Below are 70,600 nucleotides of genomic sequence, written 5' to 3' on the forward strand. Positions count from 1 at the left end.
GTATATAATTTCTACAACCACGTAAAGAGCAGGACATGAGGGTTGTTGAGGCATATCTCTCTCAAGGTAGTTTTGGTGATTGATGACAACATGTTTGCGGACTAATCATGTGCTTTGAGTAGTTCACAGATTCATCCCTGGCACGAAACGTTTTCTTCCCTTCGGAGTGTCTTTCAAGACGGTGTAGCTCTTTCGTTTCTCTCTCGGTGGACTAGTTGCGTAGAGGGCACCGTACTATCAAGAGGGGGTTCGCTGGGGTATTGCATGGGTGGAATCAACACGTACACATCAGCTTCTCACCTTCCGAGCTCTTCCACTTCATAGAAGAGATCTCTCCTCTTTTCTATGTCCTGTCTGGGTTCCAGCGGTAGTACCGCGCAACCCAGCAGTAGTACCGCTGAGGAGCCACAAGCGGCAGTACCGTTCCACAGCGGTAGTACCGCCCGTAACTCCACAGCAGCAGTACCGCTGGGGTGCCTGGCACCACCGCCTCGTCCTCAGCCTCTTTGGAGAGATCCTGTCTCTCTTCTGTGTCCTAGCGGTAGTACCGCACTACCAGCGGTAGTACCGGCGAAGGGTCACAAGCGGCAGTACCGCTCCGCAGCGGTAGTACTGCCCGTGACCCCGCTGCCGTAGTACCGCTGGGCTGTCTGGCTCCTACCGCCTCGACTCGAGGGCTCTTTTTCTCGTGTCGGGTTTTGCGGCACTAGTTGCCGTTGTAGAGGCGGTAGTACCGCTTCAGGAGCGGTAGTACCGCCCTTACCACTGCGGTAGTATCGCGCTGGGTCCTATTCCCTACTATTCTTCTCTGCGCGGCAGTACCGCTGGCTGGAGCGGCAGTACCGCTGACCTAGCAGTAGTACCGCCCCCTCTTAGCGGTAGTACCGCCCTGTGCGGGGCTGGTTGGTGGGGGCAACGGTTGGATTGTTGCCCCCACAATAGAAGGGGGTCCCCTTCTTCCCTTTGACCCACCTCTTCCCCCTCAAGCTCCATTAAATGCTCCAAGCTCCATTTTCGCCCGATATATCTCTCTAGCCAATCAAACTTGTTGATTTGCTCGGGAGTGGTTGAGAAGGCCCCGATCTACACTTCCACCAAGGGATTTTCGATTCCCCCACTCATCCCTAGCGGATCTTGTTACTCTTGGGTGTTTGAGCACCCTAGACGGTTGAGGTCACCACGGAGCCATAGTCCATTGTGGTGAAGCTTCGTGGTTTTGTTGGCAGCCTCCGATTAAGTTGTGGAGATTGCCCCAACCTTGTTTGTAAAGGTTCGGTCGCCGCCTTCAAGGGCACCAATAGTGGAATCACGGCATCTCGCATTGTGTGAGGGCGTGAGGAGAATACGGTGGCCCTAGTGGCTTCTTGGGGAGCATTGTGCCTCCACACCGCTCTAATGGAGACGTAATTCCCCTCAAAAGGAAGGAACTTCGGTAACACATCCTCGTCTTCACCGGATCCACTCTTGGTTATCTCCTACCTTTACTTGTGCAAACTCTTTAGTGTTACTTCTCTTGCTTGCTTGTATGCTTGTTGTTATTGCATCATATAGGTTCGTCACCTAGTTGCACATCTAGACAACCTACTTTGATGCAAAGTTTAATTTGATAAAGAAAAGTTAAAAATTGGTAGTTGCCTATTCACCCCCCCCCCTCTAGTCAACCATATCGATCCTTTCAATTGGTATCAGAGCCTCGTCTCTTTATTAAGGACTTTACCGTCCAAAGAGTATGGTTGATACCGTAGACGGTGTGGAGGAACACTCCGGTGTGAATCCGATCTCGTCTATGGGCGATGGGGGAACCTTGGTCTCTCGTGAGGAGTTCAATGTGGCCTTAGAGACATTGAAAACCTCCATGACGACCGAGGTTGAAAGCATGTTTACTAAATTTCTTGAGGGTCTTAAACTATCCACCGCACCGTTGAAAGTGGGTGACCCCACCGACAAGGTGACGGATGCTATCCCCGACAAGGGGGAAGCTAGTAGTGAAAAGGCTCCTTCTTCTAGTGGTAAAAATGGCACCGGCATCTTTGCTCATGTGGAACCACCACTTGTTTATGGTGGACCGGTTCCTTCTACTCATTTGAATCATGCCGGTCCTCCCCCTAAGATTGTGAAAAATGAGGACTTTGATTCTTGGGTTTACCGCTTTAAACGTCATTTAAATCATGTGAACACTAACCTTTGGAGAATCATTGAAGAAGGTTTATATCCGCATGATCCAAGCAACTTCACTCCTCGAAAAGCCACGGAAAATCAATTCAATGAGAATGCTCTCTTCATCATTCAAGATGCAATTCCACCCGAAGACCTACCTCATCTTCGTCCCTTCGCCTTGGCCAAAGATGCATGGCATTGTGTTGTCTCTCTCTACCGGGGAAGCGCAAGCATTCAATGCTCCAACTATGAAGTGGTGCAAGATGAGGCCGATGGGTTTGCTATGAAAGAAGATGAAGAACCTCGTGAGCTTTATCGTAGAGTAACCAAACTCGCGGTCTCACTACGAGATCACGGGAGCAAGGACACGGATGACAATTGGATCAAGCGCAAATTCCTCAAGGCAATGATGCCCTACCACAAGGCCATGTCCTCCATCATTCGTCAAAGACCGTACTTCCACACTTTGACCTCAAGCGAAGTGTTGGATGAGTTTGTGGCCATGAACATTTTGGACAAGACCGCCGACAATGCGGTGCTCCGTTCTCAACGGGCAAAGAAGCCTAACCTAGAATTGAAGGCCAAGATCACCGTTGAAGAAGAAGAAGAGGAAGAAGAGGAGAGCAACCGCGAAGATACGAAGTATGCGTATCATGAACACATGGCACTTGCTTCAAGGCAATTTTGGAGCAAGAAAAACTCGAGGCCAAACTTTAACAAAAACAACTCAAGTGGCACGAAGAGCAAGCAACGTGTAAGGACTTGCTACAATTGCGGCAACGTGAGTCATTTTGTTGCGGAGTGCCCGTATGAGAAGAGGGAAGACAATGGTGTAAAGCTCATCCGAAAGGACAAGGCCAAGTCGTTCCCCAACAAGAGCAACTTCACCAAGAAGACTCCTCCCAAGGCATTGGTGGTACAAGAAGAGTACAATGAGGATGATGACGATGATGAAGGTGATGAGTCGGTTGCCATGGCCTCCGTTGCCATTGCGATGACTTCACGGGTGTCTCTCTTCGACTCATCCAATGAGAGCATCACCGCCAAGTGCCTCATGGCTAAAGTCACCAACAAGGTAACCCACAACATCAAAACTACCATCATTAATCATCCTTCTTTGACGGATATCATTAATGAACTTGAGGGAGCTAATGTGGAGGCTAATGAGTTTGAGGCCTTTATGGGCAAACTCAAGGGAAAATCCAAGAAGCACTTTGTTTCTCTCTTGGAACAACTTGGTGAAGTCAATGACATGATCGAGGCTCACGAAGACACCATCACTAAGATGGAAGGGCATAGTCGTGACTATGCCGATCAGATTTCAGATCTTTCCAATGCTCTTGTGGAAGAGTGTGGTATTTGTTTGGCTCTTGAGGAGTCACACAACGTTGATCATGCTAAGTTAAAGAAATATTATGATCATGTCCTCATTGTTTCTCATGTGTTGAATCCGAGAAGGTCGAACTTGAGGTTGATCTTGCTAGACTCAAAGAGGAGTTTGATCTACTTGACAAGGCTCACAAGGTCTTGAAGGGTGCTCATGATAGCCTCAAAGAGTCTCATGATCAACTTCAAGTAAAGCTTACCAAGGAAAAGGCCACTTTCCCTCGTATGATGTTAATTGATAATGCAAATGCTACTAACCCGTGTTGTGAGCATGTGCATCTCGTTGAGGAGAACGCTAAGATAAAGGGGCAACTTGAGAGAGGTCTTGCGACTTGCATACAAGGCAAGAAGAACCTCAACAATCTCTTGATCAACCAAAAGGGAGTTGTGGCCAAGGAAGGGGTTGGGTACGTGCCCGACTCCAAGAACAAGAAGAAGAATGACAAGACCAAATGACCTCCTCCTCTCATGCAAACCTTTGTGAAGGATGGAGAGAGTGCCTCCGAGGAGAAGAAGAAGAACAATGCAAAGGGTGGCAATGTCAAGAAGGGCAATGCCACCCCTCCCAACAAAGCCGGCGATTTTAATCCTTCTTATGTGTTATGTCGTGCTAGTGATGGGCATGTTTATGCCAAATTTGTTGGTTCTCTTCATGAATAAATTGAATGGTCTATTTGGGTTCCAAAGACCCTTGTTACTAACATCAAAGGACCCATTACAAAATGGGTACCTAAAACCAAGCATTGATCTCTTGTAGGTGTTTGCTTCCGGTGGGGGATCATGGTTGCTCGATAGCGGAGCTACAAATCATATGACCGGAAGCAAGGACTTGGTGGTGGACGTGCACAAGGTTCCATCTATGCCCACCAATGTCGAGTGGGGTGACGCCTCATCTTCTAAGGTATTGGGACTTGGCAAGGTGGCCATCTCTCATGATCTCACGATCAAGAAGGTCATCCTTGTTGAGTCCCTTGCATACAATTTACTTTCCGTTCGTCAACTTGCAATCATGGGCTTTGCCACTTTCTTTGATATCGATACCGTGGCCCTCTTGTGGAGCAAGACTCTTAAATTAGCCTTTGTTGGGATGTCGAGAACGGTCTATATGTGATTAACTTTTCGGAGCGACCCACTAAGACCGCGACGTGCCTAATGGCTGAAGTTGATGTGGGATGGCTTTGGCATCGCCGTTTAGCCCATGTCAATATGAGATCTTTGCAAAGTCTCCTCAAGGGGGACCATGTCCGTGGACTTACGAATGTTAGTTTTGCTAAATATCGTGCTTGCAGTGCTTATATCGAAGGAAAGCTACATGAGAAGGCTCACCCTCCCACGACTATCATTTATTCAAAGAGGCCTTTGGAGCTCCTTCACATGGATCTCTTTGGGCCTCCATCCTTCGATAGTCTTGGAGGTAGGAAGTATTGCTTGGTGATTGTGGATGACTACTCAAGGTACACGTGGGTGTATTTCTTCAAGAGGAAGAGCGAGACCCAACAAACCGTCATTGACTTTGCAAATGAAGCACAACGTCAACACAATGCGAAGATCTTGACAATAAGAAGTGACAACGGCACCGAGTTCAAGAACTACACCTTGGATGAGTTTCTTAGTGATGAGGGAATCAAGCATCAATATTCCGCACCCTACACCCCTCAACAAAATGGTGTTGCGGAGAGGAAGAACCGGACGTTGATGGATGCGGCAAGGACCATGATGGCGGAGTTCAAGCCTCCGTACAATTTTTGGGCCGAAGCCATCAACACCGCGTGTCATGCATCCAATCGGCTCTACCTCCGCAAGGGCTTGAACAAGACTCCATATGAGATACTCACCGGTAACAAGCCCAACCTCAAGTACTTCCGGGTATTCGGGTGTAAGTGTTTCATTCTCAAGAAAGGTGTTCGGTTGTCTAAATTTGAGGCTAGAGCTTATGAGGGCATATTTGTTGGTTATGCTACAAACTCTCATGCTTAACGTGTCCTCAATAAATCCACGGGACTTATTGAGGAGACATGTAATGTGGAGTTTGATGAGAATAATGGCTCCCAAGTGGAGCAAAGTGGCACTTGTGATGTAGGTGATGAAATTCCTCCCCAAGCCATAAGAAGAATGGGTGTTGGCTTTATCCTACCCATTGAGGAACCCCTTGTGGCCGAAGAAGAAGGACAAAGCTCCACTCAAGTGGAGCCATCACCAACCCAAGGCCCACACGCTTCCGAAGAACAACATGAAGGCCCTCATCCTCAAGAACATGACCAAGGGCAAGATCACGCTCAAGACGGTGTTGACACATCAGGTGATGCCCAAGGTCAAGTTCTCTCCTCCGAGCAAGTTCAAGAACAAGAACAAGCCCAAGACGACGCTCAAGATGATCAAGTGACCACTCCTCATCTCACCCCCGAGGAGGAATTAGAGCGCCGTGCCGCCAAGGTTGCTTCCAAGCTCTCCACCAAGGATCATCTCATGACAAATGTGCTTGGGAGCTTAAGAAAGGGGGTAAGCACTCGTAGAAAATTACCAAATTATTGTGAGCATCACGCGTTTGTCTCTTGTGTGGAACCCCACAAGGTCTATGAGGTGCTAGAAGATCCGGATTGGCTCAATGCCATGCATGAAGAACTCAACAACTTCGAGCGCAACAAAGTGTGGAGATTGGTGCCAAGACCGACCGGGAATCACAATGTCATTGTAACCAAGTGGATATTTAAGAACAAGCAAGATGCCCATGGGATTATCATTCGCAACAAGGCTCGTTTGGTAGCACAAGGCTACTCCCAAGTCGAGGGTATCGACTACGGTGAAACCTTTGCCCCCGTTGCTCATCTTGAATCCATTTGCATGTTGATTGCATATGCTTATCATCATAAATTTAAGTTACAACAAATGGATGTGAAGAGTGCTTTTCTTAATGGTCCTATTAATGAATTGGTTTACGTCAAGCAACCCCCCGGGTTCGAGGATCCCTACTTTCCTGATCATGTGTATCAACTCGATAAGGCACTCTATGGCCTTAAACAAGCCCCACGTGCGTGGTATGACCACCTTACCGAGTTGTTACAAGACCGTGGTTTTGAAGTTGGGCTAATCGACCCCACTCTTTTTACTAAGAAGGTCAAAGGGGATTTGTTTGTGTGCCAATTATATGTTGATGATATTATCTTTGGTTCACCTAACAAAGCTTTCAATGAGGAATTTGCCGCTCTCATGACCTTAAAGTTCGAGATGTCCTCCATGGGAGAGTTGAAGTTCTTTCTAGGGTTCGAAGTGAAGCAAAGAAGAGAAGGAACCTTCATCAATCAATCCAAATACACTCAAGACATGCTCAAGAGATTCAAGCTAAGTGATGTCAAGCCGGCCTCCACTCCAATGCCCACCAAGTACCAACTTGACTTAGATCCCAATGGTAAAGTGGTGGATCAAAAGGTATATCGCTCCATGATTGGATTCTTGCTTTACCTTTGTGCATCTAGACCAGATATCATGTTGAGTGTGGGAATTTGTGCACGGTTTCAAGCCGCACCTAAGGAAAGTCACTATGCGGCGGTCAAACGAATCTTTCGATATTTGGCTCATACCCCAAACTTTGGCTTATGGTACCCAAGAGGATCAAACTTCAAGCTTGTAGGGTACTCGGACTCTGATTGGGCGAGAGACAAAGTGGATAGGAAGTCCACTTCCAGAGGGTGCCAATTCCTTGGTTTCTCTTTGGTAAGTTGGTCTTCCAAAAAGCAAAGTTGTGTGTCTCTCTCGTCCACCGAGGTGGAGTATGTTGCAGCCGGTAGTTGTTGTGCACAACTCCTATGGATGAGGCAAACTTTAAAGGATTACGGTGTCACTTGTGACAAAGTGCCTCTTTGGTGTGACAATGAAAGTGCCATCAAGATCTCTCTCAACCCGGTGCAACACTTCAAGACGAAGCATATTGAGATTCGGTATCACTTCATCTGGGATCACATTAGGCGAGGAGAGATCGAGCTCAACTATGTCAACACTCATGACAACCTTGCAGATATTTTCACGAAGCCCTTGGATGAAGCAAGATTTTGCGAGTTAAGGCATGAGCTAAATATCATTGATTCGAGCAATGTGGCTTGAACCCTTGCACACCCCACCACGCTCAATTTGTTGTCTAGTTTAGGTGTAGGCATGGACATAGGGGGAGTGTTGTTCTCTCAATGAACTCTCCCTCCCCCCATTATGCATAAATTGAATCAAGTCTTTCACCTTACCATTGTTGATGGTACTTGTGTTTCAAAGACGAGTTTTGGTCATGGGCCCAAGGTTAAAATCTTCGCGGCGCCATACCTCTTGAATCAAACATAGGTGGCCTCGGCCACCGCCCTCTCTTGAAGAGGTGTTTCTTGGTCGTTTGCTGGTGTGCTCTCTTTTCTTGCCGTTTTTTTTTCTTTCCTCGAGCTAAGACGTGTTGTTCGGTTGCCGTGGCGTACTGGGCGGTACTACCGCTGGTGGTGCATGGTACTACCGCTTATAAGCGGTACTACCGCCCCCCAGCGCGGTACTACCGCTGAGGGACGGGACCAGGGGGTTATATCGGGGCAGGGGGAGGTTTCTTCTCCCCCATACCCAGTCGCTTCTCCCCCTCTTTCCTCTTCCTCTCTCTAGCCTCCTCTTGCCGCGGGAGGGCTCCGGCAGATCTCCGTCTCCGGGGCGTCTCTCTCCATTTCCTTCGGTGGAGTCGATCCCCACCTTGTTCTCTTGCCATGGATGCTGGTATTGCCCCCGTTCCTTCTCTCCTTTTGTCTCGTTTTTCAGATCTTGTTCTTAGGGGCAATGGTGGTTGCATCTCTAGATTTTTGGCTAAATCTAGGCTTGAGTAGGTTGGAGAAGGCAACTAGACTATCTTGATTAGAGTTTGGTAGGAATATTTTTGAATTTGGCAGGCCGGTAGTGCCGGATCTGACCACGGTAGTAAGAAACTGTTGTTTCCCCACCTCGAGTGGTACTACCGCTCTCTTTGGAGCGGTACTACCGCTTGGGCGGTACTACCGAGAGCATGTCACGGTACTACCGCTGCCTGCCAAGTTCCATCATGTTCCTGCCTTTTCTTTGATCCTTTTTGGTGTGTTTGTTGGCTTATGCTCATTCTTTCTGGTTGTTTTGCGTGTTCTTGTGTTTGGCTCCAGGTGATGATCATCCTGAGCATCAAGCTCGTCGTATCAACCCCGGGCGTGCTACATCAAAATGCTACCGCACCTCTGAGCCAGCCAGTGGTTCCTCTAGCACCCAACCGCCACCAGCAGGTGCATCCGCAAGTGTTCCTCCACCTCCTCAGCAGTCGAAGAGATTCGCCACCAAGCCAAAAGGGAAGTTCATGACTGAGATGACCAACAAGGAGTTTTGAGAAAGGCGTCGCCGCAATCCCTATGAGATGGACCAAGAACCCACTTTGGTCAACCGCCCGTTCTGGAACCGATTTCAGTTTGCCATCTATTTTGATGTGATCAAGGCCAAGAAGAATCTCTTTGTTGATGTTCACTCCATTGACACTGATGTTATGGAGAAGGACCCGGAGTACTTTGGCGAAGCCCTTCAGATGTGCACTCAGCTGAACATTCTCAGGATCATGCAATTCAACAAGGATTTCGATGCAGATTTGGTGGCTCAACTCTTTGCCACCGTTCATCTTGGGACGGATGTCGACAGAACTCTGACATGGATGACCAATGGCAAGCTGCTTTCCGTCAAGTGGAAGGCTTTCATGGAGTTACTTGATGTGGTGGATCACGGGCTTGAGACTCCAGTCGGTTTCCGCCCTCACCGCAATGCTACGTCCACTCACAAGCAAGCCCTCTGGACCTACTACATTGTGAAAGTTAACCCAGTGACTAAGAAGAAAACCTATGAGCTGTCTCCGTATCTGGACATTCTTCATCGTATCTTCCGTGAGACTCTCTTCCCTCGCATCGGGAATCTGGATATGGTCCACTCTTATCTTGTGGACATGCTTCTTTTCTGTCAGCATGAGAAGGAAGCAATCACTGGAGAGAGCCTGGATATTTCTCATGTCATGTGGTCTGAACTTCTCTCTGCCGTGTCTGAGCTCAAGTGCCCGATATATGGTCCATTCATCATGAGGCTCATTGAGAGGGCCTGGGCACAGATCTATCCCAGAGTGATGCTGGAAACTGTGGACTTGGTTTCCCATGAGATCAAGCGTCTGAGGAAGAAGGACAATTGGGTCACCCCAACGCCTCAAACCGGGGGGCCGTCTGCTGCGGTTGCTGCTGATGCCATGGAGACCGAGGGTGGGGCTGCCACTGATGATCACGAGGAGGACTTTGGGCCCTCTAGTGCAGAACCTTCATGGGCGAAGAAGGTTAAACACAAGATGAAGAAGCTTTTATGCATGGAGTCTCATGGTCAGTACTTGACACATGTGGTGGAGAAGCATGCCAGGGTGCGCCACAAGGAGCTCATGCGTCAGATGGGAGCGACAGTTGCCAGTGGATCTGAGGGTCAGATCACTTAAGAGGAGGAGTGGATTCATCAGCATTGCCCTTGGACCGACTCCGACGCCGAGCAGTTTTTGACCAACGATGGAGATGCAGACGATCACGCTGAGATGTGATGTTCGAGATCCTCAGCTTGCCATCACCTGGAGTCGTAGCGTTGCTCTTTTCCCTTTTTGGTGTCTCTCTGCCAAGGGGGGGGGGAATGTAGGGGTTTGTGTTGTTGTGCTTTGAGTTTGTCGTATTGTGTTTTCTTGTGTGTTCTCTCGGTGTCTTTGTTTGGTTTGGTTTGGTGCCCGTGAGACATATGCTCCCTATCGCTACCTTATTACTTATGTCTATCGAGTACTGTAGTATATTATGAGTTGCATTCTTGTCCTATTATATACTCTTCTCTCATATATCTTGTGCTTAGAATTGTTGGACTATAAAATATAGGGGGAGTGTTCATTCGGATGTGTGTGTCTTGCTTTCCTTTTTCTCCTCTTTCTAGGTGCACACATTCTGGGGGAGCCCGTCTATATTTTGTAGTTCTTAGTTTTCTTACGTTTATATCTTTTCCTTGTGCAAATCCCTAGTTGTCATCAATCCACCAAAAAGGGGGAGATTGTTGAGGCATATCTCTCTCAAGGTAGTTTTGGTGATTGATGACAACATGTTTGCGGACTAATCATGTGCTTTGAGTAGTTCACAGATTCATCCCTGACACGAGACGTTTTCTTCCCTTCGGAGTGTCTTTCAAGACGGTGTAGCTCTTTCGTTTCTCTCTCGGTGGACTAGTTGCGTAGAGGGCACCGTACTATCAAGAGGGGGTCCGCTGGGGTATTGCATGGGTGGAATCAACACGTACACATCAGCTTCTCACCCTCCGAGCTCTTCCACTTCATAGAAGAGATCTCTCCTCTTTTCTATGTCCTGTCTGGGTTCCAGCGGTAGTACCGCGCAACCCAGCGGTAGTACCACTAAGGAGCCACAAGCGGCAGTACCTCTCCGCAGCGGTAGTACCGCCCGTGACTCCACAACAGCAGTACCGCTGGGGTGCCTGGCACCACCGCCTCGTCCTCAGCCTCTTTGGAGAGATCCTGTCTCTCTTCTGTGTCCCAGCGGTAGTACCGCCGAAGGGTCACAAGCGGAAGTACCGCTCCGCAGCGGTAGTACCGCCCGTGACCCCGCTGCTGTAGTACCGCTGGGCTGTCTGGCTCCTACCGCCTCGACTCGAGGGCTCTTTTTCTCGTGTCGGGTTTTGCGGCACTAGTTGCCGTTGTAGAGGCGGTAGTACCGCTTCAGGAGCGGTAGTACCGCCCTTAGCACCGCGGTAGTACCGCGCTGGGTCCTATTCCCTACTATTCTTCTCTGCGCGGCAGTACCACTGGCTGGAGCGGCAGTTGAAGAAAATATGCCCTAGAGGCAATAATAAAGTTATTATTTATTTCCTTATAATCATGATAAATGTTTATTATTCACGCTAGAATTGTATTAACCGGAAACATAATACATGTGTGAATACATAGACAAACAAAGTGTCACTAGTATGCCTCTACTTGACTAGCTCGTTAATCAAAGATGGTTATGTTTCCTAACCATGAACAATGAGTTGTTATTTGATTAACGGGATCACATCATTAAGTGAATGATCTGATTGACATGACCCATTCCATTAGCTTAGTACCCGATCGTTTAGTATGTTGCTATTGCTTTCTTCATGACTTATACATGTTCCTATAACTATGAGATTATGCAACTCCCGTTTACCGGAGGAACACTTTGGGTACTACCAAACGTCACAACGTAACTGGGTGATTATAAAAGAGTACTACAGGTGTCTCCAAAGGTACATGTTGGGTTGGCGTATTTCGAGATTAGGTTTTGTCACTCCGATTGTCGGAGAGGTATCTCTGGGCCCTCTCGGTAATGCACATCACTTAAGCCTTGCAAGCATTGCAACTAATGAGTTAGTTGTAGGATGATGTATTACAGAACGAGTAAAGAGACTTGCCAGCAACGAGATTGAACTAGGTATTGGAATACCGACGATCGAATCTCGGGCAAGTAACATACCGATGACAAAGGGAACGACGTATGTTGTTATGCGGTCTGACCAATAAAGATCTTCGTAGAATATGTAGGAGCCAATATGGGCATCCATGTCCCGCTATTGGTTATTGACCGGAGACGTGTCTCGGTCATGTCTACATTGTTCTCGAACCCGTAGGGTCCGCACGCTTAAGGTTACGATGACAGTTATATTATGAGTTTATGCATTTTGATGTACCGAAGGTTGTTCGGAGTCCCGGATGTGATCACGGACATGACGAGGAGTCTCGAAATGGTCGAGACATAAAGATTGATATATTGGAAGCCTATGTTTGGATATTGTAAGTGTTCCAGGTGAAATCGGGATTTTACCAGAGTACCGGGAGGTTACCGGAACCCCCCAGGAGCTATATGGGCCTTAATGGGCCATAGTGGAAGAATAGGAGAGGCTGCCAGGGCTTGGGCCGTGCGCCCCTCCCCCCTAGTCCGAATAGGACAAGGAGAGAGGGGGGCGGCGCCCTCCTTCTTCTCTCTCTCTCTCTTTTCCACCTCATGAATCCTATTCCAACAAGGATTGGGGGAGAAGTCCTACTCCCGGAGGGTGTAGGACTCCTCCTGGCGCGCCATATGTGGCCGGCCGGCCTCCCCCTCTTGGTCCTTTATATACGGAGGCAGGGGCACCCCAGAGACACACAAGTTGATCCACGTGATTTTTTCCTTAGCCGTGTGCGGCGCCCCCAGCCACCATAGTCCTCGATAATATTGTAGCGGAGTTTAGGCGAAGCCCTGCTGCTGTAGTACATCAAGATCGTCACCACGCCGTCGTGCTGACGGAACTCTTCCCTGACACTTTGCTGGATCGGAGTCCGGGGATCGTCATCGAGCTGAACATGTGCTAGAACTCGGAGGTGCCGTAGTTTCGGTGCTTGATCGGTCGGATCGTGAAGACGTACGACTACATCAACCAAACGCTTCCGTTGTCGATCTACTAGGTATGTAGATCATACTCCCCCTCTCGTTGCTATGCATCACCATGATCTTGCGTGTGCGTAGGAATTTTTTTGAAATTACTACGAAACCCAACAGTGGCATCCGAGCCTAGGTTTTATATGTTGATGTTATATGCACGAGTAGAACACAAGTGAGTTGTGGGCGATATAAGTCATACTGCTTACCAGCATGTCATACTTTGGTTCGGCGGTATTGTTGGATGAAGCGGCCCAGACCGACATTACGCGTACGCTTACGCGAGACCGGTTCTCCCGACGTGCTTTGCACAGAGGTGGCTTGTGGGTGACAGTTTCTCCAACTTTAGTTGAACTGAGTGTGGCTACGCCCGGTCCTTGCGAAGGTTAAAACAGCACCAACTTGACAAACTATCATTGTGGTTTTGATGCGTAGGTAAGATTGGTTCTTGCTTAAGCCCGTAGCAGCCACGTAAAACTTGCAACAACAAAGTAGAGGACGTCTAACTTGTTTTTGCAGGGCATGTTGTGATGTGATATGGTCAAGACATGATGCTGATTTTTATTGTATGAGATGATCATGTTTTGTAACCGAGTTATCGGCAACTGGCAGGAGCCATATGGTTGTCACTTTATTGTATGCAATGCAATCGCGATGTAATGCTTTACTTTATCACTAAACGGTAGCGATAGTCATGGAAGCACAAGCTTGGCGAGACAACAACGATGCTACGATGGATATCAAGGTGTCACGCCGGTGACAATGGTGATCACGACGGTGCTTCGGAGATGGAGATCACAAGCACAAGATGATGATGGCCATATCATATCACTTATATTGATTGCATGTGATGTTTATCTTTTATGCATCTTATCTTGCTTTGATTGACGGTAGCATTATAAGATGATCTCTCACTAATTATCAATAAGTGTTCTCCCTGAGTATGCACCGTTGCGAAAGTTCTTCGTGCTGAGACACCACGTGATGATCGAGTGTGATAGGTTCTACGTTCAAATACAACGGGTGCAAAACAGTTGCACACGCGGAATACTCAGGTTATACTTGACGACCCAAGCATATACAGATATGGCCTCGGAACACGGAGACCGAAAGGTCGAGCGTGAATCATATAGTAGATATGATCAACATAATGATGTTCACCAATGAAACTACTCCATCTCACGTGATGATCGGACATGGTTTAGTTGATTTGGATCACGTAATCACTTAGAGGATTAGAGGGATGTCTATCTAAGTGGGAGTTCTTTAAGTAAATTAACTGAACTTAAATTTGTCATGAAACTTAGTACCTGATAAGTATCTTGCTCGTTTATGCTTGTTTGTAGATAGATGGCTCGTGCTGCTGTTCCGTTGAATTTTAATGCGTTCCTTGAGAAAGCAAAGTTGAAAGATGATGGTAGCAATTACACGGACTGGGTCCGTAACTTGAGGATTATCCTCATTACTGCATAGAAGAATTACGTCCTGGAAGCACCGCTGGGTGCCAGGCCTGCTGCAGGAGCAACGCCGGATGTTATGAACGTCTGGCAGAGCAAAGCTGATGACTACTCGATAGTTCAGTGTGCCATGCTTTACGGCTTAGAATCGGGACTTCAACGACGTTTTGAACGTCATGGAGCATATGAGATGTTCCAGGAGTTGAAGTTAATATTTCAAGCAAATGCCCGGATTGAGAGATATGAAGTCTCCAATAAGTTCTATAGCTACAAGATGGAGGAGAACAGTTCTGTTAGTGAGCATATACTCAAAATGTCTGGGTATAATAATCACTTGATTCAATTGGGAGTTAATCTTCCAGATGATTGCGTCATTGACAGAATTCTCCAATCACTGCCACCAAGCTACAAGAGCTTCGTGATGAACTATAATATGCAAGGGATGAATAAGACTATTCCCGAGCTCTTCGCGACGCTGAAAGCTGCGGAGGTAGAAATCAAGAAGGAGCATCAAGTGTTGATGGTCAACAAGACCACTAGTTTCAAGAAAAAGGGCAAAGGAAAGAAGAAGGGGAACTTCAAAAAGAACGGCAAGCAAGTTGCTACTCAAGAGAAGAAACCCAAACCTGGACCTAAGCCTGAAACTGAGTGCTTCTATTGCAAGCAGACTGGTCACTGGAAGCGGAACTGCCCCAAGTATTTGGCGGATAAGAAGGATGGCAAGGTGAACAAAGGTATATGTGATATACATGTTATTGATGTGTACCTTACTAATGCTCGCAGTAGCACCTGGGTATTTGATACTGGTTCAGTTGCTAAGATTTGTAACTCGAAACATGAATTGCAAAATGAACAGAGACTAGTTAAGGGCGAGGTGACGATGTGTGTTGGAAGTGATTCCAAGGTTGATAAGATAACCATCACACACTCCCTCTACCTTCGAGATTAGTGTTGGACCAAAATAAATGTTATTTGGTGTTTGCATTGAGCATGAATATGATTGGGTCATGTTTATTGCGATACGGTTATTCATTTAAGTCAGAGAATAATTGTCATTCTGTTTACATGAATAAAACCTTCTATGGTCATACACCCAATGTAAATGGTTTATTGAATCTCGATCGTAGTGATAATATTCATAATATTGATGCCAAAAGATGCAAAGTTGATAATGATAGTGCAACTTATTTGTGGCACTGCCGTTTAGGTCATATCGGTGTAAAGCGCATGAAGAAACTCCATACTGATGGACTTTTGGAACCACTTGATTATGAATCACTTGGTACTTGCGAACCGTGCCTCATGGGCAAGATGACCAAAACGCCGTTCTCCGGTACTATGGAGAGAGCAACAGATTTGTTGGAAATCATACATACAGATGTATGTGGTCCGATGAATATTGAGGCTCGTGGCGGATATCGTTATTTTCTCACCTTCACAGATGATTTGAGCAGATATGGGTATATCTACTTAATGAAACATAAGTCTGAAACATTTGAAAAGTTCAAAGAATTTCAGAGTGAAGTTGAAAATCATTGTAACAAGAAAATAAAGTTTCTACGATCTGATCGTGGAGGAGAATATTTGAGTTACGAGTTTGGTGTACATTTGAAAAATTGTGGAATAGTTTCGCAACTCACGCCACCCGGAACACCACACCGTAATGGTGTGTCTGAACGTCGTAATCGTACTTTACTAGATATGGTGCGATCTATGATGTCTCTTACTGATTTACCGCTATCGTTTTGGGGGTACGCTCTAGAGACGGCCGCATTCACGTTAAATAGGGCACCATCAAAATCCGTTGAGACGACGCCTTATGAACTGCGGTTTGGCAAGAAACCGAAGTTGTCGTTTCTAAAAGTTTGGGGCTGCGATGCTTATGTGAAAAAGCTTCAACCTGATAAGCTCGAACCCAAATCGGAGAAATGTGTCTTCATAGGATATCCAAAGGAAACTATTGGATACACCTTCTATCACAGATCCGAAGGCAAGACTTTTGTTGCTAAATTCAGAAACTTTCTGGAGAAGGAGTTTCTCTCGAAAGAAGTGAGTGGGAGGAAAGTAGAACTTGACGAGGTAACTGTACCTGCTCCCTTATTGGAAAGTAGTGCATCACAGAAAACTGTTTCTGTGACACCTACACCAGTTAGTGAGAAAGCTAATGATAATGATCATGAAACTTCAGAACAAGATACTATTGAACCTCGTAGATCAACCAGAGTAAGATCCGCGCCAGAGTGGTACGGTAATCCTGTTCTGGAAGTCATGCTACTAGATCATGATGAACCTACGAACTATGAAGAAGCGATGGTGAGCCCAGATTCCGCAAAGTGGCTTGAAGCCATGAAATCTAAGATGGGATCCATGTATGAGAACAAAGTATGGACTTTGGTTGACTTGCCCGATGATCGGCAAGCAATTGAGAATAAATGGATCTTCAAGAAGAATACTGACGCTGACGGTAATATTACTGTCTACAAAGCTCGACTTATCGCAAAAGGTTTTCGGCAAGTTCAAGGGATTGACTACGATGAGACCTTCTCACCCGTAGCGATGCTTAAGTCTATCCGAATCATGTTAGCAATTGCCGCATTTTATGATTATGAAATTTGGCAGATGGATGTCAAAACTGCATTCCTGAATGGATTTCTGGAAGAAGAATTGTATATGATGCAACCAGAAGGTTTTTTCGATCCAAAGGGAGCTAACAAAGTGTGCAAGCTCCAGCGATCCATTTATGGACTGGTGCAAGCCTCTCGGAGTTGGAATAAATGTTTTGACGGTGTGATGAAAGCATTTGGTTTTATACAGACTTTTGGAGAAGCCTGTATTTACAAGAAAGTGAGTGGGAGCTCTGTAGCATTTCTGATATTATATGTGGATGACATATTACTAATTGGAAATGATGTAGAATTTCTGGATAGCATAAAGGGATACTTGAATAAAAGTTTTTCAATGAAAGACCTCGGTGAAGCTGCTTACATATTAGGCATTAAGATCTATAGAGATAGATCAAGACGCTTAATTGGACTTTCACAAACCACATACCTTGACAAAGTTTTGAAGAAGTTCAAAATGGATCAAGCAAAGAAAGGGTTCTTGCCTATGTTACAAGGTGTGAAGTTGAGTAAGACTCAATGCCCGACCACTGCAGAAGATAGAGAGAATATGAAAGATGTTCCCTATGCATCAGCCATAGGATCTATCATGTATGCAATGATGTGTACCAGACCTGATGTGTGCCTTGCTATAAGTCTAGTAGGGAGGTACCAAAGTAATCCAGGAGTGGATCACTGGACAGCGGTCAAGAACATCCTGAAATACCTGAAAAGGACTAAGGATATGCTTCTCGTATATGGAGGTGACAAAGAGCTCATCGTAAAAGGTTACGTTGATGCAAGCTTTGACACTGATCCGGACGATTCTAAATCGCAAACCGGATACGTGTTTACATTAAACGGTGGGGCTGTAAGTTGGTGCAGTTCTAAACAAAGCGTTGTAGCGGGATCTACATGTGAAGCGGAGTACATAGCTGCTTCGGAAGCAGCAAATGAAGGAGTCTGGATGAAGGAGTTCATATCCGATCTAGGTGTCATACCTAGTGCATCGGGTCCAATGAAAATCTTTTGTGACAATACTGGTGCAATTGCCTTGGCAAAGGAATCCAGATTTCACAAGAGAACCAAGCACATCAAGAGACGCTTCAATTCCATCCGGGATCTAGTCCAGGTGGGAGACATAGAGATTTGTAAGATACATACGGATCTGAATATTGCAGACCCGTTGACTAAGCCTCTTCCACGAGCAAAACATGATCGGCACCAAGGCTCCATGGGTGTTAGAATCATTACTGTGTAATCTAGATTATTGACTCTAGTGCAAGTGGGAGACTGAAGGAAATATGCCCTAGAGCAATAATAAAGTTATTATTTATTTCCTTATAATCATGATAAATGTTTATTATTCATGCTAGAATTGTATTAACCGGAAACATAATACATGTGTGAATACATAGACAAACAAAGTGTCACTAGTATGCCTCTACTTGACTAGCTCGTTAATCAAAGATGGTTATGTTTCCTAACCATGAACAATGAGTTGTTATTTGATTAACAGGATCACATCATTAAGTGAATGATCTGATTGACATGACCCATTCCATTAGCTTAGTACCCGATCGTTTAGTATGTTGCTATTGCTTTCTTCATGACTTATACATGTTCCTATAACTATGAGATTATGCAACTCCCGTTTACCGGAGGAACACTTTGGGTACTACCAAACGTCACAACGTAACTGGGTGATTATAAAAGAGTACTACAGGTGTCTCCAAAGGTACATGTTGGGTTGGCGTATTTCGAGATTAGGTTTTGTCACTCCGATTGTCGGAGAGGTATCTCTGGGCCCTCTCGGTAATGCACATCACTTAAGCCTTGCAAGCATTGCAACTAATGAGTTAGTTGTAGGATGATGTATTACAGAACGAGTAAAGAGACTTGCCAGCAACGAGATTGAACTAGGTATTGGAATACCGACGATCGAATCTCGGGCAAGTAACATACCGATGACAAAGGGAATGACGTATGTTGTTATGCGGTCTGACCAATAAAGATCTTCATAGAATATGTAGGAGCCAATATGGGCATCCAGGTCCCGCTATTGGTTATTGACCGGAGACGTGTCTCGGTCATGTCTACATTGTTCTCGAACCCGTAGGGTCCGCACGCTTAAGGTTACGATGACAGTTATATTATGAGTTTATGCATTTTGATGTACCGAAGGTTGTTCGGAGTCCCGGATGTGATCACGGACATGACAAGGAGTCTCGAAATGGTCGAGACATAAAGATTGATATATTGGAAGCCTATGTTTGGATATCGTAAGTGTTCCGGGTGAAATCGGGATTTTACCGGAGTACGGGGAGGTTACCGGAACCCCCCAGAAGCTATATGGGCCTTAATGGGCCATAGTGGAAGAAGAGGAGAGGCTGCCAGGGCTTGGGCCGTGCGCCCCTCCCCCCTAGTCCGAATAGGACAAGGAGAGAGGGGGCCGGCGCCCTCCTTCTTCTCTCTCTCTCTTTTCCACCTCATGAATCCTATTCCAACAAGGATTGGGGGAGAAGTCCTACTCCCGGAGGGAGTAGGACTCCTCCCGGCGCGCCATATGTGGCCGGCCGGCCTCCCCCTCTCGGTCCTTTATATACGGAGGCAGGGGCACCCCAGAGACACACAAGTTGATCCACGTGATTTTTTCCTTAGCCGTGTGCGGCGCCCCCAGCCACCATAGTCCTCGATAATATTGTAGCGGAGTTTAGGCGAAGCCCTGCTGCTGTAGTACATCAAGATCGTCACCACGCCGTCGTGCTGACGGAACTCTTCCCCGACACTTTGCTGGATCGGAGTCCGGCGATCGTCATCGAGCTGAACGTGTGCTAGAACTCGGAGGTGCCGTAGTTTCGGTGCTTGATCGGTCGGATCGTGAAGACGTACGACTACATCAACCAAACGCTTCCGTTGTCGATCTACTAGGTATGTAGATCATACTCCCCCTCTCGTTGCTATGCATCACCATGATCTTGCGTGTGCGTAGTAATTTTTTTGAAATTACTACGAAACCCAACAGCAGTACCGCTGACCTAGCGGTAGTACCGCCCCCTCTTAGCGGTAGTACCGCCCTGTGCGGGGCTGGTTGGTGGGGGCAACGGTTGGATTGTTGCCCCCACTATAAAAGGGGGTCCCCTTCTTCCCTTTGACCCACCTCTTCCCCCTCAAGCTCCATTAATGCTCAAGCTCCATTAAATGCTCCAAGCTCCATTTTCGCTCGATCTATCTCTCTAGCCAATCAAACTTGTTGATTTGCTCGGGAGTGGTTGAGAAGGCCCCGATCTACACTTCCACCAAGGGATTTTCGATTCCCTCACTCATCCCTAGCGGATCTTGTTACTCTTGGGTGTTTGAGCACCCTAGACGGTTGAGGTCACCACGGAGCCATAGTCCATTGTGGTGAAGCTTCATGGTTTTCTTGGGAGCCTCCGATTAAGTTGTGGAGATTGCCCCAACCTTGTTTGTAAAGGTTCGGTCGCCGCCTTCAAGGGCACCAATAGTGGAATCACGGCATCTCGCATTGTGTGAGGGCGTGAGGAGAATACGGTGGCCCTGGTGGCTTCTTGGGGAGCATTGTGCCTCCACACCGCTCTAACGGAGACGTACTTCCCCTCAAAAGGAAGGAATTTCGGTAACACATCCTCGTCTTCACCGGATCCACTCTTGGTTATCTCCTACCTTTACTTGTGCAAACTCTTTAGTGTTACTTCTCTTGCTTGCTTGTATGCTTGTTGTTATTGCATCATATGGGTTGCTCACCTAGTTGCACATCTAGACAACCTACTTTGATGCAAAGTTTAATTTGATAAAGAAAAGTTAAAAATTGGTAGTTGCCTATTCACCCCCCCCTCTAGTCAACCATATCGATCCTTTCAAGGGTGCTACGAATCCATGCAAGAGTCTTGATTAGGAAAAACGTACATTTTATGACGTGAATTAATGTACTTTTCTTGTAAGAAAAGTCTAGATGAGTCCTTTATTTATACGGGAAGCCCGACCACCTCACATATATACAAAAGGTGACAGCTGATTAAACAATACCAATCGAATCAATCTATCAATTACATTTTCTTCCATCTATTTTATCTCTTACCCTTGTATCATGCTTCTCATTTTTTTGTAAGTTCTTCATGCCGGAGGGCTGCGTATCCATGAGGCTCTAAAGACGGGTGAATCGGCCTGTACATTATTTTACTTTTTATTAATGAAAATATACCTAGGACAACGGTTCTACGATTTTTGGGTCAAAAAAAGTAACGCATAGCCCTGCGAGCCCTGACAGGTCCCATTGAGGCAAGCGGGGCTTCGGATCGACAAAAACGCCCATGGGATGTTCTGTGTAGCGCGCTTCCAGCTGGGTCTTCTTGCACATGAGATACGGTGCATCACTCCAGACGTCAAGAAATGTATTTTTTTTGAAAGTACGCCTAGATGTATCATATTTTTTATAGAACACGAAAATCAAGTACAAGAGGTTACAAGTTGTTGTGAACAACAATTCCTTGTAGCAAGAACAACAAGGAATGTGTTTTTGTGTGCTGACATTTTGCCTAAAGATCTTCGGCGCGAGAAATTGCGCCTTTGTTTAGCATTACCTCCGTGTTGCCCCTACATGCGCTCGCCGAGTACGTGTAGCCTTGGGTGGTCGGCGTTACAAGTTGCTGTGAATAACAATTCCTTGTAGCAAGAACAACAAGGAATGTGTTTTTGTGTGCTGACATTTTGCCTAAAGATCTTCGCCGCGAGAAATTGCGCCTTTGTTTAGCATTACCTCCGTGTTGCCCCTACATGCGCTCGCCGAGTACGTGTAGCCTTGGGTGGTCGGCGTTACAAGTTGCTGTGAATAACAATTCCTTGTAGCAAGAACAACAAGGAATGTGTTTTTGTGTGCTGACATTTTGCCTAAAGATCTTCGCCGCGAGAAATTGCGCCTTTGTTTAGCATTACCTCCGCGTTGCCCCCACATGCGCTCGCCGAGTACGTGTAGCCCTGGGTGGTCGGCGCGCACGAAGTTTCTTGGTTCCGCACGTTTTTACTCCCTGCGGATGTGGCGCACATGCACGTCAACAAATGCGCGTGGAAACCTGTTTTAGCCTATATTTTTTTTTAACACAGTACAGATGCAAGCGCTCATATAAACGCGTATACACTCACCCCTATGAATGCACACACGCGCACCCTACCTCTATGAGCACCTCCGAGAGACTGAGCCGGCATATCATCTTGAGATTTTACGAAGTCACCGTAGACGTCTCGTAGTCGACGGGAACGTCTCCTCCCACTGAAAACGTATCACCGGAATTCCTGAAATAAATTCAGGATAAATGCGAGCACCAGGATTTAAATCCTAATGGGTTAAGGATAGCACTGTCCACCTAATTATCTCAACCAGAGAGCCTACACAGTTTTTGTTGATTTAGCGAGAACGTTTATGATTCTTGTTTCTGCCTAGGAGATCCTCCCGACTCGAGTACTCCTATCTCCCTTTTATCTGTTTATTATTACTCACCATTACCAGGCACCTTGACCAGTCAACCAAGAGCAGCTTGGACTCATTGACCACCTGCTGCGATCAAGACACATATCAAACCCGAAAATAAAGACAGTAAAGAAATCGCCGTTCCGGTACGTCGGAATCGGCGACATGATTGGCACCTTCTACCACTCCTACTTGCCTAGACCAGACAGACAAACACATGCGCAGTTGCGCAAGTACACATCTGGCGGTGGCAGGCAGGTCGAGTCCAACGAATCGAGTCCCCGTTACGTGCCAAAGATTCTGCACCGTCTTCTCTGTCCTTTGCACGCTTCTATTCTCTTCTCCAACGCAACCATTTTATAACCCATCCATCAACCCACTACGTGCCAACTCTGCTTTCTAATCCGTCCTGCCTGCGTACACTGTGCTAAGCTCCAAAGAGGTTCAAGAAGCAAAGTTAAAAAAAGAAGCAGGTTTACGTTATGGTCGTCTAACGACAATTAGTAGGCACGTCGCTGAGCAGCCCCCACCATGACCGTGGGACTCAGAGGAGAGAGCCTATTAATGGTGTGACCCGGCCGTAAGCCCAGCTTACTCTGCCCCAGCACCACACCTTTCCATCCTCCTCTCACTACAGAGAATAAGAGCTCATCGGAGACACAAACGCGAACCAACTGATCAAAGCAGACAGCTAGCCATGGGCAAGGACTGCGGCAACCACCACCACGACCACTTCCGGAACGGCTGCCGGCGCCTCCTGAAAGTGCTCCTGGGCCTGGCCTTCATCGTCGCCGTCATCGCCCTCATCGTCTACCTGGTGCTCCGCCCCACCCACCCGGGCTTTTTCCTCCAGGACGCCTCCCTCCGGCAGCTCGACCTCTCCAACTCCTCGGGCCTCCTCTCCACCTCCCTCCAGGTCACCGTAGCCTCCCGCAACCCCAACGACCGCGTCGGTGTCTACTACGACCGCCTCGACGTCTACGCCTCCTACAAGGACCAGCAGATCACCGTCGCCGCCTCGCTCCCGGCGGTCTACCAGGGCCACGGCGACGTCGACGTATGGTCACCAGTGCTCGACGGGCCCAACGTGCCCTTCGCGCCGTACCTCGCCAGCGCCATCTCCCAGGACTGCCAGGCTGGCCACCTCGTGCTCCATGTCAAGATCGACGGCCGCGTCAGGTGGAAGGTCGGCAGCTGGATCTCTGGCCACTACCACCTCTTCGTCACCTGCCAGGCCTTGCTCGACACCGTCAGTGGAAACCGCGCACCAGGAGCAAGCGGGTTCAAGTTCCAGAAAACCACTGGCTGCCACGTAGAGGTCTAGTTTATCACAGCTAGCTCCGGCGGTCTAGTCGCCGGCGAGAGGTAGTTTCTTCTTGGCTTGTGTCCACTCCATACTCCATAGTGACCGCACAAGCTCAGATCGGTGGTAATAATTACTCTATCATGTGGGGTTATAAGTGTAAAGCAGGGGTGCATGGTTTACCGTTTACTGGGAAGTTAACACGATGCTTATATGCCGCCTTCATGAGCTGGTTACTCTTCTGTTACTACTTCAAAATTTAATTGTCAATAAACCATTTTTGTGGCACAATTAAGAGAAAAAAGTCTTGCCGTTCACTGTTTTCCTGTCTCGCGCATAGGGATGTAGGAGTACTAGTGGGATACGCGCGCTTTGCTGCGCCATTTTTCAGCCATGGGGTCCACATTCAGATTCCCTTTCGTTGGAGTGTTATTGAGGATGTGGATTTTGTCTAACTAGTTGCGCGCATAACTCGTATCTTTGCCGTCCATCTCCGGTGCAGTCAAATCAACCTACCCCACCGCTGTCCCAGCCATGCAGCGTATTCCTGAGCATGTGATTGTTTTGTTGTATGTATATGGAGATGTATTGTGGGCCAGCTGTCTATAGATTCTCCTGCCAACTAGTACTGCTAGGCTACTTTCTTTAGACTCTTCACGTGCGCAGCGACGTGCTATACCCGTGCTCGTTTATCCACAATACACGTTACGTTTGAGGTTAGAGGATGCCCGATAATTAATGACCCTATGTTTAACACAGATGTTAATTACGTCGCGGTACCAGCCAAGCCTTTTTCCGTAGATTCGCCATAAAGTTCTGTTGAGAAAGACAGTAAAGTTCAGGGGGGCAGAGCGCACAGTCCCCCCCTCCCCCCACACCTCCGCAGCTTTCCTCCCCTTTATCCATCTCCTCCGCCACTCAGCTCCTCCTCCGTCGTGGCGCCGACGCTAAGAACTGCTATGACGATTCAGAGGCACTGCCGACGGCGGTGTGGCAGATCGAATTGGGGCAAAGTCGATCCGGCAAAGCATATAGGTAACAAATCAACAGAACTCGTCAAACCCGTACCCGATCTGAAATATCCATCTCGCTACTGATTTATATTCATCTCATAGTCCCCAATTCTTTGCCGAGCTCTGCTAAAAAATCGGGGGCGGAGGACGCGGCCACCGGGGTGGCGTCAACGGCGAGCGTCCGACAGGCCGTCGGTCTCATTCAGTTTTCTGTCGCCCCGCTCTAGATGAAGGTCAGGGGAATTACTTATACACCACCACTTACTGCTCTTTTTGTGATTGATTCCTTTACTTCAGTTTCATGGAAACCACTTTGTGATTCTCATTATAGTTCGTATGTGAGCCACTTAAGATGATGTACTTCCCATATGTGATTCTAGTACATATGTTCAGCAGCGCTGCCTCGAATTTTTTTAGCTTGATATACTAACTTGTTTAAGCGAAAACACTTCAAAAAAATTGGGGAGTATACACACACTACCCGTGGAAACCTTATTTGGGTCTGCAGGAGAAGAATCGTGTAATAGATGGGTTGGAAAGTCATTATAATATGTTGTTATCGTCAGTCTAAAATGCAGAGTTCTGAATAAAATCCACAACAATGTGAATTTGGGCACAGTTTTTTCAAACACATATAGGACATAACTGGTTGCACCAAATGGTTCAAGTTTGAAATAACAAAATATTACAGTCCGCTAAATTCAGTTTTCTTGACTGCCCAAAAGCATAAAGCTTGCAGATTAGGTCGTCTCATACATATAAAAGTTCAAACTGCAGCTTCGATTCTCGACCAAACAAGCGCAGATAGTTTGCTAGAGCAATAATCATCACGCAGCCTCCTTGTTCCTAACAAGGCACTTCCTGTATCTCTCAGGCAAGTGTCCAATGTTCCCCTCCAGTCCAAGCACATCTACCAGTATGTTCATCCTGGAATGGAGCACCCCGTCGTTTTGCTGTATAGGATCAAAACATTAACTATCAGTTCATAATCACAGTGTTTCAGCAATATATCATAAAACAATTGTCTCAGCTTCGTACGAACCGGGTTCAGGTCTCTCTTGAATTTGCTTCCCATCCAATTTCGGCCATAGTGCAGTGCATATACCCCGCTGTCTGGCCTGCGAAAGGTCGGATAAAATGTGAACACATGCGCTTAAGACCCCCCCCCCCCCCTCACAACATCAATGCGATTAGTTTTGAGTTGTCAACATTACCCGCTGCATAGACCAGCGTTTATCCCTTTCAGGAACACTGTATTCCATCTCGTCATGTCAGGAGCCCAACCTTGAAAAAATGCTTGAATGCACCTTTGCAATGCTTCATGAAGATTGTCTGCAACCTTTCTGTGCCTACTCTGGATGACTTTGTCAGATTCGTCTCCGTTGTTAATTGTTGGGTTAAGAACGATTATCCTCCTCTTCAGGAAATCCCAAATGTAGGTCGACCATGTGAAGTTGAACTTGACGTTGAGTAAGAACTAGAGAAGACATCAAACATGCATATGCATCAAAATACCCGTCCTGTATATAGAAAAATCTAGGCATGATATCACAATATTGTTTTCAGGAATTACCTCTGTGCATCTGTGCACGTCATACTTGATATGTTCCCCAATAAACATGTCCTGCACATACCTCACAATCACGTCTCCTCTGCTCACATGGTTCTGTCAAAACAAACAACAAATCGTTAGGCGGAGTTGCTTGAGCATATCAAAAAAACATATTACTTAAGCATAAAGTGCGGTCCTCACCACAAAGTCTGGCTCAAGCCAATGTCGCCAGCACCCTTCATCTTTATCCAATGCAAAAGCGTAGTCAATCTGCTGATATCTTCTAACTGCTATTGTCATCAAATCATTATCTATCGCACCCCCTTCTGAAAGGTTCGTCCTGATTCACTCGGCAGTGAGCTCGATGTATTTTGGCTGGGTGCTTATAACCCAATTGCTGCAAATGTAAAAACACATGATAATGTGAGAATCGCGCGTGACAAGCACCCCAGAAAAAGATTGAAATCTATGGAAATCTTGTTGGATGCCGCATAAATAGTACATACTCTTTCCTTGCAGCTGCGGGCTCTTTCATAAACATCTTGAAGACCTTTTCAACGTTAGCTGGTGCTCTTACGGGAGGATCGTACCCTAGAACGAAAGGGGACCGTGCAGCCTTGCCTGGCTTAACTGTTCTTTTTCGTTGTGGCTGTGTACTGAGCCCATCTTGTGTCTGTCGAACGTTCAGGTTGATTGCTGCCTCCTCCATCTCCTCACGTACGTCCAACTCTTGTGTCGCGATCTCCCTGTTCAGGCTAACAGGTGTTGTTCCCGCCACCTTATTCGGCTCTATCGCCCTGTGCACAGGAGTGCATATTATGTCAAGCCCTGAGCCTGCAATGCACATTTTCCCAACATCAGCATGATCCAAATACAACATCACACAATGTTTTAGTATTATTCATTGCATGTTCTATCACCTTGGAGTTCATTTTTCCCATCTGTTCATGCAGGTGTTGTGTTAGCTGATGGCACGGAGCTCGTACCTGCAACTATTGACAGAGCATGTTAGGTACAGGAATCTTGAAAGGTGACTGGCGAGGTATCGTACATCCCATGGGACAAAATCAATTTACCTTCTGGTGTCACCGCTCCGCTGAAATCATCCATCAGGTCTTTGCTCCTAAACCCTGTGAAATCTATTTTGAATCTGCTTGGACCGGCCTGGGCAATGTGATGCTGAATGTGGAACGGTTGTTGAGTTTTAGCCACAACTGACAATTCCCTTCCCGATGACAGGACTGGCTCAACATTGTCTATTCCGAGGTCATATGAGGGAACCTCTGTGTTAAGCGCTGCATTAGGGCCATAAACCCATTGCCTCCCATCTGCTGATTTGGCCTGAATTGGCATTTGTTCATGCACCACAGTGTCATTGGTTACTTCATTGTCTTGGTCTGCTGCCGCGACCAGTTCTTCCAGATTCTTAATCGCCGGGTCAGGATCCTCCTCTGTCTCTTCGACCCTTGCTCTTTTCGGGGAACCACCCCGTTGATTGTCATTTGACCTATGGCTAGGATTACCAGCATCTACATTCCGATTATCTGTATTCGCAGGACAAATGGCCGAACGTGGTGAAAATGGCGACTCTTCTCCGGACTCTTCAGGTGAGACATCATCACCTGTATCGTCAATACAAAGGTATCAATCACAAGCGCAACATATGATTCATCAAGTCCTGGTCCATGTAATCTTGGTCATATTCATAGCATAACTCGTTTACCTTGGTAGTCTTGTTCCCTTGGCCTTTTGTTGTTCTGCCTTACAGTATCTGATATTTCATCAATATCTGCAAGAATCTTAGAGGTCTCTTCTTCAATGAAATTTCCAGTCTCCCTCACAACACCATCCCACCCATCCGCGTGCTTTTTGTTTATCTTTGCCCCTTTCTTAGAAGCCACTTGCAACGCTGCTCGGCATCTAGATGAATATTGGCCCACTTTTTCCACAAGTATAGTAACAATCTGATATTACACAAAACGGAAATCAGCACTGAATATACATCATTCAGCATTCTGAACACACTAGCACGTATGTCAATATGTATATTGCGATAACTTTAGTACCTCCTCGATCATCGGTGCTCTTTGATATCTGCTTGACCCGGCTCCGATATCAGCAATCTTGCTAATGAAGGACATTGAAGCTCTGTTCCTGCTATAGCACACTGTGTGCGCCGGCCTTGGCTGAACAACAAATATTCACTGCAAGTTAGTTGCAAACATAATGCAAAGATAACATCTGAAAAACAACCAAAATGAGTAGGGTCAACGTTTAGGACCGTACCAGAAGTAGTCCGTATATAACAATATCTGCGTTTTTTCCTGTGCTTGTGTCCTTTTCAATAACCATGTTAATCTTTTTCTGATCATAGACCTTGCATCTTGGGAAGACGTCGTGTGGTAGGTTCTCGTCCTCAAGATCAAGATTGTCCAGATAGAACACCTGTGGCGTTATTTATCTACAATATTAGTCATCACATATGCATCTTCATATGCACAAGACTCAAACCAGCTTAGTTTACCCATACCTGAATGAAGAAAGTGCAACCAGAAATGTTTGATTTAACTTTGCCCCCAAGGAGCTCTGACTTGACCCTCCCAGCTGATAGAAGCACTTCCTCCCGGACATACTTACCCCAGTTGTACATGTGTATGAGATCAGGGGTGTGCAGACCTCCCCAGTATTCCGTCAGGAAGTAGTTGTGCTTCAACGATGGCGCGAGAACATATGTAACTGCACATATAACATAGGCAACCTTGAAAGCATCAGATTCCGCCTTGGTCATTGCCCTACCATATTCTTTCTTCACGATTTCCTCAATCACTGTAATCCTTGTTTCACTGCTGCTTATCCCTAGTGTTTGCCTAACTGAAGATAATACATGGGGTGCTGGATTCTTGTTTATAGTTGCTCCCTCTCCAGGCACACCTAGAACCCTCTCAACGTCTTTGTCATCAAATGGAGTGTCCCTTCTACCATCCACAATTATTGCTGAAGCTTTTTCATCAACCTTGCTGAGAACCCACATTTGCTGGTGCCTATTGGTCCTAGTAATTTTCGGCAGATGCATTAAACCACCTAATTTCATCTCCTCGACAAGCCTTTTTTTCTCCTCTGACAAACCATCATTCAGCTTCTTAAACCTCTTCACGCTGCCCCTGGAGTTTATCGCACATGTTCCCCCCTTTTTTCCCCTTTCCGCAACCGTCAGACTCGGATTCATCATCTTTTGGACCTGCTTCAGTAGTTGGGTACACATCAAATGCATCTAAGTCATCTTCATCCGATTCCTGGTACATTGATCCTGACGAGTCTGAGGCCATGACCTGTAGTGAAAATATAAGCATGAGAATTAATTCATAACTCTACAAAATGAAGGTAATTGCATGATGCCACATACCCTAAAGTTTAATTCTGGCCAAAACATCTGAATGTAATAACAAATGCATAATCATGTTTCATGAACAACTCATTTACCGTGGTTTCTATAACCTTGATGGTCAACAATGGTAAGTGGCGGTTCAATTCATATTCAAACTGTTGGTTTAAGTTCGAATTGCATGAGCACCTTACTCTACCACACTTTAGAAAGTATAACCCCAATATGATTCCCCAACAGCCATGCCTGAAGCAAATTAGCGCTAGTTGTACGAGCATGTACTATGGACTGTTAAATTTGGCTAGTTTACGTATCAGGAGTGTAGGCGTCGGGAATTGAAGATCCATGCACAACTAAACGATCCTTATTGAAATAACCCGCAGAAACACCTTGGACCACCTTAGTTTGGGTAGCGAAAAGTAACGGATAAACATAGATTCAGACTCTGCTGCCCTAACTGATGCACTAGTAGATGGGGAATCAGCTTCCATAGATTCATGCATTTCAAAAAGACCCAGCTAGGATGAACTACAAAGAACGACTAGCTGGTAGGTGGGAAATTGAAGATTCATGCACATTTAAACGCCCCTTCATGAAATAACTCACTTAAAACACCTCGGAATATCTTAGTTTGGATGGTAGAAAGTAATGTAAAAAGGTAGGTTCAGACTCTGCTGCCCTAACTGAAACACTATTAGGTGGGGAAACAGTAAACATAGATTCATGCATTTCCAAATAATCTAGCTAGGATGAACTGCGAAGAACAGCGAGCTGGTTCCACCCAAACTTGGGGTGTAAACCCAATCGTTATAACAAGCTCAGACCAATTTCTTCTCTCATGAGCGGGGGCTAACATGCATAGCAGGTGGAAAACAAAAAAAATGGCCATAAATCTTCCACAAAGGATTCATTTAAGATCGAGGGGGAGAACAAGGAGCCTTGGCCATACCTTTTGCAAATCTTTATCCCCAACTTGCTATAGTTCTTGGACCTGCGCTCGAACAGAGATGAGTAGCTGCTCTTGCTCTCTGTCCAGGAGGCTGTCGGTGTGGAGGGGGACGAAACAAAGACCCTGGCCCTTGCCCCAAGCACTCACCCACAGCTTTTACCACGTTGCTGCCTGGTGGGCTGGCCCACGGTTGCTGGAGAGAGAACAGTTGTTTTAGGCTGGCATAGTAAAGATTTGCAAGTTACTTTTGTTACTTTCGGATGTAGTACGCAAGGACGATAACTATCTACTTGACGCGTCTCATGTCACCTCAACTCTCTCCGGTCTGATAGATTAGGATTTTCTTCAAACACGTGGATAATGCTTACTAATCCATTCTGAAATGATATAGTACAGTGATATATAAATTGCCGACTTCAGCCCTCCTCTTCAAGCTTGACATTAGAAAAGCTTTCGACTCGGTCAAATGGGAATACATCCTCGACTTATTACAACGCAAGGGGTTCCCTTTCAAATTCCGGAATTGGATCGCCGCTCTACTCTCATCTTCCTCTTCGCGCGTTCTCCTCAATGGGCTTCCGGGCCCCCCGATCAAGCACGGCCGCGGGTTTCGTCAAGGGGACCCAATTTCACCTCTACTGTTCGTCCTTGCAATTGACCCCCTTCAACATATCCTCGACATCGCAACTCACAAGGGCATCATCCATAGGATCCGCGGCCGCGGCGTCATGATGAGAACCTCCCTCTATGCGGACGACGCGGCCATCTTCATGGCCCCAATCAAGCAGGACATTGATAACCTCTCAGTCATCCTAAGGGGTTTCGGCGAGGTGACGGGACTCTGCACCAACTTCCGCAAGAGCTCGGTTGTGCCCATTCGATGCAGCCACCTTCCTCTGGAGCATATTCTGAGTAGCATTCCGGCGACCCGCGCCGCTTTCCCAATCAAATATTTGGGCCTCCCGCTCTCAGTACGACAACTTCGGAAGGTCGACTTCCAGTATCTTGAAGACAAGGCGGCCGGAAAATTAGTAACTTGGGAGGGACAAAGCATCACAACTATTGGGCGCACTACCCTTGTCAGATCGGTCATCACCTCTCAAGCGGTCTTCTCCATCACATCTCTCATCGTGCCACAGGGCACACTTCATAATATCAACAAGATTGAGAGGGCCTTCCTCTGGTCAGGGTCGGACAAGACGACCGGCGCAAAATGTAAGGTCAATTGGGACATGGTCTGCAGGCCTACGATCTATGGAGGCCTGGGCATCCTCAACACCGACAAGTTTGCTCGGGCCTTGCGACTAAGGTGGCCATGGTACGAATGGAAGGAGCCTACCAAGCTTTTGGGTTGGGCTTGGGCAACCCGTGCACCGACGAAGATATGGATTTCTTCTATGCCTCCAACCACAATCATCGTTGGCAATGGTGCAAAAACACCGTCTGGGACTCCCCGTGGTTCTTGGCCGCAAGCCCAAGGATATTGCCCCTCTTATTTTTCAAGCCTCAAAAAGGAAGAGATCGACGCTTCGCCAGGCCCTGCGAGGGAACGCTTGGATGACCCACATCAAGCATGCCCACTATTGTCTCCGCCGCACACATCCGGGAACTTTTCTCGCTTTGGGACACTTGCATGACTTCCATCTTGATGACCAGGTTGAGGATGACATTGTTTAGAAACATGTTGTAGATGGGATATACTCGCGTCCACAGCATATAAGGCGCAATTCCTTGGCCTGACACTCGCCCATTCACCACATGGTTTGGAGAGCTTGGGGCCCCCCTAAGGTTAAATTCTTCGCCTCGTTAACCTTGCAAGACCGGAACTGGACCGCCGACGGTTGGTGCGGCGTGGTTGGGACAACTGTGGGCTTTGCCCGCTTTGCAAATGTGAGCAAGAATCGGGCATCCACCTCTTCGTCAAGTGCCCGCTTCTCCATTAGGCTCTGGCGATCGGTCATTGACAAGTTTGGTCTTGTGCACATGGACACCTCCAATTGGCACCTTGAGGATTCCCTCATGCAATGGTGGGATAAAAGGACCGACATGCGAAACCCCAATAGACGAGCGATGGCCTCCCTCACCATGCTCGTCTCTTGGACTATTTGGAACGAGAGAAACGCGCGGGTGTTTCGTAACAAGAGCGCGCCGCCGCCTATCCTGCTCCAAAATATCGTGCTTGAGGCAAAATTATGGGTTACGGCAGGTGCTAAGAAACTAGGGTGGTTTGTTGTACGAGAGTAATTGCCATGCCGTGTTGCAAGGGCGCTTGTAAAAACTCTAAACTCTATTCTCCTCTTATTTAATGGATGAGGCAAATCTTTTGCCTCCGTTTCGAAAAAATAAATAAATTGCCGACTGACAACTGCTACCACCGCTTGATACACTACATCAGGCACTGAGCCTTTAGTAGGAAACAAAACTTCCAAGCTCCTAACAAGTGGACACTTAAAAAGCAGTAAGATACAAATAGATGGTGTATGGGCCACCAAATCTCTAGGTCAATGACATCTGTCTCACTTAGCCACCCATGCAGACGTGATCGCTATGATTGCAGCTGACTGGTGCAGTAGCCGCTAAAGCCATCTGGAGTGCCTTGTTCATCCTCTTGAGCTTCCTTATCTCAGCATTTGCCTCCTCGAGCTCTTCATAAACCTCGTCCAGCTTCTCCTCGCACCTCTCGTGACGAGTCTTGTGGTAGTTGGCAAGATCAATAGCAGCTTGGTAACGCTGGTTCGTGTACCTGTCGAGGTCATCCTCCCAGAGGTACACTTCGCAAAACCTGGCACCTTCTACCTGCACACACACGATACAAGGGACAGAGGAAATAGTGTTAGAGAAAAAGGGTCGATATGTGCACAGATGGAGACTGTATTTACCAAAAGCTCACATTGTAATTGACACAGTTCAGATAGAACTTTTGTCGCGCCTAGCCACTGAGGATCCACTGCGCCTTGCGCATTGCCTGCCACACGCACAGTGCAACCTGTGGAAGGTCTGCACGTTGGCCATCCCACTGCTTCCCGTGCACTAGGAGAATGGATTATGGGTGGAAGCAGGTTCTCTATAGAATTGCTGCGAGTTCGTTGCCAAGTGTTGTCTTTCCCACGGAGCTCACACCCCTTTTTGTAGAGAACCTTGTGTACCCGTACATTAATTTTTCCATTACTCCTGCTCCTAACACGCGCAGGAACCAACTGTGTAGTCATTTTTCTATCAGGCTGCATTGCACTGTTCATGCCACTTCGCCAGCAGTGCATGTCCAATCCCAACTTTATGCGCGTGCTGTACTGGCACTCCGGGAGGGAGTGATTCCTGCTTGTGCCTCTGGCCTGAATCTCTCACTTTGGATGGGGCTCACGGGTGTGCTTTGCATCGCAGGGGAAGCTAGCAAACCATCAGCGTCAATTATAACAAGTTAATTGAATCATTCACAATCAGTGTGGCCGATGATGAGTCAATAACACACAAGTCTCGTAGTGAAGGATCTAAAAAACAGTGTTAAGTTCTGTGGCCGCTGACAAGAAAGTTCTTTAAATTTTATTAAGTTCTGCGGCTTGCAACAAGAAAGTTCTTTAAAATCTGTTAAGACCCCATGCCCACTTGGCTCCCTGGTAGCCACATGTGGCCTACAGTAGCCTATAGTAGCCACGTGCCTGCTCCCATTGTGTTAACATTGGATTCCATCCATACATGAGAGATGGATAGGTGCCTCCTCCCCCGGTAGATGCCTCCCTTGGCCACCCTTCTGGCCGCACCATGCGTCTCAGCTCTGTGACTCTTGACTGATGTGCACATCGCCATGCCTTGGCCGTACTGGACCGCGCCGCGCGGGTACTAGTACGCTGCGCATGGGCATTAGTATAAGGTGGCGTGCCCCTCCACCCTCATAGCTTCATCTATGTCAGCAAATCGAGCCAACTCTACCCCTGAGCTGTTCACCGGCCAAGCAATTATGGATCCGCGCCCCAACCCATCTGGTACATCGTCCATCAATGTAAGCCCATGTCGCAACTAATCTTGTGGTGGTGTTCAAAGTAGAATGCTTAATATCTTATATAATCTCTGCTCCCCAACTCCACAGACCACTCCATCGTCTCTAAGGCCCCTAACTATTAAGATGCTGCTTGATTCTTTCTTCGAGGACACTGAACGCTATCCATTGATCATCGACGGCATGCCAGTGTCATCGGTAGAATCACACGCACACATATTTAGCGTCATATATTATATCATGTAATCTTCTGAACTATTTCTGAATTAAATTCAGGTGGATCTGATAGGCATGGTCAGAAACAAATCACTTAGCATGGATCACTGCACGTTTGACCTATATGATGGCACTGGGTCCGTTAATGTATACTTCTGGTAAGATATTAATCAAGCCACGTTGCTTACAGACTCATAGTGGGGTAACCAGTTTGTAGAGTGCAAATATTAAAGACATGATTTGACCATCCTCGTTGACACCAGGTTTGATGGCCGTCAAGACTCCAAGGATGCTTGGTCGTTCAAGTTAGCATATATTTTCCATTATTAACACCTTCGGTTAATCCATTGCAGTTATTTCACACCATACCTTTTCACTCATTTTCTTCGTACAAACAGCGAAGGCATGTATGTACGTGTTGTTGGGAGGGCTACCAGTTTGGAGCAATTTTTCCAAATCAAAGCCTACATGGTCAGGTGAATGATCAAGTTGTTAGTCTCCAAGTTTCCAAAATGCATGAGTTTTTCATTATCAGTGTGCTTGATTGCATATTGTCTTCAATTTCTATATGCCAGGACCGAACTTCAATGATATAACCCATCACTTTATCTACTGCATCAAGGCCCATATCGATATTTCTAAGCAGAGCAGACTAAAGGTTTGAGGTGCTAAAATCATCTTGCTTATTATTCCATCGTCTCTAACTAAAAAACTGTGTATATTAAGCTTCAGGAAAATTCCGTTGCCACCCCGTCAGCATCAACCGTCATGCCAAGGTATCAGATTGCTCCGAGCCAGATACCAGAAGATTGCAGCCTTGAGGACAAGATATTTTCCATTTTGCGCGACCCAGCATACCGGTGAGCACGCCGACCCCCCTCCCCCCCTCCCCATCCGTTATTACCCCATACTGCAGTAAAGTTCTGCACATTAACAATATAAAGTTCTGTATGCAATGACATGGATCATGGAGTAAGTCTAAAGCTGCTTCGCAGCGCACTTGGCGCAAGTCAAGACGATATCATGTAATGAAAAATTCCAAATGTCTTTTTAAAACATGCCAAATGTCATTGCTTAATACTTGCCTGCTAAAAGTGACTCGTGCGGTGATGCTTGTTATTTCAATTTCAGGAAAGTAATAACAGAGCAAATCCGACTCGGTGAGATGTACACTACTATCGATGAACGCCATTTGAAGTCTTCAAACTGAAGGCGTTCATTGTATCGTCGTAATGCTATGGGTGATACTTCATTTTGTCACCAGCCCCAACGCCCCCCTTGCAGATCTGCTGGTTTCAGTCTAATTAAGCCCATATTATTTTGTAATAATAATTATCAACTAAGTACTATTATCTTGCTAGGGCTATTTGTACCCCATTGGGAAGGATTATTTTTGCACTTCATTGCTCCACATGTTTGTGTAAAGATGTAATCCCACTCCTTGATTACTCTGGTTCTACAGATAGTGCTACTATTCCCTACTCATTGCTCGCTCCCCCATTTGCAACACACAGCCACACTACCAACTCCTGTTCACTCTTGTTTCCTCTCCATTCACCTTCTGTTCCCTCCTGTTTCCTCTCCATCCAGCTACCAACTCCCACCCTCGCTTGTTCATGTCCAGCATCATTCCCACATCGGTTCTTGACAATGACAACCTTCTGGTAGAAATCCTTACTAGGCTATCATGCACCCGTTCACTTATACGCAGCTCAGCTGTTAATCCCCAATGGATGTCTGTATCTAGATCTCAGTCTTTCCTTCAGGCCTATTCTCGTCGCAATCGCCCGGCAGTGCTCGGATTCTTGGCAGAGTTCGAGCGTGGTTATAGTCTCCATTTTCGTGTCGTGGATGCATTAGCTTTTCAAGGTGAGTCGACTAGAGCTCTGGTTCGTTCCCGTATAGATGATTATTCCCTATCACGGAAACGCATACTAGCATCTGAATCTGGTGAGCTGCTAGTAAGTATTATCAACCCTCCCTTCGTTTCCTCTGAAACGGGCGAGACTGTCGTCGATGGCTACTACACCTTGTTCCCTAGCTCGTTTCCACCAGTATACTACTTTGTTGCGTCTCGTATCCCTCGAGTCCCTCGCATGCATGGCCAGCACACCCCAAACTTTTACGGCCAATTTGGCATTCTGCCAGCAGCCGGTCAGACCGGGTTCTCTTTCTTTGTCAAGGACGCAGCCGGCCCTTTTCTGAAAACTTACGATGGTATTAAATTTAGGTCCAAATCTGATTTCCACGTACATGTATGTGTTTTCAGAGGTGGGGTTTGGTCAAGATTTGTGTCGGCTCCTTTTGAATATCGTTCTCCTTGCATCTTTCACTTAGATCCTTACTCCGTTTTAGCCGGGAGCTCATTATACATGATGTATGTCGTGGGCATGATAGTCTGTTTCGACATTCCTAGCTCTACATTCACTGTTATCCATCTACCAATATCAGCCAGGTCCTGTTTTTTCGACTACAGTGTTTCCCTAAACGAGTCTGGCATCTTGTCTCTTGTTAACTGTTCCCATGGCTTGCTCGCTGCTTCAACTAGTACACGACCGCTTGCAGTGGAGCTGTTGCTCAAGATTAGATTTAGTAAAGGCATTTTCTAGCAGGGGTGGACCTATCATATGGCAGTCTACGTTTAGCATGGAGTACGGGGAGGTTGGCCCTGGTGATTTCTACTCCGTTCAGATCAGATCAGCCAGCAAGAACTCATCAGTTGTTCTGCTAACCTTCGCATTCGACCATGGCATGTTTGTCGTGGACACTGTTAACGGCACTGTTAATGAGGTTCACTGGTTGCCCGAGGATGGAAACATGAGGCAAGCATTCCCCTTGACAGAGCGTTGGCCACCGACTTTCCGTGACTGAAGACTCCGCCACTGTTTGTTCAGCAACTATCATGGTCCAACCATTATGTTGTGTATGTAATGGGATCCTTGTGTCCATGATGCTATTGTATTGCATTTGTAATGGACTCGGTGTGTCCATGAGACTATGATTTTGCATTTCCCCCCTGTTTGTAACAGATGAACAATTGAGGAACCATAATCTATGTATCGGTTTATCACTTCGCCTCATATATAATTTAGGTTGTTTTATATTTCGTCAATGTGGATCGTAATGGCTTCCTGCTATCTAAAGTCATCCTTCTCGAACAACATGAGTAATAGTTGCCCCAGCTATGAGTAATGAACTAAATATTGGAGCCTAGTAAAAGTATCGTGCATTTATTGAATCACACGCTGAGTGACTGGTTACTAAAGTATTATTTTCTGGCGTTGTAACATTAACGGGGGGAGGGGGGGGGACGACAAAATATGCCTCATTAAAATCTCATTAGTACTAGCCACATTACCGCCACGACTATGCTTCGGTGACACCGACATCGACTGCTAAAGTCCTTCACTCAGAATGACATGAGCACCGGTCACGCGGGTGTAAAGTACTATAACCGGCCCGAAGTTATCATACATGTGCATTGATACCGTTTGATAAAGTCCTTCATTTCAATTAGAACGAGCACCGATCATGCGTGTGTAAAGTACTATTGTCGAGGGCGAAGTTAATATACATGTGCATCGGTATCAAGCACTAAAGTCCTTCCTTTTTAATGAAACGAGCACTGATCGTGTGTGTGTGTAAAGTACTATAGCCGGGCCGAGGTTATGATACACGCGCATTGATATCAACTTCTTCAACTCGATTCACATGAGAGCTATTCATCTATGAGTAATGAACTATATATTTTAGGCCCGAAAACATTAACAGATCACACGAGCACTAGTCATCGTGCATTTCCTTGATCACACACTAAAGTCCTTAATCCCGAATTGCATGAGCACCAGTGACCGGTTACTAAAGTACTATTTTCAGGCCTAAAACCGGGCCGGAGTTAAAATATATGTGCATTGCCATCAATTGCCAAAGTCCTTCGTTTTGGTCAAAACAAGCACCGGTCATGGGCGTGTAAAGTACTATAGCCGGCCAAATTTGATATACATTTGCATCGATATCATTTGCTAAAGTCTTTCATTTTGAATAACACGAACACCGCGCATGAGTGTGTTTCCTTGAATCACATGATAAAGTTCTTCACCTCGAATCACACAAGCTCTAGTCATCGGTGGGTAAAGTACTATTGCCGAGAGCTTAGTAAAAGTATCGTGCATTTATTGAATCACACGCTGAGTGACCGGTTACTAAAGTATTATTTTCTGGCGTTGTAACATTAAGGGGGGGGGGGGACAAAATATGCCGCAACACCGACTAAAGCATGCATTTCATTAAAATATCATTAGTACTAGCCACATTACCGCCACGACTATGCTTCGGTGACACCGACATCGACTGCTAAAGTCCTTCACTCAGAATGACATGAACACCGGTCACGCGGGTGTAAAGTACTATAACCGGCCTGAAGTTATCATACATGTGCATTGATACCGTTTGATAAAGTCCTTCATTTCAATTAGAACGAGCACCGATCATGCGTGTGTAAAGTACTATTGTCGAGGGCGAAGTTAACATACATGTGCATCGGTATCAAGTACTGAAGTCCTTCCTTTTTAATGAAACGAGCACTGGTCGTGTGTGTGTGTATAGTACTATAGCCGGGCCGAGGTTATGATACACGCGCATTGATATCAACTTCTTCAAATCGATTCACATGAGAGCTATTCATCTATGAGTAATGAACTATATATTGGAGCCTTGTAACATTAACGGATCACACGAGCACTAGTCATCGTGCATTTCCTTGATCACACACTAAAGTCTTTCATCCCGAATTGCATGAGCACCAGTGACCGGTTACTAAAGTACTATTTTCGGGCCTAAAACCGGCCCGGAGTTAAAATATATGTGCATTGCCATCAATTGCCAAAGTCCTTCGTTTTGGTTAAAACAAGCATCGGTCATGGGCGTGTAGAGACTATAGCCCGCCGAAACTGAGATACATGTGCATTGATATCATTTGCTAAAGTCTTTCGTTTTGAATAACACGAACACCGCGCATGTGTGTGTTTCCTTGGATCGCATGATAAAGTTTTTCACCTCGAATCACATGAGTACTAGTCATCGGTGGGTAAAGTACTATTGCTGAGAGCTTAGTAAAAGTATCGTGCATTTATTGTATCACACGCTGAGTGACCGGTTACTAAAGTATTATTTTATGGCCTTATAGCATTAACGGGGCGGGAAACAAAATATGCCGCAACACCGACTAAAGCATGCATTTCATTAAAATCTCATTAGTACTAGCCACATTACCGCCACGACTATGCTTCGGTGACACCGACATCGGCTACTAAAGTCCTTCACTCAGAATGACATGAGCACCGGTCGCGCGGAGGTAAAGTACTATAACCGGCCCGAAGTTATCATACATGTGCATTGATATCATTTGATAAAGTCCTTCATTTCAATTTAAACGAGCACCGGTCATGCGTGTGTAAAGTACTATTGTCGAGGGCGAAGTTAACATACATGTGCATCGGTATCAAGCACTAAAGTCCTTCCTTTTTAATGAAACGAGCACTGATCATGTGTGTGTAAAGTACTATAGCCGGGCCGAGGTTATGATACACGCGCATTGATATCAACTTCTTCAACTCGATTCACATGAGAGCTATTCATCTATGAGTAATGAACTATATATTGGAGCCTTGTAACATTAATAGATCACACGAGCACTAGTCATCGTGCATTTCCTTGATCACACACTAAAGTCCTTCATCCCGAATTGCATGAGCACCAGTGACCGGTTACTAAAGTACTATTTTCAGGCCAAAAACCGGGCCGGAGTTAAAATATATGTGCATTGCCATCAATTGCCAAAGTCCTTCGTTTTGGTTAAAATAAGCACCGATCATGGGCGTGTAAAGTGCTATAGCCGCCCGAATCTGACATACACGTGCATTGATATCATTTGCTAAAGTCTTCCATTTTGAATAACACGAACACCGCGCATCAGTGTGTTTCCTTGGATCGCATGATAAAGTTCTTCACCTCGAATCACACGAGCACTAGTCATCGGTGGGTAAAGTACTATTGTCGAGAGCTTAGTAAAAGTATCGTGCATTTATTGAAATACATGCTGAGTGACCGGTTACTAAAGTATTATTTTCTGGCCTTGTAACATTAACGGGGGGGGAGGGGGGGGACAAAATATGTCGCAACACCGACTAAAGCATGCATTTCATTAAAAATCTCATTAGTACTAGCCACATTACCGCCACGACTATGCTTCGGTGAGACCGACATCGACTGCTAAAGTCCTTCGTAATGAATGACATGAGCACCGGTCACGCGGGTGTAAAGTACTATAACCGGCCCGAAGTTATCATACATGTGCATTGATATCATTTGAAGAAGTCCTTCATTTCAATTAAAACGAGCACCGGTCATGCGTGTGTAAAGTACTATTGTCGAGGGCGAAGTTAACATACATGTGCATCGGTATCAAGTACTGAAGTCCTTTCTTTTTAATGAAACGAGCACTAGTCGTGTGTGTATAAAGTACTATAGCCGGGCCAAGGTTATGATACACGCGCATTGATATCAACTTCTTCAACTCGATTCACATGAGAGCTATTCATCTATGAGTAATGAACTATATATTGGAGCCTTGTAACATTAATGGATCACACGAGCACTAGTCATCGTGCATTTCCTTAATCACACACTAAAGTCCTTCATCCCGAATTGCATGAGCACCAGTGATCGGTTACTAAAGTACATTTTTCGGGCCTAAAACCGGGCCGGAGTTAAAATATATGTGCATTGCCATCAATTGCCAAAGTCCTTCGTTTTGGTTAAAGCAAGCACCGGGCGTGGGCGTGTAAAGTACTATAGCCGGCAGAAACCGAGATACATGTGCATTGATATCATTTGCTAAAGTCTTTTGTTTTGAATAACACGAACATCGCGCATGTGTGTGTTTCCTTGGATCGCATGATAAAGTTCTTCACCTCGAATCACATGAGCACTAGTCATCGGTGGGTAAAGTACTATTGCCGAGAGCTTAGTAAAAGTATCGTGCATTTATTGAATCACACGCTGAGTGACCGGTTACTAAAGTATTATTTTATGGCCTTGTAACATTAACGGGGCGGGAAACAAAATATGCCGCAACACCGACTAAAGCATGCATTTCATTAAAATCTCATTAGTACTAGCCACATTACCGCCACGACTATGCTTTCGTGACACCGACATCGGCTGCTAAAGTCCTTCACTCAGAATGACATGAGCACCGGTCACGCGGGTGTAAAGTACTATACCCGGCCCGAAGCTATCATACATGTGCATTGATATCGTTTGATAAAGTCCTTCACTTCGATTAAAACGAGCACCGGTCATGCGTGTGTAAACGAGCACCGACTATGCTTATATTTCATCGATATCAACTATTAAAGTCCTATATTCAGACATGACATGAGCACCAGTCACAGGGGCGGAGACAGGACCCAGGTCCTCAGGGCCTGGGCCCGGTGCGTGTGGCCCAACTCCTTTGATTACTATAGTGATTACCTGAGACCTTGCTCCGCCCCTGCCGGTCATGCGGGTGTACGGTACTATGAATGGCCCGAAGTTATCATACATGCATTTCCTCGTTGACCGGTTTTGATCCAGTTGATCGTTTTTTGACCCGCTGACTGGGTGAACCGTAAACTGATTTTTTTAAAAGAAATCAACAAATAACTTTGACTTTTTTACCGGATGAACATTTAACTAAAAAAACTAAAGTTTTACAAAAAAACAAATCCGATGTGAACAGTGCATGAACGGTTAACTGTTTCATTGACCACACATTTGTCTTTTTTGCTGCGAACTATTCGGATGTCCGAACAAGCTGAAAAATGACACGGACATCACACACAAAATTCTACATCATCCGTGCGTTCGGAATTTTTTTTCATTCTTTTATCATTTTGAATTTACTGTTCACCTGATAAAACACGAAATTATGTTATTAATTTATAATTATCTCAGCCTTCCAATATGCACTTCTCTCTAAATCAAACCATAGTGAGGTTATCCCAAAATGCCCAAAAAAATGACCCGGCCTTCACTGTCATATAGTTTGTTTACTCTTTTGGCCAGATTGTTGTAGTTTGTTTAGCACAACATTTGCAGAAGAGCAAATCATCATACGTATGGCCTGTGTGCTGTCCCACATCCAACGCAAGGGCAAAAACTAGTGCCAACATTCATATATCCTCCCCACCCCTCACCCCCTCCCGAACGAGATGCCACAGCCACAAAATCCCCTCCTCCTCCTCACCAAACCTAACCTTATCCGTGGTGGGCATCTTCGCAGCTTGTGGTCTCCCAGATGGCATCCTCTTCCTCGTCAACTGGAGCACGCTCGTCCTCCCATGGTGGACCTCCTGGCTATTCTCCCAACCCTTCCCCGATTCCTTATCGTGAGCAGCCGCTAGCGTACGAGCCATCTGAAGATTGCCCATGCCATAAGAAAGCGGCGAGATGGATCTCCTGGAGCAACGCAAATCCTGGTCGTAGGTATCTGACCTGCCAGAGATCTCGGGTATGCATTCATTTGCCAGTATTTCCTTCTCCGTTCTTGCTGGATCTTTCTCCCATTCATATATTTGGCACACTTTCTTGTCCAGGTCGGAGGTTGCAGGTGGTGGCGATGGATTGATGACCCTACTACGCCCTTTCTTTGCCAACTTTTGGTCGATCTGCGCAACGCGGTGAACAACCTCCGGAGGGAGAGCACTCAGCTCAGAGGAGTCAATGCAGACCTGGAAATGGGGATTGAGGATCGAAGCACCCAGAATAATGCTTTGCGGGATGCATTGCGCAAGATGAAGGAACGAAATTAGGCTCTTGAAGAGAAGTTGGGGCAAACTGAATGCCTGCTGAATGTGAAAAACAATGGTCATCAGAAGCGGATGCTTTTTAGTGTAGTTCTGATAGTGATGCTTGTGTTTTTAGTTAGCAAGCTTGCTGCTTAGTATGATGAACTTAGAGATGCACTGCTTCTGCTGTTGTGCTCTGGATGTGCCATATATTTACTATTGTGCTTGTCGCTGCTGTTTCATGATGTCAAACTGAAGAATGTAATTTCTTTTAAACATGGTACGTATGGCACATGGAGGAAATCATGTATCATAACATATTGGCAGAGCATCACAAAATTAACGATAGCATACACAAGTTTCTTAGACAAAAGACAAGCCCCGTTTCAATTTCAGATGAACTTGTCCTTTCTCGCATCAGTACAATGGCTATCTTCTTACTTGCACATCATCTGAAGCAGTGCCAAGTTTTAATGTCTTGAAACTGAAAGATCACTACATGGCCGCAAAAAAACCCTAAATGTTCACTACAACATCATTTTTCATCTTCCTTAACAGCAAATGAGGTCATTTGCACACCAAAAATGCACAAGCCAAGAGTAAAAGTAAACCAGTTGCAAGTGCAATCGAATCACTGGAAGACGCCGAACATTCTTCCTGAGCAGTTATTCCTCTTGTGGCCTTTCAGGCCGCACTTTGTACACTTTGGAACTTTCCTTTGTTTCTTTGCTACACCTCCATATGAGGGGCATCCCGATGCTTTGTGACCCCTCCCTCTACAGATTGAGCAAAACTTTGTTCTTGGCTTGCTGACATTTTCATAACCTGGCTTTGCTCTTGCGTTTGTTGGCCTGCCTCGATCCCTCTTGCGTGATACAACATTCATTGAACCTGACAGACCATTTGCTCCTGGTGTCACAGGGACATCTTGGTCATGTGCTTGAGCAGTGGCTTGATCATTTAACCCTCGCCCATCGCTCTCCTGGTTGATATCATTTAGAACACTTATTGCGTCCAGCAACTGCTTCATTGCAGCTCCGTAAGCTTCAGTGTTCTTATCCCCCATTTGGACAATCTCGAGCGCCTTACTGTACAAGGAAGAGTGCCGATAAGTTGCGTCCTTCAGTGCAGAATTGCATGCTTTATATATCATCAGTTGCTCTGGCAGGTTCTCCCAGGCGTTCTTCGTCCATCTCTTCATGATGTGTACTTCTGGGATCTCCCTAACTCCGAGATGTAGCAGCACCTGTCGAAGACAAAGAAAATGCTTGGTCAGAATAAATCTCCATATATGGATTCTATAATAATTTATGTAAAAATGTCTCAGTTACATTCATTCTATGAGGATCACATGTCTGAATCTAGGTGTACCATTTTTGCTTAAAAAGGATATTGCAAACTTGGAGCAGACAAAAAAAACTCAGTAACTGATAGAGAGTGTATTGTAAAAAACTGAGATTTTAGGATTCAGGAACTATCGCAAGTAAGCTCCGTCAGATGAAGATAGCATGAGTATTGTGACATACCCGAATAGCATGACAGCACAGCATGCCCATATGTGAGTAAAGACCACACTCACATAAATATCCTCCGGACCCCTGATGAAACAGAACATGATATTGTGTCCTGGACCATGATTGCCTCCTCTCTGCATAGATGTGGTCAACGACGTAGACCATGCCTTGTTCTGTCTGCCAGGCCTCTTGTAACACAAATGACCCTGACAAGTAAATTGCGTGTTGGAACAGCTCATACATAGCCGCAGTGTAGACCTTGCTTGCATGGTATTCTAGAGGCACTCCCGGGTTGAAGGCAACGCCACCCTGAAACCATCAGTTGCCAATGAGTTAACTATAACATATATGAACCCATGCAGTTTCGTGAACCAAATAACCATGCTATGTATGATGATTTGTCTATGGCTTACCACACGAGTCTTCTTCGCTTGAAAATCTTCCTCTGATTGTCGATCAAACAATAATTTTTGATACTGCCTCACAAAATTGTTCATGGACGATGCCGGCTGCACGTAATTCTTGAGCATATGGTTTGCACTCTCAGAACGCTGTGTGCTCGTCATCCTTGCGCAGAACACTCCTGCAAAATATGGCTTTGCCCATTTTGCTCTAACTTCATATATTTGAGTGAGCCATGGGTGTTCTGCAAGTTGATATTTCTCAATCAAGCCGGCCCATGCGGTTTCAAACTCGTCTACTGTGACCATATACTCGAGAAGTTTGTGAAACTCGTCTCTGAAATCACTGTTTTTTGAATAAACAGAACCTAGATGTTCCCTTGCTTTTTGCAATACATGCCATTTGCACCATCTGTGAGTTGTATCAGGCCACTGGGAACATATAGCCCTCTCCATTGCACGGGCTTGGTCTGCGTTAAATGAAGAAATGACATTCACGGTGAGGGGTATGCAAAAAGAAATAGTAATTCAAGGAATTAATGTTACAATTTGTTGGTGATTTTAAATTACCCGTGAGTATTGTTTTTGGAGCCTTCCCTCCCGTCAAAGATGCAAATTCCTTGAACACCCACTCAAAAGTCTCAGTTGTTTCATCGCGAAGCAACACTCCTCCAAGGATGATGCTCTGAAAGTGATTGTTGACACCAACAAAAAGACCAAACGGCATGTCGTACTGGTTCGTACGATATGTTGTGTCGAATGTTATTGCATCTCCAAAGAATTTGTACTGGTGTCAGCTCTTACCGTCTGTCCACATCAATGCCCTGATCTTGCTGCCTTCATCCACAAGCACACTGTCGACGAAGTTTGGATCCTTCTCTTTCAATTCAGAGAAGAGTTGTATCGTCTTTCTGATGTCATCATCGCCCTGCTGCTGATTCATTCTCTTGCAGAGATAACGCAGAGATCTCTTGTTAAAGGGCAAGTTTTCCATATCTCCAAAAAAGCTTCCAATCACACCGAAAGTCTTGCTTAATGATATATTGTTGTTCCTAAGGTGCATGGCAATGTCTTTGGCATGGGCATCAATGTGCCTGTGAGATGGCCAGTGCAACTTCTCTCCACATGTTTGTGCCATGCTGTGATTATGCTCATGTTTCACATCATGGATGAACCAACCATGGTCTGACGTGCGATGCAACCTCATAAGCGCAGGACATTGGCAGCATACTGAATGTGAATTTTTCCTGCGTGGTTTCCCCTGATAAAATGGTGGTAAACAAAAGCAGTGAGTCCTAAATATGGACTTTTCAGCCAAAAAATCAAAAAACTGTACACATCATACTGAATGCAATTGCAAATGTGTGCACAATGGATGATATAACTCACTGCGCATCCGCAAACTATGTCCTGGACCGTCTTGCACTTTTCGACGTTTCTTCTGCATTGACCATACTTGATGCCAAAACCAATCTCCCACGAGTATAGGTTGTAGAAGTCGTAAGCTTCGGCCAAAGAATCAAATTCCTGGCCGATCTCTGGCTTGACGACGAACTCTGACTTCTTATCAGCGTAATTTCTCATGGCCTTTTCCAAAGCACTTTTCCTTCCCGATAATGTGGCACGGCTGTCAGGAATCTTGCCAAGTCGGACCCTAAGTAAATCGGAGATGTAAGCCGCAGAAGAAAATGGAAACAAAATAGCGCAAGTACGATCAGAATATGCACATTCTAATGACTTGGATCATAAGTGTCTGATTTGCATTGTGGAAAACACAATGATGAATTCAGACAACTCGGAGATGTCGGCCTCTTGTGTACATGACAAGTATCAGTTGTTGAATCCAAGCATTCTGAAATATTTAACCGTGTATTATGATAAGTTTCGTCCCTCTTAAAAAATGTCCTGCTGTACATGCCCGTGCCCACCCCAATTTCTTAAAAAAAGGAGAGCAGAAAACTGTCAATATAATTTACTGTGACCACATGCCCAGATTCGTGATTCTTTGTCACATGGATGAGAAATTTGGGCAAGTGTACTGTTACTGTCATCCCACTAAACGTGCTACAACTAAAAACAGTTCTGACAGCAAACAACTGAAGACGCTACATCGAATCTTAAGGTATTCAGTCCTGACATTTGACAAACTTGCCTACTTCTCCTCTTCAGCTAAATTTAACATTCATCAATGCCAAAACTAAAAACTAGAAACTTAATATTCAGCATGCTAGTAAACAGTTCTGACAGCAAACAACTGAACACGCTACATCGAATATTATGGTATTCAGTCCTGACTTTAGACAAACTTGCCTACTTCTCCTCTTCAGCTAAATTTAACATTCATCAATGCCAAAACTAAAAACTAGAAACTTAATATTCAGCATGCTAGTACCTTTGAGTCCACGGAACTGGAATGGGATGCGATTCAGGCTGGGTCTCTTTTGCGTCGTCAATATCTGGGACGTTGGGGAAATCTGGCATAGCCTCCTGATCTTCAGGAGTTCCTGAATCTGTGGCACCATATTTCTCTCCATCGTGGCTTGAAGAAGGAGAATGGTTCTTGAAATTAGGATGGACGCGCTCTTCGCCCTCCTCCCTCCTCCTCCTCCTCTAGCAATCCAAGATCTGGGACGCCATCTGTTGCAGCCGGCTGGGAACAAAATCTGCCGCAGGCAACTCGCAAGATGAGGATTTTGCCCGAGAAAACGCAAGAACAAAAAATAAGATCCACAAGAGGAGGAGATACCTGAAGAGGAGATCCGTGAATGACTCGGCACCGAGATTCATCGGTGAATCTTGAAGCGACCTAGGGATCCAGGCGCGTGGATGGGTAGGGCGTGGTTCGTCCGCTCGATTCAGCTGCGTCTACCTGCTTCGGTTCGAATTTTGAATTGTGGATGGGTATGGTCGGGGGGAGGGTGCCTGGTCACGGGGTAGTGGACGGGGTTGTAGGCGAGTACAGGCTACACATCGAGTGTAGGTAGGATGGCAGATACGATAGGACGTGTATTCTCTCCGTATGCGCTGAGAAAATTGGAAATAGGCAAAACCTGGTGGGTCCGTGTGGGGCCTGCTGCGCTGATCCACAAGACAAGCGGACGGCGTCGATTCGAGTTGTGCGTCTAACTAATTAGGAATAGCCATATTTGGTGTTATTGTACGTCATTGCAGTGTCGGGTGGGCTTTGTGTAGAGGGTTCACGTTTGGTTGATTTCTTTTCTTTTTTCAAAAAGGGAGAATGCTCCGATCTCTGCATCAGAACGATGCATACGGCCCTCTTATTAATCAAATAAAAATATTCTAGACAGGTCTAAAAGTCTAAAAGTCTCCTAACGACAATAAAAAGAGCTCACTCAGAGCCAGAAAAGCTAGAATACAAACTAGCCAAATAAAGGAAGTCACAAACGGCTGGCAAAACAGAGAAATAGGTAAACTAAGAGCAACTCCAACGGGCCGACCCAAACGGACGGCGTTTTTGTCCGTTTTTTGTCCGTTTGGGTCGGTCGCCCGCCCGCCGTTCGCCCTCTTTTAGTTTTGGGTCGGTAGTGCGCCCAATGGGCCGACCCATTTTCATGACCGCACGCGTTTAACATCGTGCAGTCGCCCAGATTTTGGCGCTCCAGCGCGCGGGAAAGGTTCGCGCGCGCCGCGGCCGGCGCTCGCTATAAAGAAGGCGCTCCCTACACACTCTGTCAGCCGCCCACTCTCGCCGCCTCTGCGCCACCATGTCGATCCGTCGCCTGCGCGCTTCGGACTTTCGCGGAGTCCGCGAGCGCCGCTCCGGCGCCTTCTCCGCCGAGATCTGGTTTCGCGAGAAACGTCTCATCCTCGGCACCTTCGACACCGCAGAGGAGGCGGCCCGGGCGCACGACGCGGCGGCGTGGCGCCTCCTGAGGCCTCGTCGGGATATGAATTTTCCCGACGTGTCGAGCCAGCGGGCGCAGGATCTGACGCCTCTCCTGCGGCTTTTCACCGACGAGGATCGTCGTGTCCACCGGAGGCGGTAGCGTCGCCTCGCCATCACAGAGAATGACGTGGAAGCCTTGGTGCTGTGGCGCGGAGGCTACCCGCAGTACATCATCGACGGGCGCCAGTTCTACAAGCAATTGAGATCGGAGAGGGACGCGAGGAGGAGGGAGCGAGCCGCCTATCGGGAGGATAAGCGTTCGCGGAAGTAGGCAACTCAATTAAAACTGAAGCTACAAGAAATGTTGGGTTGGGACTTTGAAGACGAGCAGCTTGCTGACGCCTACCTTCAAACGTCAGAGGAGGACATTACCGAGTCGGACTCAGAAAGCGACGAGAGTGGTCTTTTTCTTTTATCTGTGTAAGCTAGAACTATCTATGTATTCATTTTAATCTGAAAAAAACGGCCGGCGGCGTCGGCGACGTAGCAGGCGGGCGAGTGTGTGAATCCAATGTGCCACCGATCAGCGGGCCCGGTGAAGAAAGAGGGCGAGCGCGCGTCCGTCTTATGTCCGCGCCGACGCAAATCAGGCTCAAAATGGGTCGGCAGGCGGACGAAAGCGGAAGCACGTCCGTTTGGGTCGGCGCGTTGGGTCGGCTTTTTTGTCCGCGCCGACCTAAACGGACGGCCGCGGACGAAATGGGTCGTCCCATTGGAGTTGCTCTAATTGCCTATCCTATTACATGACTGCCATCCGAACCGGTTGAAGATATCCCGAGTTACCATCTCCCAGCGGATAGATCCAGTAACCAAATGCTCCCTGGCCTCCGTCGGAGTAAGTAGCGACCATGAACGGATCAACGCCGTGGCTCGGAAAATAACCTGTAAAAAATGAATGCGTGTTGTTCTGTTAAAAACCAAATTATTTCTGCAATTCCAAATAGCCCACAGCAAGGCGCAGACTCCTACGCGAATATGTCTCGCTAAGTCGGGCTCTATCCCGTTAAGCCACGTCCCAAATAACGTGTTGATAGAACTCGGTGGAGTAATATTAAAAGCAATATGAAGCGTCCGCCATAAAACTTTGGCTAGCGGGCAATCAAGAAAAAGGTGTTTGATCGTCTCATCCCGATCACAGAAACTACACCTAGTAGGACCTGTCCAATTACGCTTTGTCAAGTTGTTCTTGGTTAAAATAATTTTTTATGTACAAACCACATAAACACTTTTATTTTCAATGGAACTTTGACAGCCCAAACATGCTTGGAACTAGGAATAAAGCTCGAATTGATAACATCAATATACATTGATTTAACTATAAATACTCCAGACTTAGTAAGCTTTCAGCGTAATTCATCGGGTTGTTGAGAAAGCTGAACCTCCATCAGTCTACTTACTAGACGGAGCCATTCTTCCCAACGATTGCCCGCTAGCGACCTTCTGAACTGAATATTAAAGGGGATAGATTGAAATACCGCTGCAACGAACACCTCATGTCGTTGAACAATACGATATAAGAACGGGTATTGAATGGATAAGGGTGTCTCTCCGAGCCAAGTATCCTCCCAGAATCGTGTACTAGCACCGTTACCAATCAAAAACTTTGTCCTATTAAACAGGGATTGTTTGACTTTCATAAGCCCTTTCCAGAAAGGCGAGTCAGTCGGCCTTACTGTCACCTGAGACAAAGTTTTGGTCTGAAGATACTTGCTACGGAGGATTTGCGCCCATGTGGCATCAGTCTCACTCGATAACTTCCACAGCCACTTGCTGAGAAGGCATCTGTTCTTAACTTCAAGATTCTCAATACCAAGACCCCCTTGGTCTTTTGGTCTACAGATGATATCCCATTTAGCTAGACGGTATTTTTCTTTTTAGTTCATCACCCTGCCAAAAGAAACGCGAACGATAGAAGTCCAGTCTTTTCCTGACTCCAATTGAGACTTCAAAGAACGACAAGAGAAACATAGGCATACTCGTGAGAACCGAATTTATCAGGATTAATCGGCCTCCGTATGACATGAGCTTGCCCTTCCAGCAACTCAGTTTCTTTTCAAATCGGTCCTCGATGCACTTCCATTCTCTGTTTGTCAGCTTACGGTGGTGGATTGGTATACCTAAATAAGTGAAAGGTAAAGCCCCCAAATCGCACCCAAACAATTGCCTATAAGCCTCTTGTTCGTCCTTGGCTCTACCAAAGAAGAACAACTCGCTTTTGTGAAAGTTAATCTTTAAGCGGTCATTTGTTCAAAGAGGCATAACACCAGCTTCATATTTCTCGCTTTGGCCAAGTCGTGCTCCATAAAGATGATTGTGTCATCAGCGTATTACAGGATGGACACACCTCCATCAACAAGATGAGGTACCAAGCCACCTACTTGACCAGCCTCCTTAGCCATTCCTATCAAAATTGCTAACATATCAACCACAACGTTAAACAGGATAGGGGAAATCGGATCACCTTGTCTCAGGCCTTTATGTGTCTGGAAATAATGACCGATATCGCCATTCACTTTAATTCCAACACTCCCTTTTTGCGTGAACGATTCAACCTGGCGACACCAGACTTCATCAAAACCTTTCATACGCAATGCCTGTTGGAGGAATGGCCATTTGACTTTATCGTACGCTTTCTCAAAATCCACCTTAAAAACAACACCATCTAATTTTTTTGAATGGATTTCATGGAGCGTTTCATGAAGGACGACCACCCCTTCTAGGATGTTTCTGTCCGGCATGAAAGCAGTTTAGGAGTGCTGCACCACAGAATGCGCAATCTGTGTGAACCTATTAGTCCCAACCTTGGTGAAGATTTTGAAACTAACATTGAGAAGGCAGATCGGCCTGAACTGCTCTATTCTCACAGCATCCGTTTTCTTAGGAAGCAGTGTTATTGTTCCAAAATTGAAGTGAAATAAGTGAAGCTGTCCAAAGAAAAGATCATGAAACATTGGTAACAAATCCCCCTTAATAATGTGCCAACACTTTTTGTAAAACTCAGTCGAGAAACCATCAAGTCCGGGAGCCTTATTGTTTTTCATTTGTGCTATAGCATCAAACACCTCCTTCTCCGAAAACGGGGCAACCAAAATATCATTATCAGCGGCAGTTAGTTGAGGCACATCCCCAGTCCTGGACTCATCGAGGGACACACAACTATCCTCCGGAGGTCCAAATAACTGCTTGTAATACTCGGTTATGTAATGTTTTAGGTTGTCCTGACCTAAAATAACTTATTTCCATCTTCCGAGCATGAACCAAAATGGACGGAATTTGTATCATATGACATCATAGTATATGTGAAGCTAATGGCCTAAATTAGTTGCCACTTTTGACCTATAAAGTTATGTTGTCTTTTAAAAAAGGTTGTGCTTATGTAAGTGTAATTTGACTGCATGCATGGAGTGTACTGAAAATTTGCAATCACCATCATCCTATTCTTCAGCACACATACATGTCATATATGCCAGAGTGTAACTTAAGAATCGATCCTATCTCTCTGCGGTCCCGCTCTCTATCCTCGGTGTTGTTTTCCTTTAGTCATCCATGGCTTCACGGTTTTGTCTCAGGGTGACTTGGTCACACTACATTAAACAACGAAGCATAAGATGAATAGATATGATTCCTTAGGGACGAAGTGTGGAACTATAAATGCAGTAATGCAACACAACTCTACTCTCCATCAAAGGATACTTTTCCCTGCCAGTTCCCACACTGATCCAATACAAAATTAGTCACAAGGCATGAATAAAATCACAAGACTTAAAACTAAACTGTGGAAGAAACTAAGCATTTGATATAACTCTTCCCAAGAGTAACTTTGCACCCAACAACAGGAAATTAGAAGGTACTTGTGTCCACTTCAAACTGAGAAATACAATATGAAACCAAACTGTGGAGACTGTTTACAACATATTATATGTGCTCTTCAGTTTGAAGTTTGAACACACAATTTCAGGGTGAAATAAGATTAGCAGTATAATTGTGCCCAAATATACTCTATAAACAGACATGTTGCGTTTACCAAGAAAGCTATCTAAGAGGGGAATTATTGTAGATGGATATTATGGTGCTGACAATAGTTCATCTACAGCAAAATAAAAGCAGATGGTAAAAGCCATACCATATAAATAAGAGGTAGAAGGTGACCCAAAGTAATTGTAAAAGGATTAGATGAGTATATAAGAAATGGAAAAGTGGAACAGATCATTAAGTAACAGATTAAACATTATCTACACCACTTTGTTCATGATTGCCCACAACACGCATTGAAGCGGTTCTTATGTTTAAGTACAGAATAGATGGACGAACTCAAGATTAAAGTTGTGGACGCAATATGAATGACTATGATAGGCTAACTGTTATAGAAAATAAAATATGAGTAAAAATTATCCGAAGCAGTGAAATTAGTGATATATGGCTACTTTTCCTGCTGAGTGGGTGTAAGAGTGATCGGTGATGAATACCAAGGGTGCCAAGGAGTTGTATGGCTTCATCGCTACTTTTTAGTATGAGGTTAACTTGAGCATCATTTTTTGATCCCCTATTGCTTTCAGTAAATACTTCTAAGCTGCCACCTTCTTGAACTCTTGAATGCATATAGACTCCATATCTGCAAAAACACTATCAGAAATTTCCATCGGAACAGATTATAGTTTGTGCTTCTAAGATAAACATATCCTATTGGATCATTGGGTGAGCACTATCAGAAAAATAAATCCCAAAAAAACACGCAGTTTTCTGTAAGAAACAGAGAGATGTAGACTATACAAATCATGTAATGTTCCAAAATGACTTAGCACTCTCGGAAAAAAAATAGAAGAGGTGCTAGAATTTGTTGTGTGGAAGTATATCTCAATCTTTTATAAACTGAATCTGCTAATGGATGCTTCTTTATAGAGCGTTGTCCTAAAATTAACTGGAATAAGAACTCAACTACACACTTGCCATCCATATGTAAGGCTGACAAGGACCAGAAGTGAAGGCAAGAAGATGCAGGCCAAGAGTTCGCCGAGGAGGACAAAGGTGTGGAGATATCGTGTTCGCCATAGAACACCTTCATATATAACAACCATAGGCCACGAATTTCATGTCGTCCGCGACACGTCTCGTACAGTTCTGAACGTGCACCCACACAGCCTGCAAGAAACACAAGGAGCAACAAACAACACCCATCAACGGGTAAGAGAGATTGACACATAGAAGAAACAAAGAGTCAAAAGGAGGAGGAGCCGAACCCACCACAGTGGCGACCTGCTTGTGACGCATGACCAGCCTCACTGGAATAGCGAGCGGAAAGAATCCCACACAGACGTACAACAAACAAAGGTCAGCCAGATGCTCGATCCACAATGCTGGCTGAGGAACAAACAGACTACGTGCACAATCGGCAAGAGCGATAATCAGAGCAACATCAAGAAAAACGAAGCTGATGAGGACATGACTACCTTGGACACGAACAAAAATATTGCATACATGCATATTTGTCAGGTGATTTCTAATGCAAACTATTCAATAATCTATTTATGTTATCCAGAACAAAAATACTTCACACACTTTTGTGTTTTGTCTAATTGCAGGTGTATGGGATATTTGTACAATCCACATATGAAGATAAGAGAAAAGGAGAAGTTTAGGTTCTGTTCAAAAAGTCCTCTCACGTCACTTTTGGGCCAAGAGAAGACAGAGTCCAAGTCTCTCACGTTCTGGATTCAAATTCGGACTGCACAGACATACCTGACTCAAAACGCCAACAACTTTTTCGTACGGACTCCGAATTCGGTGATTCTTTTTTTGTTGGAAACTAGATTTCGTTATCTTTCCAACCCAATTGAATTCACCTTCAAATTCGTCCGGAGCGTTGAGTTATGGACGAAACAATCTGACGTTGCAGCAGAATTCGAGTTAAACTACAAGCCCAAAGGTGTTGCATCACCTTCACTTGGGCCCATGAGCCTTGTACGACCTAGGGTTAGTTTTAGGCTGCCTTGGGACGTCCTCCCACCTCCTTGGCCGCCACCCTTGCTCCTATATAAGTAGATCCATCTAGTAGCTTTTTCCTGGGGGATTTGTTTAGTTAAAAGTTAGCCATTGCAACTTCGTGTAATTCGTTTGTGTCCAATGACCAGACCAAGACCGCTTACGGATCCCCACCATTATCAATGCTTCATATATATTCGCAATATTTAGATTGCTTTATCATATTCTTGCTCGTTCTTCGATTGCTTGCAGGAATAGACCTTCGTGGTCAGGCTGACCGTGCTTCCGGCATCGTCAGTAACCTCGGGAGATTGGTTTAGCGATTGCTAAGGCGCAACGTCGTGGTAGTCGGGTCATCAAAGTCGACTCCACCAAATCAATAGTTATCATCTCATCGAAAGATCGGGACACCCTTACCTCTATCACAACTTCATCGGGGCGGAGCAGCGGGGAATTGGGGCGGCGCTCGAGAAGTGTATGCTGGCGGGAGGTGGAACAGATGAGATCGGAGTTGCCCGGCGGCAGCTGGGAACCCTAACGTGCAAGAACCTCTCGGTCTCGGGAGAGGAGAGAGCAGAGAAGGTGGATCGAAACAAAAGGACGCGTCTAGCGGGCAAACGACTGCCCGCTAGCGCTCCACAGCAGCCGATCATTATAGGCAAAATTATGTCTCGTTTCTCAATTAGGAAAGCCTTTTCATCTAGTTTGCTTTTTGTTGGTAATCGGTTGCATGCTCCCGCGGTCATCCTAGGTGCATGTGTTTTTTCTGTTATGCATTTAATTCATGATTCTGAAAAATAAAAAAAGCATAACTCTCAAACCATGCATCGAAATTAAGATCCGTTTTCATTGTTAGAATCGTCGCGACGTGCTCGTTGAAACTAGATCCCGCATGGATATGTTTTGATGAACTTGTTTTGTGCAACTTTGGCCCCATTCGATGCAACTGACTGGTAGTCAATGTGCAACTATCTGGTAGTCGATGTGCAACTTTCTCCCTACTAGTGTACGTTCAGTTTTCACTAAATTACCTCCTACTAGTGAGATGTGCAACTTCGTCTGCTGCCTCCGCCAACTTCCTAGTAGTTGATGTGCAACTTCCCCTGTCTGTAGATGTTTGTTTTCCCTGTTTGCTTCCTTGGCCAGCCGCCTAATAGTAGATGTGCAACTTCGGATGCTGCCTCGGCCAATTGCCTAACAGTGATGTGCAACTTTTCCTGTACCCTTGGAAGTGTAGTTTTCATGCTAGCATCCCGTCCCAACCACCCCAGCTAGTGAGATATGCAACTTTACTTTTTTGTTTATATGAAACTTTTTAGTACCACTTATGAATGTGTAGTTTCCATCATCCAACTACCCCTGCCAGTGAGATGTGCAAATTTCTCTGTTACCCCGACCAACTGCCTAACAGACTATGTACAACTTCGTCTGTTGCCCCAGCCAACTGAAACTAGACATCCACAAGTGGAAAGGGGAAGTAGCTGCACATCGACTACTAGGCGGTTGGTTGGAATAATAGACTAAGTTGCACATATTGCAAGTAGGGTGGGGCAGGATGTGCCAGTAGTGAAAAACTATACACCTATGAGTAGGGAGGAGGGGTTCCACATCGACTACTAGGTATTTGTCTGGCAATAGACTAGTTGCACATTATAAAAAGTTGGTTTTCATGGTTACTAGTTTGGAACCTCATAGGTAGTTAGATCATGCAGCTCTAAAATTGGATTTCAAAAAAGTTACACCAAGCAATACTAAAGTTGCACCATGTAGTAATAGAGTTGCACCATGTAGTAATAGAGTTGCACCATATAGCATAAAAGTTGGCATAAAAAAATTTCGTCAAAACATACCCATATGAGATCTAGTTTTAAAGATCTCATCGCGAGGATTCCATAGGTGAAAGCAGAGCTGAATTCCGACGCACGGTTTGAAAGATGTGTCTTTTAAAAAAAATTAAGAACTTGAAATAAATGCACACGAAGAAGGCAGGCGAGAAAACTCGGATGGAAGACAGAGAAGGACAATTTTCTAGTAGAGGTGTTTCTTGTCGTTTAGTGCATGTCTATCTCCGACCAGGAAACACCTGGGTCTCGTGCCGCACGATGCGCTCGCAACGAGCGATCGAGATCCGGCCGCTCAGTTAAGCAAAAAGGTGTGCGCGCATGTTTTAGAATTTGGGCAAAACAAATCTACCCACCATCTGTGAGGCCCAGTCTAAACAGGTCACACAGTTTGGGCCTAGGCGGTAAATTTCTCTCTTTCACCTAATGGCATGTTGGTCCCACACGCATTCGACATCCTTGATCAACTAGAGAGCTTTATTTCATGGGAGCTTAGTAACTCTAGTGATGCATGCTCTGCCTCATGAAATTAACCAATTATCTTGGTTCCCTAAAAAACAATTATCTTGGTAATCAATCACTTGATGATCACGGGACAATGCAAATGAGTTGTTTGATAACTGTAGTAGTACTAGAATTTTGGAGTTCTGTTTGGTGGTTAGGTGGCAAATACGAGATCCTAGGCACCTCTCCCATGGTATGAGATTTGGTGAAGCTCGACAGAAAGTACAAATGGGGACCCTGTGTCTGTGATCCCATGTCCAAGAACAAAAGGTAGTTGGATAGTCCCTCTCATGTCCAGGAGAGTTGATTCTAGAAGAATCAGAGCAGTGAGCAGAAAAGCCAACTGAAGAAGAAGAAAGAAAAAGGGTAAAAACCAGGATGTTACACGGTGACCATGCCGTTGGCATGCAACTCATGCTATCACCACGCCACTGGCATCCAATTTCAAGCGGTGACCACGACATTGCAACACATGTGGTCACCAGGGTACCGACATCCAATTTCAGACGGTGATCATGGGCATGGGATGGTACCCTAGAGTGGATCTACTCGTATATGATCCAATTGGTTAAGTGCAAATACGTAAGTGCGCCAGGTTCTTGGTTCTACTCTAGGAAGTGAAGTCAATTTTTTCCTAATGATATGTTATTCATTTATTCTTTTGTCACTGTCAAGTGGCCTCGGGCAGGGAAACGCTCACCTATAGTCACATCAATGTCGCACCACTCTTCTTCCACACTAAGCCATCTCCGCTCCCCATTCTAATCCCCAAACCCCCCTCTAACCGTCGACTCCCATCCGGGACTGCCGCCCACTTTGCCGCCTCTCATCTCCAAAGAATATTGCCACCGCCTTCATCGCCGTCGACCACGTCGACGACCTCGAGAAACCCTAGGCATGCTGAATCATTGAGACAAAATGCAAGTAAATCCTTCTTCCGTGTCTTCGATTCCGATTTAAATCAAGTGTGCAATGGTTTGGATTCACAGTCCAAAAAGTGTTTGGACACCAATGGTTTGTGCGATAATGGCCACATAATGCATGTTTTTTACATTGGTTGTTCTGTCAATCATGGTGTGCCCAAATTGCTTTTAGTTACTTGATGAAACTGTACTATTGGTCTATGAGTTAGGTCATTGTTCAGGTCATGACCATGCCAGCCTGGATGGAACTGACAAACAATCCAATTGGTATGTAAACATACATGCAGCTAGTTTTGATGATTGCTTCATAATTACAAAAGAGTATTGATCTGATTTTAGATCATTCACACTGCTTTATGAAAAATCCTAACAATAGCTAACCATATAAAAATTAGGACAAATGCTAAAAATAGAACATTACAGCTATGTGAAATTTATGCCACATACTGCACTTTTTTTGTTAATGCTTGAATAGGCATATTGATCTCTTGCACATTCATCTTGTTATTTTGTGCAAGTATGTAAAAAGAGTAAGGCATCGATAAATTTGTAAACATGCTCGCATAGTCCACTATGAATTAAAGGACAATTGGTATATGTAGTTATTTATGACTTCTAAGTGTAACTATTATAATTCTTCCATTTATCCACAATTCCTCTCGTACTTTGCAGAAAAAAAACAAGTCTTGAAGAAGTTGGCCGGTTTTTTTTCATTTTCAAAGACCTTTGCTAAGCCTCAACTTAAAACAAACCATGTCTTTCTTTTCTATTGTTCTCTCATAAACTACAAAGGGAAAGCGTTTTTCGCTGGACCAACTTGGAGAGAATTTGCCAAAGTATACAAATTCCAAGTTGGTATGAAGTTGTACTTCGATATTAGCACACATGGACCTCAAATCGATGTGGATTTGGACAATGTTCCAATCGTTCATCCCTGTAAGTGTTCTCAAACATACATACCTTGCTTACATTGACTTGCTTGTTCTTAATAGTCTGAAATATGAATATCTGCACATGTTCTCAATCTTTTTTATGTATATCTGCTCAGCTTACTATGCTATGTCGGAAGAAACACAAGAGATAATGGACAACATGCAACTCCCTGTTGGAACCACATGTACGTGAAAAGAGATGCGGTATGTTGTCACTTTTGTTGACTCCGTTGACTCACTTGTGCAAATATACGCACATGAACCAAGTTCTGCACCGTACAAGCTACTGATGCACACTTTAATTGAGACGAACATTAAGAAGAAACTGCTGGTAATGATTTTATTTGTTTCATCTTTCATAGTACAACCTTTGTTATTTATAATATGCCATTTGTTCATAGCATGTAATGGTGTCCTGGATTAGGGGGTTCTCATCACGTCAGCCTATCCTTCATTGGTCGGCCCGAGGACCATTGACAACTGAATAATGGGCCACGTAAGCGATGGCCCTCGGCGTACTCAAGATAGAATCCTCCGAAGACTTGGCATGTACTTCAAGGCATATTCAAATAATAGGCATGTTTATCTCCAGATGTAACTGACCATGTGTAACCCTAGGTGCCCCTCGGCCCCTATATTAGCCGAGGGTTTGGGTCTGTAGAAGCAAGTTAGATTCATTTAGACGATCTTGGGGTAGATCATCTTGTACATTGTACCCCATCCAGAATCAATACAATACAAGCATGATGTAGGGTTTTACCTCTTCGAGAGAGCCCAAACCTAGGTAAATACTATGTCTCTCTACTTCTTATTACCATCAAGTCGAGATCACCAACTCGGGACCCCCTACCCGAGATCTGACGGATTTAGCTCCGATAATGGTGGCCCATATAGGTCCCACTATGTGGTCACGAAGGCTCGATGGCTCATCTCTGGATTGATGTCAACATTGGCTAGACATTCTTCCCCGAACAACCCTTTGCCCTCGGCAGGCATCGTGTTACATGCCTATTCGACTAGCCACCTCTTCCATGTCAAGAATCTAGGCCAGACCATTAGGTTTGGCAATCTGGAGTACATATGCCACCCACCCCCGTGGTGAACTTGATTTTTCAGGTTGTGTGTTAATTAGACCAAACCAAGGATATCACCAATGCAACTGTCCTAGCATCAGGCATCTCGGACCTGAGCATTACCCCGTCGGACCATGCTTTAGATCTGCCCATCAAAAACCCCGAGGTCGCGTCAGGTGGAACCTCGGGTAGAGTTCAACTAAGCCCCGCCTACTGTCAAGAGATGGGCGAGGCCTCTTATCCCGAACTATTTTTCTACGTAGCTTACCAGCTAGTACCATTCTAAGAGTCACACAGGTTCCTAAGTATGCAAAGCAGACTATTTGGCACACTAGTGAAATTCACTCTCTCTCATTCTCTCAGTGAGTTGCTTCATGAAGTAGTACTAGTTTGTATAGCTCAAATGGCTGATTGGCTGTTATTGAAGCTGGATGGACTAATTTACAATCGGAGTGTGGTGCTTCTTATATAGGAAAGAGTAAAATGCATCATAAGTCACTGTTTTTGCACCGTCTGCTCACTTCGGTCACCGTACTTAGGGATACATGCAATACGGTCACTATATATGACAAGCCGTGATTATACGGTCATTGTAGCACGTATTGAGCTCATACACCGCCCCGCTTGACTAGTCCGCAGGTTCCACACCATATGGCCCACTTTGCATGCAGGGGGGGTTGTGCAAAAACGCCAAGTCTTTTATTCCCACTCTCTGTTCCCCTCCCCTTCTCCACCCCGCTCTATATTCCCTTCCACTTCTCCAAATCCCTAGCTCCCCTGCTCTTTCCCCCCTCCCCTTCTCCAGCCGCCGCCGCCACATTAGTTGCCCGCAGCTGCCGCCGTTGCCGCCATGTCCGTGAGCTCGGCGATGTCATCTCTTGGCGGCCGGGCTGTGGTGGTCCCTCTCATCCGATGCCCTCATTGCCGCACGCGTGTGAAGTTCTACCTGCCGAACACAGACAAGCATGAGGGTTGGGTGTTCTACAAGTGCATCAATGTAAGATCTTCATCCTTTCTTCATCCTTTTTTGTTGGATCTATTGGTGTGCTTAAGTTTTTCTCTTTTGTGGTGTACCTAGGGTCCTTGTGGTTTCTGGCACTGGGAGTTGGAGTATATTGTATATCTTGTTGACAATCATTTCCTCAATGGGAATGAAGCAGTGGATGCAATTGGCACTGTAGAGGATAGGAGGGAACAACTCTTGCGAGAAAGGGAAGAAAGGGCTAGGCTTGCAGGTATTGGAGCTGGTATATATGACAGGAGGCCTTCAGGCAGTCCCATGACCAAGCAACAGGCAAATGCTCTTTTATGTTTAGGTAGAGAGATGCTTCTAGTTTTGAAGGCAATGATGGGATCAGTCTTAGTGTTGTGTGTCATGTTTGGTATCTCTCTTCTGAAGAAATGATGTCAACTCATGCTTGGTTAGGATGTAATGTAGTTGTTAGACTAGTTGTTATATAGGTTGCAAAACTCTTTTTGTCAGTTTGTAATGCTTGGTCAGGATGTAAACCTCTTTTGGGGATGATGTAGTGGCTTTGAAAGGAAGCTGGTAATGATATGTGACATGTTAAGTTAAATGTTAACTTTTCTCTTAACTGATGGCTGTTCATTTGATAGTTAACTGATGGCTGTTAGTTAACATTCAATATTGCTGGCTAAAGTGTGGCTGTTGTGCTTGATGATGACCATGCACTGGTGACCAAGAAAGAGTACTCATCAGCAAATAAGAAGTTGCTAAAACTGGTGTTGTTCTTAGTTTGTGGTGATCAGCAAATACAAGATGTGTATTTGCCAACAACTTGTGGCTGAAAGGTGAGAAGAACACCATGCACACGCAGAAGGAAACTTAATATTTCAAACTTTTAATAGCAAACAAACTCATTGCAAAATATTTTGATACTAGTTCAAAGAAGCTCATTGCACAATGGCTCTAGTCATTGAAGGGTAATTCATAACAATTGATCCAAACTCACAAACTGACATCAGTATGGATCAAATGTTACATCCTGAGTGACCAAAACACAACATTGCAAGTTTGACAGTCTTACATAAAGATAGAAGAGTACTCAACATAGAACTACATCCTGAGTCACACAAAAGACACCATATCATTCTAACACAGCCCAGCCCAGCCCAGCATTGGTATGTTCACCTAAAAACATCAAACATAGATGTTCTCTTGGCTTTGTTAGGCAACACTTGGTCTTCATGAACCTTTCTCTTACCTGCAGCAACAACTTTTCTTCTCATCTCCTCCTTCTTTGCAGCTTCTCTTTCTGCAGCAGCAGCTAGTCTTTCTGCTTCTCTCTTTGCAGCAACAACTTGTCTATCATCCTCTCTCTGTGCAGCAGCAGCCTGCCTCTCTGCAAGTTTCTTTGCAGCTGTTGCTTCTCTCTCAGCCTTCTTTTTAGCTTCCTGTTTTTCTTTGTTCTCAGCTGAAATGACCTTCATTGTCTCTTGTGCTGCCTTCTTATTTAGTTCAGCTTCTTCTCTCCTCCTCTCCCTTTCTTGAGCTGGTGCCTGCCTCTTCCTTGCTGCAACTGTCGCCTTCTTCTCAGCTTGCTCATGCCTTTTCCTGGCAATACCTTCTGCTTTCTTCTGCTGTTCTTCTCTCCTTGCTGCAAGCAGAGCTTGTTTTTTGTCCTCCACTTCTTTGTCCCTCTGCTTCTTCAATGCTAGCAACTTCTTAGCTAACTCTCCTTGCTGAATGGTGGTTGTGCTAGAGCTTGGATATGATTGGTTCATCAAAACCTGTACAGCTGAGATGAATGTGGACTCTGGAACAGGCCTTGCTTGAGTCACTCTTTGAACTGGCCTCTACATGAAGTTAAAACAAACAACATAAGACAGTAGTGAAGGAATGAATGCAATATCAATGAATGCCTACTTGTTTTCTGTAGACACTAGTGAGCCTTACCTGCTGCATCAAGTGATCCACCATAAGATCTTCAATGACTGCATTGTTTTCTGTAGAGATCTCCTCCTGTCAATACAAAAGTAAGTTATCCAAGTTAGCTACTTTTGACTGCATGCATTTGCTGTTAACCCATAAGAGTAACCATGAAATAAAAGTAAGACCTGGGCATTTGATTGTTGAATTGGATTGGCTTCTTGATTTGGATTTGCTTCTTGAGTTGGATTAGCTTCTTGGTTTGGATTTGCTTCTTGGTTTGGATTTTCTTGTTGACTACTCTCCCCATGATTTGCCTGCATGTGTGGAGGAGGCAGCCCTGCCTTCAAGTGTGGGCAAACCTTCTTGTTGTGATCCGCCTCACCACAATAGCTGCAATGGATGATCACACCATGCCGAGACAACTTCTTACCACCAGTGCCGCAAATCACCTCTCCTGGAGCTTTCCTTATGCTTGTGCTTGGTCTGCCTACTTGTTTTTCATAAAGTGGGGGCTCAAGTGGGGGGCCATTCATCTTCTCCCACTCTGTCCTGTCTTTGCAAGGGTATATGATGTTGTTGTAGGCTTTCTTGAACATCTCAACAGAGTAGCATCCATTCACTACTTGTAAAGGATCAACTCTTTCATGTCTTGCACAAGCTATGGCATGTACACAGGGGACCCCACTCTTCTCCCATCTCTTGCAGTTGCATTCACTGTTATGCCAGTCCAGAATGTAGTATGTTCCTCTGTCTCCAACTTGAAACACTCCATCTCCTGCCCCATGCACATAGCATGTACTTTCCCACTCTATCAGTTTCTCCACCTGTTTCTTGATCTTGGGGCAGATGTTTCCTGCCATCTTCTCGACCTCTTGCAGTTTGGTATAGTGCCTTGTCATGAATTGACCTTTGATCCTTTCTAACATGGATAACACAGTAAGCTCCCTTGCCTCTAGGATATATCTATGAAGAAGTAAGAAGTTCACATTTGTAAGAACATGAGTAAGAAGTGCACATACTTGTTGAAGACCTCACAGATGTTATTTAGTAGGATATCACACTTTGGTAAATCACTTTGAAAAGCTCTGACCCATGTGTCTGGCTCCAGTTCATGCAACCAAGTGTATGCATCCATACTCAACTCCTTCATCTCATTCATATGTTGCTCATATTTAGTAGCGGTGTTGCTTCTAGCAATCTTCCACAACTGATTCTTTAGTGAATCACCTTTGTGCAGCTGCTGAAAGTTCTGCCACATGTGTCTCACACAGAATCTATGTTCTGATTCTGGAAACACCTCATCCATAGCATTGATTAGTCCCTGTAATGGTTAAATAGAAGCAATCAAAAACAAAGTGCCAGAAAGAATCTCATGGACAAGAAGTCAGAGAAACAAGTATTGTACCTACTGTTTGTCACTAATAATTGACCATGGGGCAGTGTTGATGATTGCCAGATCATTTTCAATCTCTCCAAGAACCAACACCAGTTGGGTTTGTCCTCTACTTCAACAACAGCTATTGCAATTGGAAAAATACAATTATTTGGATCTATTCCCACAGCACATAGCAACTGTCCTCTATACCTTGTCTTAATGTGGCACCCATCTAGAAATATGATAGGCCTACACCCCTGAAGGAACCCTCTCTTGCAAGCATCCAGACACATATAGGCCTTATTGAACCTTGCTTGTTCATCAAGTGCCACAAAGAAAGAGCTGCGTGGGTTAATCCTTCTGATCTCATTGCCATAGTCCCATAGCAATTTGTATTGCCCTTTCTCATCACCATGTATGATCTTCATAGCCAGCCACCTAGCCCTCTGAAATTTGGTCCTTGTTGGGGTCATGTGCCACTCCTTCTGCACAACCCTGGAGAAGTTTCTCAAGTTCATATCCTGGTCAGCTCTGAAGCTCTCCAAATACTTTTGGGCAATGAATGGAGTAGTGAAAGCCTTGATATTCCACTTATTTGTGCAGGTGTGTTCACTTACATACTTCTTGACCATAAAGCACTGGGTTCTACTATCATAAGATGCCCACATATACCAAGTACTGTTATCATCACATTTGGCCTTCAATCTTTTTTTATCATTCACAGGCAACTTAACATCAACTCTATTCTTGCAGCAATACTCTTTTATGGCTGTCCTCAGTAGCTCAACTGTTTGGAAAACTTGGCCAACATGAAATTTAGGACAGTGTAGGTCCTCTTCCCTAAATGCATTGAACTTCATGTATAATTCTTCATCATCTTCATTTGGTGGCCATAGATCATCACCTTCAGACTCATACAGTTCATCCTCTTGCTTCTCTTTGCCTTTGTCTCCAGCTTTATCTGAATCCTTTTCTTTTGCACTATATTTAACTGAGTGTTTCCCTCTCACTTGTTTGTCTTCAGGTTCATCCATGTTAACATTATCTGCATATAGATCATCATCACCATCATTCATGTCATAATCACTATCTACTATGGCACCAGGATAAAAATCTGAATCACTGTCATCATCTGTATCTTCTTCTTCTTCTGCCATTGCATATGAAGAATTGCACTGCCTTCTTGTTTTGGTGGTCACATTTTCCTCCTCTGCTTCTTCTGCCTCATGTCGTGGTTGTTCTGCCTCATGTTGTGGTTGTTCCATCTCAGGTTGTGCTTCTTCTGCCACAGGTTCTGGTCTATCTGCCTTAGGTTATGCTGGTTGAATGTCAACAGTCTCTGCATCTTCCACATTTGCATCTTCATCATTGACAACAGAGCAGTTCCTATTTGCAAACACATAGTTGCTAACATCATCTGCTAAACTGTCTGGGTAGACCACCTGTATAGGAATAGGATGCTCTGCTTCAACATTTGTTTCTTCAATAGTCTCTGGCTCATTGTTACATGCTTTTCTAGGATTGAATAGTGGAGGCAGGTGAGCTATTGGGAAATTCACCACATCATCCTCAGAACGGTTGGAATCCAAGATGTTATCGTGGTCCAAATAAAGACTGAAAGAGGTATGACCAAGAGACAAAAATGTCAGCATCTGATTAGTGTATGCATCTCCTCTGATTTCTCTCAATCCATTTTGTGTGATTGACAGTATAGGAATCAAGTAGTACACCTTCAATCCGCCTGCCATTTCCCACCCAATCTCTCCACTATGTTCTCAACCATAAGTGGAGACCATGTCACTTCATCAAGATCATCATACCACACAACATGAGCATTCACATAAGAACGGTTGCTACCACGCCCAAGGAAATATCCTCCATGGTTAATCTGAACTGAATTTTTTTTGCTCTGTGCGCCTTGCAAAAATAAAACATTTACAGAAGTATCAAAAACATCAACAAGGCATCACCCTTCCACCCTTAAACCCATTCTCCGAAACCCCCAAATCAGAACCCTAAACCCTAGCGGAATCAGAAGTCCAGTGCAGCTGGTCCTATGTAACTAACCCAATATTGACGATGCCCAAGCCCTACTCCCATCCAAGTAGGTATAAATTCGTCACAATCAAGACTAAACCTAAAACCCTACTCTGAACCCCCAAATCACGCACAAAACCCTAGCCTACTGAAATATGGACTCCAATGCGAGGAACCCTAAAACTAACTAAAGATTTCTTATGCCCAAACGAGATATTGGAGATTAACAACCCAAAAATCCAAGACAAAAGGGGAAAATTTGGGACTTACTGTACTTTGGGGGCGGCGCGCCGTCAGGGCGACGAACTGGTGCCATCGCCGCCACGCCTATGCGCACCCCCGACGAACAGGGGTTGATGAACCACGCGTCTCCACCCGCGCCGGCGCGTCCGACGCCGATGAGACGATGCGCTGCGATGATTGCCTCCCTCTCCCCTGCGCGGCTCCCTCTGCTTCGGTGGTAACGAAGACGAACATGCAAGGGGATTTGATCCATTTCCAATGACATGGGGGGTTTTGTGCAAAATGGACGCGCGGACGGCCGCTCCCTACCACCTGGCGTGGTCGACTAGTCAACACATGGTCAACAGGCGATGTACGAGCTCAATACATGCTACAGTGACCGTATAATCACGTCTTGTCGTATATAGTGACTGTATTGCGTGTATCCCTAAGTACGGTGACCGAAGTGAGCAGACGGCGCAAAAACAGTGACTTCCGATGCATTTTACTATATAGGAAAAACCAAACCAACTATGGGGCGGCTTACCTATTTGTTGATGGTACATCACTTCAGACCTCATCTCGTAAACAGTAAAAACAATTGGCCGACCTACTGCTGCTACTTCCTAGCTAAGTAAGCACTACCGCTAGTGTTGCATGCCATCGGAGACATGGTTGAGCCCACAATCTCCCTCAACCTTGTCAAAGGAGCTTGATACTGATGATGCCGACCTTGTCGCGTAGCTTTAGGAACCGGATGCGATCAAGTGCCTTCGTCAAGATGCTCTCCTTCTGCTCACCAATGCGAATGAATTCCACAACCAGCGTGCCTTTCTCGACATAGTCACATATGAAGTGATATCGGAGATCGATGTTCTTGTTGTGATCGTGAGGCACTGGGTTCTTGCAGAGAGAAATCATAAACTTCTTGTCGACGAAGATGAGTACATGGGCGGTGTCTTGATTCAGCATCTCGCCAAGAAGGCGAGCAAGCTAGATGCCTTGACATGCCGCTGTAGCTGTCATGATGTACTCCACCTCGCACGAAGACGTGGCGAGAATGGCAAACTGACGGGACTACTCCCGAGAAGGAATAGCACACCAAAGGTACTTTTTCGGGATTCCACGTCACCAAGCCTGGTCGGGGTCACTGTAGGCGAGCAAGTTCTCACTATTGCCATGACGATACATGCATCCATGCGTGAGTGTACCCGCGATGTACCGGAATAGGTGCTTGACGACAACGAGTGATCGCTGGCCAGGGCTTCCATGAACCTACACAGGTACCCGACAACAAATATGATGTCTAGTCGGGTGTGCACGAGGTACTGATACATCTCCAACGTATCTATAATTTTTGATTGTTCCATGCTATTATATTATCTATTTTGGATGTTTAATGGGATTTATTATGCACTTTTATATTATTTTTGGGACTAACCTATTAACCGAAGGCCCGGTGCAAATTGCTGTTTTTTGCCTATTTCAGTGTTTCGCAGAAAAGGAATATCAAACGGAATGAAACCTTCACGAGGATATTTTTTTGGAACAAATGCAATCCAGGAGACTTGGAGTGGAGGTCAATAAAGCCATGAGGTGGCCACGAGGTAGGGCAGTGCGCCCAGGGGGCAGGCACGCCCCCACCCTCATGGGCCCCTCGTAGCTCCACCGACCAACTTCTTTCTCCTATATATACTCTTATACACTGAAAACATCCAGGGGAACTACAAAACCACTTTTCCATCGCCGCAACCTTCTGTACCCGTGAGATACCATCTGGGGACCTTTTTTGGCGATCTGCCGGAGGGGGATTCGATCATGGAGGGCTTCTACATCAACACCATAGCCTCTCCGATGATGTGTGAGTAGTTTACCAGAGACCTTCGGGTCCATAGTTATTAGCTAGGTGGCTTCTTCTCTCTCTTTGGTTCTCAATACAAAGTTCTCCTCGATGTTCTTGGAGATCTATTCGATGTAATACTTTTTGCGGTGTGTTTGCCGAGATCTGATGAATTGTGGGTTTATGATCAAGATTATCTATGGACAATATTTGATTCTTCTCTGAATTCTTATATGCATGATTTGACATCTTTGCAAGTCTCTTCAAATTATCAGTTTGGTTTGGCCTACTAGATTGATCTTTCTTGCAATGGGAGAAGTGCTTAGCTTTGGGTTCAATCTTGCGGTGCTCGATCCCAGTGACAGAAAGGGAACTGGCACGTATTGTATTGTTGCCATCGAGGATCAAAAGATGGGGTTTATATCATATTGCTTGAGTTTATCCCTCTACATCATGTCATCTTGCCTAATGCGTTACTCTGTTCTTATGAACTTAATACTCTAGATGCATGCTGGATAACGGTCGATGTGTGGAGTAATCACTACTAGGGAAAAGGTTGGTAGTAGCGCTGGTTTTAGGTGTATCAGTAGCGTGGGGACCGGCGCTACTAATAAGGCGCTACAGCTAACACGTAGCAGTAGCGCGTGCTCACCAGCGCTACTGCTACACAAGTGTAGCAGCAGCGTGCTTCATGGAAGCTCGCTACTGCTAATAGCTCTAGCGCGCTTTGCCTGGACGTGCTACTGCTATCGTGGCGCTGCTACTAACTTTTCTCCACTCGGTACTGCTAATTTTAGTAGTTTTTGTTTTTTCTGCACATTTGTTTTGTATTTGAACAGGCTTTATAGAAGAATCTTTAGCAGATACAAATGTCATCATGATACACATACCAATGGTTGCGAGACCACAAATGTAATCATAGCATAAACATACAAATAGTCTCATCATAATCATCATCCAACACAAAGTGGTATCTCGTCATCATCTTGAAAATAGCTATACATGCAAGTCTCGAATACTTGCCTGCACAAGCAAGGAGTGGAGCAGGGAAGGAGAAGAAGTGGGAGAGGCAGAGGAAAGATGGGCGACGGGGGCTCCGCCCCCTCCCATTTATACCAGGAGAAGGCCAACCAGCGCCCCCCATGATCATAGGTAATGATGGTTTTCCTTGCATGTCGCAGGGACTTGTCAAGTCGGGCAGTTGCCGAGGGAGCGTGGGGAAACGGAGACGCCCACGCCCAATCAACCGCCACACGTCGACCAAGGCCGCAGGCTATTGGGGCCCGCGGTGCTATGCACTTGACCTTTGGCTTCGCCTCGAAGCCAAGCCCGAGCGCGCCTTGGGCCCCGGGGCTACTGTCGGT

The 70,600-nt window shown here is 45.5% G+C and overlaps 5 protein-coding genes and 2 long non-coding RNA genes across 25 annotated transcripts; 2 read left to right on the plus strand and 5 right to left on the minus strand.

Annotated features, from left to right (window-relative positions):
* Positions 1-23,113: 23,113 nt before the first annotated feature.
* On the plus strand, positions 23,114-38,034 carry LOC125508314 (NDR1/HIN1-like protein 1). Of its 19 annotated transcripts, none has more exons than XM_048672989.1 (14): positions 23,114-24,896; positions 24,977-25,107; positions 27,380-27,539; positions 27,666-27,863; positions 27,983-28,067; positions 34,666-34,754; positions 34,842-34,949; positions 35,028-35,125; positions 35,231-35,272; positions 35,366-35,443; positions 35,543-35,625; positions 35,694-35,827; positions 35,941-35,992; positions 36,099-36,327. In XM_048672989.1, exon 1 carries the CDS (start codon positions 23,256-23,258, stop codon positions 23,880-23,882), a length of 627 nt encoding a protein of 208 aa, XP_048528946.1. In that variant the 5' UTR covers positions 23,114-23,255; the 3' UTR covers positions 23,883-24,896; positions 24,977-25,107; positions 27,380-27,539; positions 27,666-27,863; positions 27,983-28,067; positions 34,666-34,754; positions 34,842-34,949; positions 35,028-35,125; positions 35,231-35,272; positions 35,366-35,443; positions 35,543-35,625; positions 35,694-35,827; positions 35,941-35,992; positions 36,099-36,327. The 19 variants fall into 19 exon arrangements, with proteins under 19 accessions (XP_048528946.1, XP_048528945.1, XP_048528943.1 ...); XM_048672988.1 differs by having other exon boundaries at positions 35,945-35,992; XM_048672986.1 differs by having other exon boundaries at positions 35,700-35,827.
* LOC125508315 lies at positions 25,114-27,108 on the minus strand. Its single transcript, XM_048672996.1, has 6 exons — positions 26,933-27,108; positions 26,628-26,823; positions 26,448-26,540; positions 26,089-26,351; positions 25,917-25,992; positions 25,114-25,827 (listed from the first exon to the last, which is right to left on the minus strand). The coding sequence occupies exons 2-6, from the start codon at positions 26,724-26,726 to the stop codon at positions 25,702-25,704; spliced, it is 657 nt and encodes a 218-aa protein (XP_048528953.1). The 5' UTR covers positions 26,727-26,823; positions 26,933-27,108; the 3' UTR covers positions 25,114-25,701.
* On the minus strand, positions 27,115-27,652 carry LOC125508316. Its single transcript, XR_007283359.1, has 3 exons — positions 27,503-27,652; positions 27,347-27,418; positions 27,115-27,260 (listed from the first exon to the last, which is right to left on the minus strand). It is a non-coding gene; the product is annotated as an uncharacterized LOC125508316 (long non-coding RNA).
* LOC125508606 lies at positions 27,683-29,369 on the minus strand. Its single transcript, XM_048673367.1, has 6 exons — positions 28,957-29,369; positions 28,713-28,871; positions 28,493-28,612; positions 28,150-28,390; positions 27,810-28,048; positions 27,683-27,709 (listed from the first exon to the last, which is right to left on the minus strand). Exons 1-6 carry the CDS (start codon positions 29,212-29,214, stop codon positions 27,683-27,685), a joined length of 1,044 nt encoding a protein of 347 aa, XP_048529324.1. The 5' UTR covers positions 29,215-29,369.
* On the minus strand, positions 33,027-33,788 carry LOC125508317. The gene is made up of 2 exons (XR_007283360.1): positions 33,648-33,788; positions 33,027-33,553 (listed from the first exon to the last, which is right to left on the minus strand). It is a non-coding gene; the product is annotated as an uncharacterized LOC125508317 (long non-coding RNA).
* Positions 38,035-43,206: 5,172 nt separating the features above from the next.
* Positions 43,207-44,113, plus strand: LOC125508319. Its single transcript, XM_048672998.1, has 2 exons — positions 43,207-43,518; positions 43,604-44,113. Exons 1-2 carry the CDS (start codon positions 43,306-43,308, stop codon positions 43,817-43,819), a joined length of 429 nt encoding a protein of 142 aa, XP_048528955.1. The 5' UTR covers positions 43,207-43,305; the 3' UTR covers positions 43,820-44,113.
* Positions 44,114-44,158: 45 nt separating this feature from the next.
* Positions 44,159-48,715, minus strand: LOC125508318 (protein FAR-RED IMPAIRED RESPONSE 1-like). Its single transcript, XM_048672997.1, has 7 exons — positions 48,457-48,715; positions 48,103-48,373; positions 47,100-47,364; positions 46,281-46,971; positions 45,723-46,180; positions 45,322-45,618; positions 44,159-45,041 (listed from the first exon to the last, which is right to left on the minus strand). Exons 4-7 carry the CDS (start codon positions 46,435-46,437, stop codon positions 44,427-44,429), a joined length of 1,527 nt encoding a protein of 508 aa, XP_048528954.1. The 5' UTR covers positions 46,438-46,971; positions 47,100-47,364; positions 48,103-48,373; positions 48,457-48,715; the 3' UTR covers positions 44,159-44,426.
* Positions 48,716-70,600: the final 21,885 nt, after the last annotated feature.

The sequence above is a fragment of the Triticum urartu genome, chromosome 5 (genome assembly GCF_003073215.2).
Source record: "Triticum urartu cultivar G1812 chromosome 5, Tu2.1, whole genome shotgun sequence".
Taxonomy (NCBI): domain Eukaryota; kingdom Viridiplantae; phylum Streptophyta; class Magnoliopsida; order Poales; family Poaceae; genus Triticum; species Triticum urartu.

Excerpts from the sequence above, each read along its gene's own strand:
- LOC125508314 (XM_048672975.1), top strand. The coding sequence starts at position 36,584 with ATGTCCAGCATCATTCCCACATCGGTTCTTGACAATGACAACCTTCTG.
- LOC125508318 (XM_048672997.1), bottom strand. The coding sequence starts at position 46,437 with ATGCCGTTTGGTCTTTTTGTTGGTGTCAACAATCACTTTCAGAGCATC. Across the intron at positions 46,181-46,280 it reads TCCAAAAACAATACTCACGG|ACCAAGCCCGTGCAATGGAG; the intron begins GTAATTTAAAAT and ends CATTTAACGCAG. Across the intron at positions 45,619-45,722 it reads AAGCGAAGAAGACTCGTGTG|GGTGGCGTTGCCTTCAACCC; the intron begins GTAAGCCATAGA and ends TGATGGTTTCAG.
- LOC125508606 (XM_048673367.1), bottom strand. The coding sequence starts at position 29,214 with ATGACCAAGGCGGAATCTGATGCTTTCAAGGTTGCCTATGTTATATGT. Across the intron at positions 28,872-28,956 it reads GTTGCACTTTCTTCATTCAG|GTGTTCTATCTGGACAATCT; the intron begins GTATGGGTAAAC and ends ATAACGCCACAG. Across the intron at positions 28,391-28,492 it reads GAGCACCGATGATCGAGGAG|ATTGTTACTATACTTGTGGA; the intron begins GTACTAAAGTTA and ends GTGTAATATCAG.
- LOC125508315 (XM_048672996.1), bottom strand. The coding sequence starts at position 26,726 with ATGACAATAGCAGTTAGAAGATATCAGCAGATTGACTACGCTTTTGCA. Across the intron at positions 26,352-26,447 it reads ACGTGCACAGATGCACAGAG|TTCTTACTCAACGTCAAGTT; the intron begins GTAATTCCTGAA and ends TGTCTTCTCTAG. Across the intron at positions 25,993-26,088 it reads AACGCTGGTCTATGCAGCGG|GCCAGACAGCGGGGTATATG; the intron begins GTAATGTTGACA and ends GACCTTTCGCAG.
- LOC125508319 (XM_048672998.1), top strand. The coding sequence starts at position 43,306 with ATGGCATCCTCTTCCTCGTCAACTGGAGCACGCTCGTCCTCCCATGGT. Across the intron at positions 43,519-43,603 it reads TGACCTGCCAGAGATCTCGG|GTCGGAGGTTGCAGGTGGTG; the intron begins GTATGCATTCAT and ends TTTCTTGTCCAG.